This window comes from Vipera ursinii (assembly GCF_947247035.1).
Source record: "Vipera ursinii genome assembly, chromosome: 1".
Taxonomy (NCBI): Eukaryota; Metazoa; Chordata; class Lepidosauria; order Squamata; family Viperidae; genus Vipera; species Vipera ursinii.
The window spans coordinates 227,085,127-227,157,215 of record NC_139512.1 but is presented as its reverse complement, the minus strand read 5'-3'; the positions used below and the strand labels follow the sequence as shown (position 1 = coordinate 227,157,215).

General features: G+C 39.5%; 1 long non-coding RNA gene across 1 annotated transcript; it reads left to right on the top strand.

Moving 5' to 3' along the window:
* Positions 1 to 26,447: 26,447 nt before the first annotated feature.
* LOC310631637 lies at positions 26,448 to 60,492 on the top strand. The gene is made up of 5 exons (XR_014490671.1): positions 26,448 to 26,472; positions 31,915 to 32,153; positions 36,123 to 36,180; positions 41,411 to 41,468; positions 60,354 to 60,492. It is a non-coding gene; the product is annotated as an uncharacterized lncRNA (long non-coding RNA).
* Positions 60,493 to 72,089: the final 11,597 nt, after the last annotated feature.

The window sequence follows — 72,089 nt, the reverse complement described above, 5'->3', positions numbered from 1 at the left end:
AAGGCTGGAGATTTCTGGTAGTTGAAGTCCATCTTAAAGTTGCCAAGTTTGAAACATTGGTCTAGGGCGGGCATGTCAAACTCACGACGTCACGTGACATTGCGTGATGTATCACAACTTTTTCCCCATTGCCAGCAATGGGCTGGGTGTGGTTTCAGCATAACACATCCAGCCCGTGGGCCAGCAGTTTGACATGCCTGGCCTAGGGAGTACCTTGAGGTCACAATTCCATAGAGATGACAAGTGCTGGAAAGGTGCAGTGGTGCGGGGAAAATATGAGGGACCTCATCCACTGCTGCTCCAGTGTCTTTCCTGGAGGAAACATGGCTCCCAATTCTTCACATGCAATGAACTGAAGTCTGCTCTTGACATAAAGTCATTTTTAAAAGAAATGTTAGTATTCGTTGCTGCCACAAAATGCCAGCATGCCCCTCAGTTCTTTGCATGCCGTGACTTAAGGTCTGTCTCTTGACATAAAGCCATTTTTAAAAGAAATGTTAGCACTTGTTGCAGCCACAAAGGGCCGGTTTTTCCCCCCTTGAATGATTTATTTGATTACTCATGGAAGCAAGAATGATCTTAAATGCATCTAGTTTCTCTTCTATTAATATTCTGAACTGACAGATTGCCATTACAGTTCTGTCATGCACACAATCGGACTAGTGAAAGATGTCTTGTTTGGGGTGATAATTTCCAAGGATTAATTCACATCGAAAACGTGAAAGGTGTGCTTACATTTAAAGGGCTATTTCTCCTCTTCCATCATCGAAAAGGGATTCCCATTTTTAAGGGGTCCTGTTTTTCATTCTTAAACTTAATATAATATAATTCCTGCTCATTTGATTCTGTTGAAAGTGTAGTGTGTGTTGCTCAGCGGCTATTCACACTGTACTGGTGATAATAATTAGGATAGTTCTTGTCAGAAAATTACTGTAATATGGAATGCTCTAATCTAGATTAGTTTGATGAATTCCCTTGGAGAGATGTTGTGCTTCCCCCCCCCAGAATCTCAATCCCTTTGAGTGAAGTATGATTTTGGCAACACACCTTTAGCGAATGGTCTCCAACGTGCTCTTTGGTGGACAGTGAGAAAAAAATGGAACTCACAATTCACTCATTGAACAATGATTGCTCTGGAAAATCCTTTTTTATAGAGAATATTAAATAGTAAACAGGAGCCTCTCTATTTTATTTTATTTATACACTGGCTTTGCCCCAGTTTATCAGTGATTCAAACAGGTTTATGGGATGTTTGAGGCCTCTCCCTCTTTTAATTGAAAACAGCTGTTTGGAAAAACTATATCTTTTAAAACTCTGAGATTTGAACAGTTATCCTCTCCAGTGTTCTCTCAAATATGATTTCGCAGCCCTGTTTAGCTTTAGCAACATAGGCAACTTGTGGGAGCTTACCTAGCATTTCAGCATTGTTGGCAAACATCTGCAGTTTTCACATACATTGGCATATTATTACCTTTTCCCCAAATTATATTGATTTTTTTCAGAATATCTGAGCCAAACCATTATAATCATCTGAGATTCATAAAACTCCCCACCACCACCACCACCACCTTATACAGTAGCTGGGTGTGTGTATGCATGGGTTATACATACTCACTTTATTCTTGCCTGCTTCATTCTAAATGAATACACATATACATTCTTACAAAGGCACACATTAACTGTGATTTTCATTAATATTCTTATTCTCCCTCTACTTGGCCAGCTGACATCTGTGTTTGGTGATACCCTATGAGAGAATATCAATTTAGAAGCATAATTCCAATATTATTATTTTTCTTCTGAGGTCTGAATTCTGAATTCACTGAGCATTGCCTATTTTTCAACCGTATTCCTAATTTTGTCCCTTTCTCTCTCTTCCCTACTTTCTGGATTCATTAGGTGTCTTAAAACAGTAAAATACAAATGAGAGAAAGACAGAAAGATTTTAGGAAGCAGGGGAAGAGTGCATCAATTAAGTAGTCAAGTCACATCATCCAGGCTAATGTCTCACATAACAATTACTTTTTACCTTGCACAGAAATGCCCTTCCTACCTTTCTTCAGAAATTTCCTTATGTGCCCCATTAAACAGAAAATTATCTTGCTTTAACTGAAACTCCAAACCAGGAACTGCAGCTTCTGTTCAACCTAGAAATCATGACATGGAATTCTACTTCATATAGTGCTTAAATAGGCAAGAAGTGGGTTTTAAAAAAAAGATTAATACCATACTCCCTTTCTCAGTGTAGGTTGCTTATCCCTAATCTATCTCATGGTTCAGTTTACAGAATAAAGGAAGCTGAGGAAGCTTCTTGGATGAGAAGTGAAACATTTTCAAGGAAAGACAAAGTCCAGTTGTCTTTTGAAAAAGCATCTGTGGGACCACCATGACCTAGATGACTGACAATCTCCATAGACATTTTTTATAGGAAACCTATCATAAAATGTCAATGGAAACTTCCAAACAAAGCCTCCCCCTCCCCACCTTTGAGAGGTTGGAATTGAAATCTGTACTCAAAACTCTGGCATGGAGCAGCATATGTAGCAAACTGTAACAATGCCAAAAGGATCGTATGCATGAAGTGACACAAAAGCATCGCATTTTCATGACAATGTCATCATGCTCTTTTCATCCTTTGCTTGCCCTGCCAACATCCATGAATAAATGGCTGAGGCGACAATAATATTTCACTCTTTCATGACAATATCAAGGAATTGGCTCAACGCACCAGAGATTTCCTTAGGGAGATTAAAAAGTTGTATTTATGTTACTACTTTTTAAAAATAATATTTACATTTCTTTCTGACAATTGGAGCTCATATCAATCAGCTACTTCTATTGGCTATTTCCATTACAGGAAATACTAGTCTTTTTAACTGGTAGTTACCCTCCATCTTCTGGTTGCTCCAAGCTGAAAGCTTCCTTCCTCCCTTTGATTTTTTTAAACAGATAAAAATAAGAAATAGACAAATTAAAGTGATGGAAAAAAACTAGGGGAAAAAAGGAAATGAGAATTGGAATATAAGAGAGACATTAGAACAAATTAAACATGCTTACCATGTTAAACACACAGCTTGCTAGAGTATTAATTCCTCACTCTCTTTAGGCTTTGTTATCCAGGATTTTGGAGGGAAGTCAAGAACCACAGCGATTAGAAACAGAGACAAGGCAATCAGGATATGGCTTGGCATTAGGAGCAAGCATGATGCTGCTGGGATAGTCTCTACCAACTCAAGGATACAGCAGGGAGAATTGCCTTGTGCTGAATGTGTACATGTGCTAGTTCATTGTAGCTTTATGGCCAAGACCATTAGTACCAGTATGGTTTGCTGGCTACTTCAGCTGTTTATTCTTAAATTTTGATAAAGTCTACCATTCTACTTAGAATAGATACAAGAAAGAATAACAACATCAATCTATGTCAGTTATCTTAAAACATGATGATGTGGAGAAAGAAAATAAGAACAAAGCAAGTTTTTGAGCTCAGCTCTCTAGTACTATGGATCTGGCATAATTCCCTCATTAAACTGAATAGGACATGGCTGTGATATAAACATTTTATTACACAAGACTACTTATACTGATATTGTTAACAACTCTATAATCAATCTCCAGAATAAGCAATGGCTGAAACTGTGCAACTGCTTGTTGGTTAGCTGGATAAGAAAAAGGGAAAGAAAGAGAGAGAGAGAGAGAGAGAGAGAGAGAGAGAGAGAGAGAGAGAGAGAGAGAGAGAGAAATGACCCAGGTGGTCAAGATAAGGCAGGCCTCTAGAGACTCCTTTATTTCTCTCAATAAATGTTCCAGCAAAGAGCCCTCCAATGACTGGTAAGTCTCCACCCCCATGCTATCCCGAAGGCAGCCATGCTCAGTCCCCCAAACAACAGCCCCTAGAGTACAAATAAAGCCCACAGACTAGGAGCACGCTCACAGGGCAGGGCTCCAAAACCAGTCCACAAGGCAGAGTCCAGGCACGAGACAACGGCAGTCCTTAGTGCAAAGAAAAAGTCCAAGGCAGGGAGCAGTTCCAAGGACACAGGGAAGCAAAGGGCCAAAAGCAGTCCATAAGACAAGGGCAAGGTCCAAGACAAAAGGCGAAAAGCAATCTTCCAAACAAGGCCAGGCCAATGGCAACAGGGACAAGTCAAAGCCCGGGGAGTGCAAACCAAAGCAAAAAATTATTCCTGGCAAAGACTAACTCCCCATAGCTTCTCCTTAAGTCACTCCCCTCCAGATATTCCTTGTGAGGAGGGGTGAGGTGACCTTCTCCTAAGTAGCCTTGCAGCCCTTCTCTGAGCTTGCCTATGCACCAGTCTCTGTGCCCTTGGATCAGTGGAGGAGGCAACTGTTCCTCATCAAAGGAGATTTGCTGCCTATTAGCACCACTGCCTTCCATCAGCTGGTCCTCCCCTGTGTCTTTGAAGGCAAGCAGCTCTCCATCTGGTTGATCTCTTCCCCCAATGCCCCAGGGGCCTGGGACAGCATCATCCTCAGAGAGAGAGAGAGAGAGAGAGAGAGAGAGAGACAGAGACAGAGACAGAGACAGAGACAGAGAGACAGACAGAGACAGAGACAGAGACAGAGAGAAAATAGATAGATAGATAGATAGATAGATAGATAGATAGATAGATAGTATAATGTAGAGGGTCTGATGCAAGGAAGAGACACCAGCCGGAGTACGTGTTCAGCTCTTTATTGTGGGTGTGTGTGTGTACTAGAGAACAAGGGCTCCCTGGCCTCCTTATATATCTAGCCAGGCAGGCGGCCAGCCAATGGGGTTGGCCCTAGGTTTCCCGCCGAAACTAGGTTTCCCGCCAAAACCATCCAGGCCATGCCACCTGGTGGCTGTTGCTATGCAGATGCCTGCACCAGGATACATAACAGATAGATAGATAGATAGATACGATAGATGGATAGATAGATAGATAGATAGATAGATAGATAGATAGATAGATAGATAGATAGATAGTGCTTAGAATTTTTGTTGTTAAACTGGGATTTATGAATACTTGATTGAATTACTTTCAAACTGCCACTTTGTCGGAAACATGATATTGGACATTGGCAGGTGGTCACTATCTTGATGGGCGAGCAGGTCCAATCTGAGATTTGTTTGGTGGATTGCCCATGTCAGTATTTACCAGTCATGATGACAGTTATGTATTTCAAAATGTGATAAATCATAGTAATAAACATTTAAAGAGGAAGTCTTGCTGCTACGAGAAATTACATTCGCCAGTTACTTATTGCAAATAACTGAGTGGATTAAATGATAATTCATCCCTTTACTTCTTACAGGCTTTTTTATTGTTGTATGTAGCCACAGCCTGTAATGGGTTTTCTTGCCTTTAATGAGAATTTGATTTCTGTTTCCTGGCAGGAGCCACTGAGTTGTGCCAACTTTGGAATAATGTCTTTTGCCTGATTTGAGAAACAAGTAAAATTGATGCCTCTTTAAGGCAGGTGCTTCTCTTAGGGATTACTTTGGATTCTGCTCTTTCCCATTCTCACAATACTTTTGATGTCTACCTGTATCGCATATTAGATCATCAGAATATGAGGGGTCCTTGGTGCTCTCTAAGCTTGGTTGTTTTCTTGCAGCTGTTTCATTACCCATAGTAGGGAACATCGTCAGTGCTAGTAAGGAATGATCAGTAATTATCAGTAATGAAAGGTCTGCAAGAAAACCACCAAGCTCAGAGAACACCAAGGACTCCTCATCTGAACCTCCAGCTATAAATATTCTCCTTTATTAGTATCATCAGGATCGTCTTCTCAAGTTACAAGAGCTGCAAATTTGCCAGATTCCCTTAGGGCAGTCTCACTGGGTTGTCCTTGTCCCTTAGCAGTCTGGGAATGAAAATGCCAATCTAGTAATTTTAATAATTTTAATGGTACTTCTTTTGCCAGGAAGATTAAGGAAAAATGAATCTCTAGATCCCACCTTCCCTTCAAATGACTTCTTGCCAAAACTGGTGGCCCAGAAGCAGATTATTTCATCCACAGGTGAAGCATGAATTGGCTCAAGCAATTTCTTTCATTGGAAGAATTGAAGCAGATCCTTTCAAACTTCATAGAGGACTGGCCCATTGCCAGCTCTTGAAGCATACAGCTGTAATGTGTTTTTTTTTAATCCCATTTATATCCCGCCCTTCTCCGAAGACTCAGGGCGGCTTACAATCTAAAGCACAAATCAATGTGCTTAGCAATAGCCTTCATTCTATGTATATGCCTGCTTATTAGGGCTTTCGCCCCCCCCCCCAGCAGCATTATTACAAAGTCAGCTTATTGCCCCCAACAATCTGGGTCCTCATTTTGCCTACTTCGGAAGGATGGAAGGCTGAGTCAACCTTGAGCCTGGTGGGATGTGAACCTGCACTAATTGCAGGCAGCTGGTGTTACTTAAGGAGGCATTAGCCCACTGCTCCACCAAGGCTCTTTTGTGAGTTAAATATAATCTGTGTACCCAGTGGTGGGATTCAGCCAGTTCGCACCACTTTGGCAGAACCTGTAGCTAATTTTTTGTTGCCCAGGCCCAGAATGAACTTCTGGAAGCGGCATCCACACAGAGAACTGGTTGTTTACATATTTGAATCCCACCACTGTGGGTATCCATGTGTATGCGTACACCTCAATTTGAGCCCTGCTTCATGTTTGAGCCAGGCTAAATGGTCTTCCTGGTACGAATCATAACTTCCCATACTTCTCACTGGGTACTTTTGATTAATCCAAACATATAGAAAATAAGACAACAATCTGTATTCTCTGGTTTTAAAGGCCCAAGGTGATAATGTTCAGATACTGCTCTATGAATAAAATTAATTACTTAGCAACTAATCAAAGCCAATGTGGAATCAGAGACTAAGGGCTTGAGTAGGATTGGGGAGTGCTAGAGAAGGAGGCAGCTGTGAAACAAACCAAACTAACTTACTGTATGTGAATATTTGCTTCTTGTGAGTTACAAAACCTTTTCATAACTCAAGGTTCTTTACAGTGGCCATATGAGAATGCAAGGAAGTTGCCCAAAGAAGGATAATTGAGACCTTTTTGCTCTACAGAGATATCCTCTGCTATTTGTGTAAGAAACACAATGTTGTACAGGTGGGAATGCGGGGGCCATGGTTTCCACTTGCTCAATTTTTTCTCTCTCTGATGCAATCTTTTGTCACTTCAGTGAAATGACAATACCCTTCCAGCAATGTGGTACTCTATGTAATGTTCCCACCCAGTAGAGTAACACTCTATTGATTATTTATTCTTGGATGGACCTTGTCATAGCCCCACAGGCCATTATTTCATGAAGAAAGTGTGTATAAAGACAATGACACCTGGGTGATGTTTCACAAAGGAGCATATTCCCTGCAGAGCATAAGTTGTCATTGGAATTGTGAAACAGATAAAGGCTTTACAATTGGCGGTGGATGTTTTAATAGAAATACTTTTATTAACATTGCTTTTCAGCAAAAGCCACAGGTCAAACTCTCAACCTCACACTAAGGGAAAGCAAATTGATTGCTTTGGGGATGTTCAGGTACTGTATTACCAGAGTGATTCATCTTGTATCGGCCACTTTGCCTTTAGCCAATGGGACAGAAGATCCATCCAGAGAGAAAATTAAAAAGACCCAGAATAATAATGGAAATGTTCCCTCCACACACACACACTCTTTTTTCTCTTTTCTTTTGCATGCTTGGAGCATGTTGATGATCAGGACTGCATGACAAATGTGATGTACTTGTAAGCATACAGTGACCTTTTCCAAATATTTCAGAGAATGCTATTTTGATGTGAACTTCTGCTTTTATGGCCACCATTCTTCCATAGGCCGTCTAATATGAACTTGCCATATTAAAATGGAGAAGATAGAATGTAATCTTAAACTTCTTAAACAGTGGTATATTTATTTATTTGTTTTTCTACTCCAATTTTCTTCCAGGAGCTCAAGGTGACATTTTTTTTTGTCCTCACAACCACTCTGTGAATTACATTAGGTTGACAAACAGATTGGTTGAAAGTCACTCAGACAGCCTCATGGCTGAGTGAAGTTTTGAAATGGTCTTTCTAATCTAGTCCACCTTCTTCCTGCTACTGGATCCCACATTAGCTATTTGTCTTCAGAACATGACCAACTGGTTTTCTGTCTTGTTTTTGTTGTTCACCCAGCCTTGAAACTTTCTTTGTTCTTGAGAAAAATAATTACTTGGCCTGTATTAGGCTTCTATTTCCCCGGCATACAGATCCACTGACTTCTGCAAAGTAAAAAAATGTACCTGGTCATTTATGATGCAGCTGATAAATATCTGAATAATCCTATTCATGTGCTCTTTATTCCCCAGTTCATTGCTTTGGAAAGAAGGAAGGGCAAGCATCTCATTCCTCAATAAACAGCACTTTTTATGTTCATTTCTGATCAGACACACAGGTTATACTATACCGAACAACACTGTCACATGGCAGGGAGATTAATTCAAGTGAACATATTGCTGTGAAACCCCAGAAAATCCATTTGTTGCCTTCCAAGAACGGATCTAATCTGGTCACCAGCACAGAACAATGTAATAATGGCACATCAAAAATCATGTAAGAAGGTCACAGATCAGCGCTTAGAATTGTGTCTCATTACAATGCTGTCACTTGGAGGATGTCTTCACCACAGATTCAAACTAGTGCCATATCAATTCCTCTTTATTATGTATACCAGGAACACGTTCAGTGATGGGAAAGAGAAGAAATGTTTAAAAAACATTCTCAGTTAAACAAAAAACAAAAAAAAACATTGTGCTCTCACTAATCTATATACTTCCCACGATTCTTTGGCAGGAAGGGAAAAACTGATAATTATACTAGAATGAAATAGGAGTGAGACTGGGCCACATAGGGAAAGGATTTATAGGAAACTCACCAAATTTCTGCACTCTCTGCTGCTGTGAGAGGAGATATGTCAGGTGAGATTTCACCTCTCAAATTTCACAATATCTGGAGTTTGGATGAATATGGGTGTTGTATTTAGCAGTGGTGGAAATTCCTCAGAATCAACTTTTGTAGGAGATGCAAGCCATAGGTTCTTGGTGCAAACAAAGGCAATAACAGTAGAATATTGGAAGAAAACAAGTAGATTTTCTGGGAAAGTATAGACTTACATGACCTCCAAGGTCTTCTTCTTCTTCTTCTTCTTCTTCTTCTTCTTCTTCTTCTTCTTCTTCTTCTTCTTCTTCTTCTTCTTCTTCTTCTTCTTCTTCTTCTTCTTCTTCTTCTTCTTCTTCTTCTTCTTCTTCTTCCCCCCAGATGTTCAGACTGGATTTGGCATTTTTGCCTATCTATCGAGTCTTTACCAAGGACCTGGGATAGGCAGATGTGGATGTTTGATGGTATTATAGATATTGTCGCAGGATGGAGGCAGTTCGTAGCCTTTTGCAATTGACTAATGGCAAATTTGTCAATGCCAATGGTGTTCAAGTGGTGCTCCAGTTGTTTTGTGATTGCAGCCAAGGTGCCTATTACTATTGGTAGTACCCTTGCTTGCCTTTGCCACAGTCTTTCTATTTCTATTTTTAGGTCTTTGTATTTTGTTATCTTCTCCAGTTCTTTCTCATCTATTCTGCTGCCTCCAGGCACTGCCACATCCACTATCCAGACTTTTTTGTGTTTCTTATTGACAATTGTTAAGTCTGGGTTGTTATGTTGCAGGTGCTTGTCTGTTTAAATTCTGAAGTCCCAGAGCAGTTTAACTTTATCATTTTCTATGACTTTCCCTATTTTATGATCCCGCCAGTTCTTGCTTACAGGCAAATGATATTTCTTGCAGATCTTCCAATGCACCATTGTTGCTACTTTGTCATGCCACTGCTTGTTGTCAGTCTGTGCAATCTTCTTGCAGCAGCTTACCAGATGGTCCACTGTTTCTTCAGCTTCTTGCATAGGTGGCACTTACTGTCTGTTGCTGTCTTCTCAATTTTGACTTTGTATGCACTTGTCTTTAAGGCTTGGTCTTGTGCAGCCAGAATTAGTCCCTCGGTCTCTTTCTTCAACTTTCCTGCTCTTAGCCATTGCCAGGTCTTGTTATTATCTGCTTTCCCAGCTATTTTTATTTTTATTTATTATTATTATTATTATTATTATTATTATTATTATTATTATTATTATTATTATTATTATTATAACATGAACCTCAGTCAACTGAACATTCAAATTGACTGGCGCTGATGGTTGACACGGGTTGCTGCCAGCATCCTAGGTATCAACCAGGTACCTTCTTAAAATGTAAGATGTTCCGAGTAGCGCAGTTTTTTGTAGCATTGCTGGATTATTGCAGGAAGCTGCAGTTTCTTGATGTATTTTGCAAAGTTTTTGGACATAGTTCCCAGTGCCCTGATGACAATGGGTATCACTCTTACATGTTTCATCCATAATCACACAGATTCGATGGCCAGGTCACAATATTTCATAATTTTTTCCAGTTCTTTTTCTTGACTCTGGCATCTCCTTGTTCGATTCTCTACAACTGGGATATCTGGCGTGTTGTGTTCCAAATGGTGATCTGTCTGTATTCGAAAGTCCCACCCTCTCATTCTCAACAACTTTTTCCACCCTATGTTCCCACGACTTTTCGGACACAGGCAAGTCGTTTTTTTTACACAATGCCCAGTGGATTAATTTAGCAACTCAGTCATGTCTAGCTTTGTAATCAGTTTGCACAATTTTGCTGCACTCACATATTAGATGTGAAACAGTTTCAACTTTATCGTTGCAAAGTCAGCAATTTAGATTGTCAGTGGATTTTTGTATCTTTGCTTTCATGGAAATAGTTTGTAGTGCTTGTTCTTGAGCAGCCAGTATTAAGCCTTCTATTTTTTTCTTGATGGTTCCCATCTTAAGCCATGCCCATGTCAAGTTGTTATCATATTTTCCTTCAATGTTTTTCAAATGCTGTCCATGCAAAGCTTTGGTTTTCCATCTATTTAATCTGTCATCCAGCTGTTTTTCATTATATTCTGCCTTTGTTTCTGTTATTTTTATAATGCTCTCTGTTTTCACAGCCTGCAGCAATTTTTCTGTACTTTGATTCACATAGTCATTCAAACTTTATTTTTCCTCTTCTACAGTTTGGTGGGTTTGCAATAGCCCTCTGCCCCCTATTTTTCTTGGCAGGTACAACCTGTCGATGTCACTTTGTGGATGTAGAGTATGGTGCATATTCAAAAGTTTACGCATTTTTTGGTCTAGCTTTTCCAGTTCAGCCGAAGTCCAGTTGATAATTCCAGCTGGATAGCGTATCACTGGGACTGCCCATGTATTAATGGCTTTAATTATGTTTCCAGCATTCAGCTTTGATTTTAGTATTTTGCGGAATATCCTGATGTATTCCTTTTGCATTGACTCTTTGACTTTTCCATTCAAGGTGTTATCTGCTTCCAATATGCCTAGTATTTGTAACCATCATCCTTTGCTAGTGCTTTCATAATACTTCCATTTCCCAATTCTATTCCTTCTATTTTTCCCATTTTTCCTCATTGCATGGATAATACAGCACATTTTCCAAGTCCAAAGTTCATTCTGATGTCACTGCTAAACAGTTGAACTGCATTGAGTATTGATTCAAGTTCAGTGTGGCTTTTCACATACAGTTTTAAGTTATCCATGTATAGTAGATGGTTTATTTTGCCATGCTGGCTTGAGATGTGGTATCCCAGTTTTGTGTTTGGTAAAATTATTGTCAATGCGATGTTGAACAGAAGTAATGAAAGTGAGTCCCCTTGGAAGATTCCTCATCTGATGTTGATTTCACCAATATGAAATTGTTGTTGCTGTTGTTGCTGTTATTATATAATTATTATTATTATTATTGTTGTTGTTGTTGTTATTGTTGTTGTTGTTATTATTATTATTATTATTATTATTATTATTATTATTATTATTATTATTATTATTAACAAGAAAACAAAACCATATGTACCAATACTACCTTTATTTAAGTTTCTGATTGAACAGAATATTTGTAGCAATCAGCTCTGGAAATTTCCTGACAGGTAGAACACTTAATCAAGGGAACAATTTGACTCCAGAAGTTGAGAATGCTCCAACGCTGGAGGTTTTTAAGAAGAGATTGGACAACATTTGTCTGAAATGGTATAGGGTTTCCTGCCTGAGCAGTGGGTTGGACTAGAAGATCTCCAAGGTCCCTTTCAACTTTTATTCTGTTATTCTATTAAGCAATCAGGTCTATTAAGGCTCAAGCAAAACTTTCAGCCTTGAAGGGTTTACTCAAGGAATGGGGCAATCATACAGCAGTCTCTTGTATTCTTAAATTAATGCCCATTGAGAGCAATGTGTTTGGTACTGTTACTTACTACTACTTGCTGCTATTTGCCATTTCATGACAGAACAGCTGCAAGTTTAAAAAAAGATTTAAAATGTATTTTACTTTTTCTACAAACAATAAAAGAGAAGCCAAGTCTCCCACTGAGATGGAAAACAACTCCCAATGAAAAGCATGAGAATGGATTGAATTGGTTACCACAAAATGAAAGTGCTGCTAATAAATGACAAATGAAATCAAGGTAGATGCTCAGGGTCACCAGGATTGCAGTAGTATATAAACCAGAGCACAGCAGTAAATAAAGTGTGAATAAAAGCAAATGCACTATAAAAGAAAATAGTCTTGTACATTTCTAAGATAAAGCAGGGTGGCCAAATGGTCCATCATTTTATACGTACTCTCTCTTTCCACATATACTTGTCATTCCACAAAAAAAAAGTTCTGAACATAATATTTTCAAATCAGTCTTGTCATTGCTTGTAAAGCTGAAACATGTAGAATGGGGGAACTTTCGTACTGTATGCAGTTGAAATTCAAGGGAAACAATGGGTCTGTCCCAAGGCAGTAAAACAACTTAAATAGCAGGCCTCAGTCAATTGTAGCATGTGCCGTAATACGCAGAAAGCAACTGCCTTTTTCATTATCAACAATTTCATTTCCACCGATTCTGACTGTGAGAATAGTAGCTTGAAATGAATGTCTTGCTGAGAATATTAACTTGAAGTGGTGACTGAAGCAGAAGTGGGAAAGGAGCAAAAGAATGATGGGAGAGAATTTTTTCCCCTAACGTAAAAGGGTTTCTGTTTCAACAAGAAGGATGTTTTAAATCATCTTCCACCCCTTCTTTTAGGTTGCTTTTTTTTGCTTGCTCTCCATGTGACAATTTTTTCTTTTGCTGCTAACAAAATTTCAATTCTTTTACTTCACCAGCCCCAGAAAAGGGTTGCTCTTTAAAGGGTACTGATTACTCTGTATTGCAGGCAGTCCTCGACTTACAACAGTTCATTTAGTGACCGATCAAAGTTACAACAGCACTGAAAAAAGTGACTTATGACTGTTTTTCACACTTAACAACTGTGGTAGCATCCCCACGATCACGTAATCAAAATTCAGATGTTTGGCAACGGACTCGTACTTATGACGGTTGCACTGCCCTGGGGTCCTGTGGTCCCCTTTTGCACCCTTCTGACAAGCAAAGTCAAGGAGAAAGCCAGATTCATTTAACATGTTACTAACTCAACAACTGCAGTGATTCACTTAACAAGTGTGGTAAGAAAGGGGCAATATGCACTTAACATATGTCTCACTTAGCAACAAAAATTTTGCGCTCAGTTGTCACAAGTCGAGGATTACCTGTATTCATTCATTCTAGGCAAGCTAACTGAGCAAGTTGGGCTAACCTGAGTCTTTAGGGGTCTTGATAAGTTACAGATTTAGTGAGGGTGTTAGCATTGGAAAGCCTCTCTGTAAATTTGACACAAATCACAAGATGGTGGAAAGGGCTGGAGAGATAGTGCTTGGGTCCCTGATTTATAACTATCACATAATTTTCCTCCTTATAACTTTTCCCTAAGATTCTTTCTGTTTCCTTCCTTGCAGGTTTTTTTTTTAATTTATCCTATTCATCTGGCGGGAGTTTGCCAGCTGAGTGTCGACTTCTTTCTGTTGCCAGATTGTTAGAAGCAGCAAATAATTCCTTGCCTTTTATCATTTGTTGTTGCCAGTTTAACAGCTCCCTTCAATAATATAAAATGTTGGCCAGCGTTCAGCGTTTGGATAAGAGAGTACGCTCCAATCCTCTGAAGTAGGCTCGGTTGGACATTTCCAGGGAAGCGTGTTTGAAATGGAGTGCTAATGGTACAGAAGCGTGGGTTAGCAAAAAAAACCACACACACAAAAAGACTAGCATGTGTTGGTTTTTCAGATTAAAGAATTGCCGCAAAAACCTGAGGCCATAGGGGGCCACACAGCTGGAGCAAATCAGTGTACAAGCATCCCAAGCCCTGCCCTTCTTCAATCCCTTTTAAGTCTTTTAACTCTTGTTTGCCTCTGTTTTAGAAATTGGAGCCAAATATTTTCACAAAGGACACATTCGGTTATAATTATAGTTGCTCCTTGCTGATTTGCCTTTTCTAATTGCTGGCTAGACATTACATTAAGGAAGTGTTCTAATTTTCCTATTAGGTGGGAGCTCAAAGGAGCATCTGAATTGGCCCAGAAATTAAAGGCAACAACTATAATTCAGCAATAATTGCCACTTTCCAAGTCAGCACTTTACAGAGCTTATGAATATCCATTATTCATACGGGTTCTGTTTGCCGTGTGATAAATTCACATCCTTTCATTATTATCCAGACTGATTATAACGCAAGTGCAAGTTGCTTAAGATTTTGCTTATCTAAGATAAGAGTGAAAGAGTACACGGTTCTTTTTTTTTTTTTTGAAGGGGTGGGTAAGTTCAATTTCTCTCTGACCATTTTGTTCTGCTGCTACTTTTGCAACGGTTGCATATGATAGCAAGTGGTACCCTCACCCAGAGATTTCCTACAACCAGCCTCATCCCAGATTTGATACTTTAACTAAATCATGGATTCCCTTGTGACTTATTAAGCACTAATTCACTGGGTTGCTGGATAATGAGCAGTTCTGAATTCAACATATGCTTCATATGAACTAGGGTAATTTAATTCAATGTGCATCAGTATGGTCATTTTAGCCACGTTAGACTGGAATGCCCATGATTTCTTAACCAACATAGTTTCAGACCACCATGATTAGAATGTGGAGAGCACCAGATTGGGAAAATCTGCGCTTAACTGAAATTATTTACAGAGACAGCTGTTTGCCTTGCATAACCTAATAATATTATATCATTTAGCTTATCAACTAAAGTTGAGTATCTAATACTTTATTCAGTAGAGTGTATTATTCATTAGATTTGTACAGGTCCTATTCTGTTGCTATACATTTCATTTTAAGGTGCATTTTTAGTAAACAACTGAATTTGATTACACTGTGAAATCTGAATATTTAGAACGTTTTTCAAGTGTCATTTTGGCACTTGTTCCCTTTCTGCCTGCCTCCAGAGAAAACAATCTCACACCATATCCCAAAAGTTTTTGCTTGATGGCAGATAAATTCACACAGGCAAGTTGTGTGAACTTTTATTAAACAGCAACTAAGTGGCATGCATATTGCACAGCTATATCCTGTAGAATGCATTGAAAGAAATTCTTGTTGTGATTGTTGATGGGGGGGGGAAACAAAACAGCGAAAATAAGCAGCTGAAATTCGTTGGCAGGTAAAAACATTTTGGTGGGCACCCCCCCAAAAAAAAAGCAAACATTTTTTTTAAACATGACTGTTTAGCCTAGGAGACTGAAAGTGTTGGTATTCTTCCTATTTGGGTCACATATTCTGACTGTTCCATATTTCATTTTGTTATTACAAGAATGTTCTTAACATTTGAACAAAGCAATATGGCTCTGGAGACAACCACTTTTTAAGTGCGATTTCTGTATCATGAAAGAATGTTCTTTCAACCTACTTTTTAACATTTGCTATAAAAGAATCTGAAAAATGAAAAAAGAAAAAACCAAAATTACCATGCCTTTTATTTAGGATCCCTATTATATTTAAATCAATCATGTTATTCCACTACTAGATAACTCTAATATATCACCGATCACCCCAAAGCACTGTTGGCCAGCGGGCTTTCTACAGTATTCATTACAACACTCCACTTCGATGGGGCTTGAAGAGGAAGTGAGTGTCCTATTCTGGCAGAATTTCAGAAGCTGAAGGCTCATCTTCCTGGAGGACCCTTGTGCAAATGGCTTAATTTGCTTTGACAAGGCATTTCAATGGTAAAGTTGGATTTATTGAGTCAGAAGGGCCATCTTTTCTTCTAAGTTTATTTTGGGAATAAGTCGAAGAGATGCAGGGATAAATTTATTTTTTTTTAAACTTGGTTTTTAACTTTTGTATTTTTGGTTTTTAATTACCCTGTAAACCACCCTGAGTCCTCCGGGAAAGGGCGGTATAGAAATGTAATAAAATAAAATAAATAAATAAATCTTACACTTATACTTACACTGAAGTTGTTTTCTCTCTCATCAGTTCTTTGCCTGGAGGTGTAGGATTTAGGATCTGTTGGGAGTGGACTTAGATCTGTTGGGGAGGAGCATACAGGTAGTCCTTGTCTTACAGGCGTTCATTTAGTGACCTTTTGAAGTCACAACGGCACTGAAAAAATATGACTTAGGACCCTTTTTCAAACTTGCGACAGTTGCAGCATCCCCGTGGTCACATGATCAAAATTCAGACGCTTGGCAACTGGTTCATATTTATGACGGTTGCAGTGTCCAGAGGTCATGTGATTCCCTTTTGTGATCTTCTCACAAGCAAAGTCAAGGGGAAAGCCAGATTCACTTAACAGCCGTGTTACTAACATCTGCAGTGATTCACTTAACAACTGTGGCAAGAAAGGTTTTAAAATGGGCCAAAATCATTTAACAACTCTCTCATTTTGCAACAGAAATTTTGAGCTCAGTGGTGATTGTAATTTGAGGAGTACCTGTATTCTGTCTACTCAAAGGGCCAGATGATCACAAACAATTATACCTTTATTTAACAGCAGCATTGTTTGAACAGACAGTAAAGGTTACATATTATTTCTATTTAAAGATGACTGTTTATTTTGATTGGTTGCACCATCAGATGTTCCACCTATTAAGTACTTTCCAAGGACTTGAGATAGGCAGATGTTTTTTTTTTGATGGTGTTAAACTTATCCTTCCAAGATCTAAGTTCTTCCAGCCTTTTGCAGTTGAATGATGGTGATTTTGTCAGTGCCGATGCTGTTCAAGTGGTGCTCCAGGTGTTTGGGATTGCACCAAAAGCATCTGTTGATTTCTTTGTATTTTGTTATTTTCTCTTCTCTCTTGCTCTCTCCAGATACTGGCACATCCACTATCCAAACTTTTTTGTCTTTCTTATTGACAGTTGTTAAGCCGGGGTATCATATGATAGATACTTATCTTTTTGAATTCTAAAGTTCCAGAGCACTTTAGCTATTTCACTTTCTGTTGTTGTGGATGAAGGCCATGTTTATTGTCATTATTTTTCCTGGTCTTCCTATCTAGGGCTTTTCGATCTGCTTGAGTTCAATTTGCTATTCCTGCTGTGTATCTAATGACCAAAGTTACCCAGGTGTTTCTTTCCTTGATGGTATTTTCTCCACTGAGTTTGGACTTTAAGATCTTCTTCACTGATGGATTCAATTCTAACCTTCTTGATTTCAGTGTGCTTGATGTTGTCAGCCTGAAGGATGCCTCAGATGCTTTAAATACATAGTAATTGTCTTAAAAATTAGCAGCATTTCTTTCTCTGCCTCTGGATTTCTCCAGCCTTAAATTTTCCTTTCTCTCCATTTTCCCTGGCCAACACACACACACACACACACTTCTCTTCTCTTATGCTACCTCTCTGAGGCATTCAAAAAAAAAAAGAGAGAGGTGAAGACTCAAAAAATGAAGCTAAACATTGTGATATCCACACAGGTACTAAAAGGGTGGGGCCACCATCCTGATCTTTTTTTTTAAATTTCCCTTGAGGATGCCAATTTTTCCTCTTCAAATTACGTGTCTGGCTTGATTCCTTACAAGAAAGGGTTTTGTTTATTTGCTTTTAGTGCAATCCAGCCTTCCATCACAGTTTCATCCCACAAAAGCAGTGTTTTGCTTTTTTTCTGGATCTGCAGGATGAGCCATGGCAGCTTCACTTGATTGTTTAGATTAGAAGGATAAGGGTGTTCCTTCAAAATATGGCTCTGGAGGGGTGCTTCACACTTAGGCTTTGCAGAGCCCTAGACCAGAGGCTATCAGTTTGTCCCAAACTGTATTCTTAGCCCTGTTAAGTATGCATCTTTAGCTGCTTGGGCACAAAAAGGGACTACTTTTAATCTCTCCTTCCATAAACATTTGATTAGTATTTGCTTGCCTATGTGTGGAAGAATAGATGAAAAAGAAAAATATAGAAGAGTAGAAGAAAGTGCATTTATAATATTCAATATATTTAAGCACATTGATGAGGATAAGTAATTATATTATATTAATTATATTATATATAAGTAATTATAAGAGCCTTGGTGGAGCAGTGGGCTAATGCCTCCTTAAGTAACACCAGCTGCCTGCAATTAGTGCAGGTTCGCGTCCCACCAGGCTCAAGGTTGACTCAGCCTTCCATCCTTCCGAGGTAGGTAAAATGAGGACCCAGATTGTTGGGGGCAGTTAAGCTGACTTTGTAATAATGCTGCTTGGGGGGTGTATGAAAGCCCTAATAAGCAGGCATATACATAGAATGAAGGCTACTGCTAAACTTGTAAGCCGCCCTGAGTCTTTGGAGAAGGGCGGGATATAAATGGAATTAAACTAAAAAAATAAAAATAAATATATTCATATACATTTACATATCTGTATATTTTCCATTCTCTCTCTCTCTCTCTCTCTCTCTCTCTCTCACACACACACACAAACACACACACAAACACACACACACACACACACACACACACACACATACACACATGGAGGGGAGGGCAGAGAGGTAGAGAGAGAGAGGGAGAAGGAGAGAGGAGAGAGACTGTTGCCTTTATCTAACCCTTAAAGACTTTTAAACTTTGACAGAAGCCACAGTGAACAGATTTAACAGGTACACTCCATCTTGATGGCAAGATAAGGGGATGTTTTATGTGCAGTATCTAGATGCCATCTGGAATAGGGCCTGAGCAGCTAACTCCACCCTCTTTTAAAAGATCTTTTTCAAAATGAAAACTGAGCCCTCATTAAGTGGTGAAGATTTATGGTTCAAGGCTTTTTCCTCTCCCCCCCCTTTTTTTTCTCACACAAGCCATTTTGCTGTGGTTGGTGTATCATCCGATCTGCTACGATGGTTTTCAGTCAAATCTCATTATTCTCAAACTGTATCCACTTACTCTCCCCATATTGCTTGTCATTCATCTGCCTGAAAAACGCCCAGGCTAAGAAAAAATGATATTTCATTAATAAATAAGTCTAAGTGGGGGCAAGTCTCACTGGTACATGATGCATTTGTCTCAGTTTAATATGGTGCGTGTCGAGGCATGTTTCAAAACGTGATTCAGCCACGTCTCGTCGGTGTGATAAGGTTTATTCAATCGAGTCACTCAGATGACTTTAGAGGGAGAGAAAAAAAACATGGTATTTTATAAATCCATGGAGGGAAATATGCCATGCCATTCTGTAGGCATCACAAAGCATTTGGGGGGGAATGAGGGTGACATAAAGGCAGCAGATTCTTCCTTTGCTCTACATTGAGCTGAATAAAACTTTCAGGCAGTCAATAAAACTTGCATAGCTGGGCAAGTGGCCCTCCCACATGCTCCTGTAAACCGGTACAGGTTGAGATGGTGTTTCCATTCATAGGCATTCATTGGAGTCAAAGTGAAGGCTTAGAAAGGACTCCAAACTTTCTTCCTTAAATATTCAATATTGCTATATCATGATAAGGTACCTTTGTACCCAGCCCCAAGGTATACCTCTTTACCTGGTAGAACCCATGTATATTAAAAATGTACATATGTATGTATTCCTTGATAAGATTAAAAATACGAATCCCAGGCATGTTAAAATTAACAAACAAATGAACACTGGGATAGAATTAAAAACTAAAACAGTTTTTATTGCTGAAAAATATGTATGTATGTATATGTATATTAAAATTATATTAATGTATATTAAAATGCACAATTCTTTCCATCTTTGTCTTTCTCTTTTTCATCTGTTCATACATAGACCCTCATACACTACATTTATGTCTATATCTAAAGTGTGAGTGGATGAGTGAGATGTGTATAAGTAGATGTGAGAACAGATTTTCATCTTCCTTTCCCTCCAACCATCATTCCCCCAGCCAGTCAGCATCGAAACAGTCCAACATGTGGCAGATATCTTTGTACTTAAAGTTTATCTAAAATTTACCTGTTCCTTTTTTTCCCTTCTCAGTCACAACAGAGAAGCATAGATGTTCTCCCCAATTTTTATGCATATGACCTAAAAAGTCATTTTATGTCGTACCAGCCAAACTAATGCCATATTTATTTCATTCATTTGTATTTATTTATACCTTGTCTTTATTATTTTCACAAATAACTCAAGGGCTGTTATAAGATCATGTTCAATCAATTTTCTTGTTTCTACATAGAACGACAGAGTTGGGAGGGACTTTGAGGTCATCTAGTCCATCCCCCTGCTTGAGCAGGAGAGTCTATACCATTTCACACAAATGGCTATCCAGTCTTTTTTTTTTTGAAAGCTTCCAGTGATAGGGTACCCACAAATTCTGAAGGATGTTTTCCCTTAGTTCTAGTTTGCTTCTCTCCTTGATTAGTTTCCATCTATTGCTTCTTGTCCTGCTTTTTGGTGCTTTGGAAAATAAGTTGAGCTGCTGTTATCATATCTCCCCCAGCCCTTCCTTTCACTAGACTAGATGTACCCAATTCCTGCAACTGTTATTCATGTTTTAGCCTACAGCACTCTAATCATCTTTGCTGCTCTTCTCTGCACTCTTTCTTGTGCAGGGGTGTCAAACTGCCAGCCCATGGGCTGGTTGTATCATACGCAGGCCCACCCCAGCTCCAGCAATGCAAAAACAGTTGCGATGCATCACGACACGTCACGTGATGCGGTGAGTTTGACACCCATGTTCTAAAGTCTCAACATCTTTTTTATATTGTGGTAACTAAAACTAAATGCAGTATTCCAAGTGTTGCCATACTAAGGCTTTTTAAAGCAGTACTAATACTTCACACCATCTTGAATCTATCCCTCTATTAATGCAGCCTAGGACTGCATTGGCTTTTTTGGCTGCTTCCACACACTGTTACCTCATATTTCAGTGATTGTCTTGGACACTTGTACAATAACAATTAGAACATGATATATTGCATTTTCTCACTTTCCCCCCAATGCATTAGCCCTTTCCTTCTACCAAGCCACAGTGCAGAATCAGAAGTGAATCAAAACTAATTAGAAAAATATCCTGAAGTAACTTCAAGTAACTTCAAGTGATATTACAATGGGAGTTTATTACTGTCATCCTGGACAGGTAGGAGATCAAGTCTGCATCAGATGGTCAATCTTTCAAAGAGGCAACGCAATGCTAATAATGGTGGATTCCAAGTGTCCTGACACCTGCTATGAATCTAACTCTGCCAACAGTCAGAGAGCCAATAAATTCTTGTCCTCTCTGCTGATAACTTCATTTGTCAGTGGCTGGAAGAAATAACAAGGGGACAGCTTTTCTGGATCTAATCCTCACCAGCAGGGAAGAATTGACTGAGGAAGTATTGAGTATTAGCAACATGAGAAAAGAGGATATTATTATATGCGTTACTTGGCAATAAATTCACAGATTTTCTGGAGAAATATTTAAACTGAACAATGGGGACAGTGAGTTAATTGATACAGAATATTCCTGTTCCCGGCAATCTAAAGATTACAGGGTTATCAGTGCATGTAATATAGATGTGTGTGTGGCTAAGAATATCAACCTTGCTGACAAGCAAAATCAAGCTTTTAATAGTGAGTGCCACACCAAATGCACTAATCAAACAGGTGGTAAGAAAATAGGGGAACTCAGGCACCACACAGATTATGTAGAAAGTGAACACAGGATTAGACATAAAGGACTCAAATGTCTATACACCAATGCACAGAGTATGAGCAATAAACAGGGTGAACTAGAAATTCAGGTAAATGAGGGCAGATATGATATTGTTGCCATTATGGAAACTTGGTGGGATGAAGCCCACAAATGGAATACACAGCTAGAGGGACTTAAATTATTTAAAAGAAACAGACCAAACAAAAGAGGAGGTGGAGTTGGTCTATATATAAGAAATAACTACATCTCTACCAAAATAGAGCACAACAATGATGAAAACTGTCTCAAATGCATTTGGATCAATATAAAAAGGGGAAAAATGACATTGCCATAGGTGTATCCTGTAGGCCACTCAACCAAACAGAGGAAATAGATGAACTTTTTGCTACTCAGCTAACTAAGGTATGTAGGAAGTACATCACAATAGTAATGGGGGACTATAATTATCCTGACATCAACTGGGAGACAAACGCTGCACCAAGTGGAAGATCAAACAGATTCCTGACAAACCCAGGAGACAACTTTGTCTGCCAAAAAGTAGAGAAGGGAGCTAGGGGATCGGCCATATTGGACCTAATTCCCACTAACAGAGCTGAAATGATAGAAGGTGTTGAAGCCACAGAAACCTTGGGGGGGAGTGATCATGCATTATTGGAATTCAACATTATGCAAGCACAAGCAATATAACACAGTCAATCTAGAGTCTAGGACTTTAAGAGAGCTAATTTCAATAAACGTAGAGCTTGGGAAGGATTCCATGGATGAGAATCCTCAAGGGGAAAACAACTCAAGAAGCGTGGGAAATTTGGAAAAGTGAGATTATAAAAGCCCAGTCTAGCACAATACCAACAAAGAAGAAAAATAACAGCTCTCAAAAGAAATTCTTTGATAAATTGAAAGACAAAAAGGACAAGTATAAAAAGTGGAAAGAGGGGCACATAACTAAGGCAGAATATCAGCAAATAGCCTGAGCCTGAAAAGATGAAGTGAGGAAAGGTAAGGCTCAAAATGAACTAAGGCTTGTGACAAAAGTGAAAAATAACAAAAAAAAGCTTCTTTCAACATGTAAAAAACAAGAAAAAAGTAAAGGAAATGATTGGTCCATTAGTGGAAGAAAGTGGCAAGAAGGTGACAAGCAACAGGGAGAAAGCTGAAGTATTTAACTGGTTTTTTGCATTCATCTTTACACAAAGGGAAAAAACAGTCCAACCTATCGAAAACAGTACCTTAAAAAACAAATTAGAAACACAAGTTAAGATAGGCAAGAAAATGGTAAGTGAGCATCTGTCCAGCCTAGACGAATTCAAATCACCTAGACCAGATGGATTACACCCCAAGGTTCTCAAGGAACTGGCAGATATGATCTCATAAGCACGGACCTATATCTTTCAAAGATCCTATAGCACTGGGGAACTACCAGAGGACTGGAAAAGAGCTGATGTAGTTCCCATCTTCAAAAAAGGGGAAAAAATGGATCCAGGAAACTACAGACCTATCAGCCTGACCTCAATATCTGGGAAGATTCTGGAAAAGATAATCAAGCAATGAATCAGCAAACACCTACAACCAAACAAAGTCATTACCAAAAGCCAACATGGGTTTGTCAAAAACAGATATGTGCCAGACAAATCTTATTACATTCTTTGACCAAGTGACAAAATTAATGGATCAGAGGAATGCTGTGGATATAATTTACTTGGACTTCAGTAAGGCATTTGATAAAGTAGATCACAACCTACTACTTGATAAGATAGAAAAATGTGGGTTAGACAACATCACCACCAGATGGATTTGTAGATGGCTGACCAGCTGTACTCAGCATGTCCTCAATGCAACTACATCTACATGGAGGGAAGTGTGTAGTGGGTGCCCCAAGGCTCTGTTCTGGGCCCAGTGCTCTTCAACAACTTCTCAATGATTTGGATGAGGGGATAGATGGGAAACTCATCAAATTTGCAGATGACACCAAGCTGGCAGGAATAGCCAACACTCCAGAAGACAGGCTTAAGATACAGATGGATCTCGACACACTTGAACATTGGGCGCTATCTAACAAAATGAAATTCAATGGTAAAAAAAGTAAGGTTCTACATTTAGGCAAGAAAAACTAAATGCACAGGTATAGTATAGATGGTACCTTGCTCAATAGAAGTAACTGTGAGAGTGATCTCAGAGTACAATCACTTAAATATGAGTTAGCAGTGTGCTGCAGTTGCCAAAAAAGCCAACACAATACTAGGCTGCATTACCAGAGAGATAGAAGCAAGATCACATGAAGTGTTAATACCAGTTTACAATGCCTTGGTAAGGCCACACTTGGAATACGGCATCCAGTTTTGGTCACCATAATGTAAAAAAAATATTGAGACTCTAGAAAGATCATAGAGGAGAACAACAAAGATGATTAGGGGACTGGATACTAAAACATATAAGAAACGGTTGCTGGAATTGGGTATGTCTAGTTTAATGAAGAGAAGGATGAGGGGTGATATGATAACAGTGTTCCAATATCTCAGGGGTTGCCGCAAAGAAGAGGGAGTCAAGCTATTCTCCAAAGCACCTGAAGGCATAACAAGAAGCAATGGATGGAAACTAATCAACGAAAGAAGCAACCTAGAACTAAGAAGAAATTTCCTGACAGAACAATTAACCAGTGGAACAACCTGCCTCCAGAAGCTGTGAATGCTCCAACACTGGAGGTTTTTAAGAAGAGACTGGACAGCCATTTGTCTGAAATGGTATCGGGTTTCCTGTCTGAGTAGGGGGTTGGACTAGCAGGGGTTTGGACTCCAAGGTCCCTTTCATCATCATCATCATCATCATCATCATCATCATCATCATCATCATCATCTCTGGACCCTGAATGGAGTCCAGTTATATGAGATGGTCCCTTCCAACTCTATGATTCTGCGGGCCTATCTTGACTCAGGCCCTGCTTTCCCACTCTTTAAAGTTACTGTCACATGATAGCAGTCTTCCAATATCTAACGGGCTGCCACAAATAGGAGTCAACATTCTCCAAAGCACCTGAAGGCAGAACAAGAAGCAATGGATGGAAACTGAGTGGTGATGGCACAATGGTTAGAATACAGTATTGCAGGTTGTCTCTGCTCACTGCCAAGATTTCAATCCTGACTGGCTCAAGATTGACTCAGCCTTCCATCCAATCTGAAGACCCAGATTGTTGGGGGCAATATGTTGACACTGTAAACTGCTTAGAGAGGGCTGTAAAGCACTATGAAGTGGTATACAAGTCTAACTGCTATTGCTGTTGCTAATCAAGGAGAGAAGCAACCTAGAACTAAGAGAAATTTCCTGACAGTGAGAACAATTAATCAGTGGAACGGTTTGCTTACAGAAGTTGCGGGTGCTTCAACACTGAAGGTTTTAAAGAAGAGATTGGATAGCCATTTGTCCAGAATGGTATAGGATCTCCTGCTTGAGCAGAAGGGTTGGACTAGAAGACCCCCAAGGTCCCTTCCAACTCTGTTATTCTATCTTAGTGGTGTTTATACTTTTAAACAGGTATTTGGTAATCTTACTGTATAGAGTTTGCCATTGCAAATCCTGAAGTGCATGTAATAAACATAGAGCAGCTTTATCACTTTTCCCCACTCTGCCTGTAACTGACTAGCAAACTAGATTCATGCAAACACGCTACCCCCCCGCCCCTTTGATTAATAATCCCCAGCTTCAAAAAAGATGACATATGTTTTCCCATCCAGCTCAACTGTCATTTCCCCTGACTCTTGGAACCCCTTCTCATTGAAGCATTGTTTATTAATCACAATCCAGGCTTCCAGATACTGGTTATCCATGCAGTGAGGCATGGCAAAAAGCAAAGCTATCACACTAAGAATACTGGCCTCTATTCTTTGCTTGTAGCCTTGGGAAATCATTTTTGGCCACATCAAAATTTCAGAATAATGAGGAATTCCTTAGGAACCAAGAGGGGTCAGTGTGGTGTACACAAAGCTGTCTTTTGGCAAGTTGCAAGCTGTCCTAGATATTATGCCTATTGATGTCAGTAGAATTCATAAAGGATGTAAGCAATTTTGAAAGGAGGAGAACTCAGTGGCATAGAAGGGAGACACAAAATATGGGAATAGATGCAAGAGAGAACTTGAAGAAAAAGAGAAGAAAGAGACAGAGGAAAGAAGGAAGTCAATACATGGTTGTTTGATAAAAATAGGTCATTATATACTTGGCTCATTTCTCTGTGGTAACATTATCAACAAGAGTTTCAACAGAACACTTTGCATCACTATTCAAGTATTGTGCATTAGGAATTATTTAAAATGAATGTAGGGAGCAAAGGTTTTTAAAAAAATGTTGGGGATTTGCTACTACTTAGTGACCTTAGTTGACGGCAAACTTTTGAAGTAGAAAATCTTTCAACTTTTATAGATTTACAAGGCTAACTGAAGAGGCTTAACTGCTGAGCTAAATGCAAGGTGGGAGTTTTACCTGTTTTATGAATAAAAGTTCAATGGACTGGCAGTTTGCTCTTTAACCCTGACAGTGGAATGGGGTCCTTTGTGGTACCTGAAGGAAGTAAGCTGCTTTAGAAGGTTTAAAGAGCAGACCTGTAGCATGAAGCTCTTTCCTCCAACAACATTTGGTCACCTTCCAGTATCTGTTGTCCAAGATAAATTTATCATTCTGCCCAATGATTTACACATAATCACTGATGGGTTAGATTCTGATTTAGTCTAGAGTGGTTAAGATATTGGACTGGAAGTCAGGAGACTGTGAGTTCTAGTCCTGCTTTAGGCATGAAAATTGGCTGGGTAACTTTGGGCCAATTACTTTCCCTCAGGCCAACCTACCTCTCAGTCCTGTTGGTTGAGGCAAATAGTTTGAGGAAATAGTATTAAGTATGTTCACCACCTTGAGTTATATATCAAAATAATAAAAACAATACACACATGTATACATACATACATACCTGCTGTGATGGATACAGACAGCCCCTTGAAGTGAGATAAGCATGATGATGAGCAGGGCTTTTTTTTGTCATAAAACGCCCAGAATGGAGTTCTGGCACATTTTTTGGATGGAACCTTGAAGGGTAGGCAAGGCAAGTTGTATGACATGCATGAGTTCCGGCACATTTTTATTTATTTATTTTACAAAAAAAGCACTGGTGATGAGACATTGGAACTGGGGTCTAATTAGGGTCTGAGCCTGGCGCTGAAGCTGATGAAGAACACCAGACATGAGGTGTAGATTTTGTTTCCTTTTATTGAAGTGCTTCAGCAAAAGGGGCCCCAGCCAGCAAAATGAAAGAACCCAGAACAAAGGATTAAGAAAGCTTATACACTTTCACTGAAGCAGAAGGCGGGATAAGGTGGGGTATATAAGAAATATCTTCTAGACTTCCAGTTTTGTGTGGTAATGACTGGTTGGGGGCTTGTGGATTCTCCGCATCCCCACGGCTAATTTTGCCCTGCCTGGGGACCCTAAATGGGTTTAAGTCACCCCAGAGATGTGATGAAGAAAGAAGGGTGTTCAAGCAATATTGGAATGGCAGCAGACATTCCATCTGACTTGGAGAAAACCTTCTAACCTGACAGGAGAAAGGCTGGCCATATTGCATCGACCAATCCAAGCTACTAGCAACCAAAGTCCAAAAGCACTAACCAGCACAACTGTGAACAACATGCTTGAAACTGGGTGAGGAATTCAATCTTCTTTTTTTATTCTACATTTAATTTCCTGGCAAAGATCCCCAAGAAACAAAATACCTCTGAAAGGGAAGGAGGGGTATTTCTGCCCCACACTTATACTAACGGAAGCCGTGAATTAATCTTTTTATAGAGGATCAAAATATATGGAAGTGAAATAAATATAAAACCTAAAATTTAAAACTTAAATTTGGATAAATCTAAAATTGTTTGAATGGTTAAGACTCTCATTTTAAGGATAATTGTTTGTTTTGGAAATTGAAAAACAAATAATTGCTGACACCTAGTGGTGGATGAAGACTATGACAGCTATGACTTTAATATACGACTTGGCAAAACCTGCGAAAAGCTTATCTGTGTTTGTGACCTTCAAAGTTTTAACAACAAAGAACAGCTGTGACAAAATCTGGGCTGTAGACAAAGAGAGAAGTATAAATTTCAGAAAAAAATCTTTTCTGAACTATTTGGATAACAAATATCTATTTAATTGGGACTCTAAATCTATTTGCAGAGAAAAGAAAGAAAGAGAAAAACTCAAATTCTTGGCCATCATGTAGAAAGAACATATCAAGAAAACATAAATACTTCACAGGAGGAAATATGTAGTATACCGCAACTAATTCAAACAATGACTTTAAACCACAAAGAAATTCAAAATAACTTTGAAAATATAAATCAATCTATTTCTAAGTTAACTCTACAACAAAAAATTTCCCAGAAAACAACAGAGAAGGAGCAAATAAAACAGATAAATGGACATAGAATTGAAAATAGAAACTTAAAGATATAACTTAACAAAACAAGGAAACATGATTTAATCCTAGTGGAAAAAAATTCACAAGCATTGGAAAGAACAACTTATCCTTTAAGACTACAAAATAAATCTGAGGACAAGAAAACAGACTGGATGGACTGTAGAGATATCGGGAACTGTTGTGATTCAGGGTCAGCCTGTGGGTTTGGCAGTTGGGTCGGACGACTCAGAGGAGGAGGGAGGTGTTGAAGACCTTGCTGAGGGGGTTGAAGATCTTGCTGATGATAGCCCTCAGGCAGGCCCCTCCCACTTGGTCACCATGGAGACCCAGCTGTGTGAGCCTGACAGTGTGGATGAAGATGACCCACAGCTGGCCCTGTTCAAGGATGCCCGACGCAGGAGGCAGTCAAGTAGGAGTAAACAGAGGAAGGCTGTGGGGCTTCTCAGAAGGAGGCAGAGAGAGGCCACGCCCTGAACTCTAATAAAGGGAATGTGTGGGGAGGGCTGGTTTGCTGAAAGCAACCGCTCAGATAGTGTTTCAAAGCTCCTGTATCTTTCTTCGTGTCTTGTTTGTTTTTTGTAGTAATAAATTTGGCAGACGTAATTCCAGCCTCTTGCTGTTTGTAAAGGGGTTGCCTTTTCTGCAGGGCCGGTAGCAGGCTGGTACAGAACAGGAACATTGGAGAGAAAGGAGATGATAAGAGAAGCGGAGAGAAAGAAAAAGATTTTCAACAAACCATGGAAAGGCAGAAGCCCCGTATAAAGACACTTCACCTGATTTACTTTTTATACCTACAGTAATATTTACGAACATATGGGAAAATGTTTTGATTCAGCAAAATACATTGATTAAGAAACATACTGGGCAAAGGAAAAAGACTAAAGTGGAAACAAAGAAAATAGATGATGGGACTTACCAGAGAGAATACTTAAAAAAGAAACATTTGTTTGAATATGGTTCAAGAAATAGAAACGTTTTGGAATATATATTTCATTCTAAGAGGGATGAATTCCCTAAATGATATAGTATGCTTTTTTCCCTTTTTGTTCTCTTTCTTGATATGACTAATATAAAAAAGTTGAAATGACTTAGATAAAGGAAATGTTTCAGTTACTTAAATGTGATTGAATTTAAGAAAGTTATAATGGATAAAAATGTTTTGAATAAGAGTTAAAGGACTAGATGACTAGATGTATTAAATGGAATGTTTAAAGATTAAACATTTTTAATTATGGTTAAAAAGAGAAATTTAGGAAATAAATATATATTAGCTTAGGAAGGATATATATTTTAACTAGCATGTTATTTTTATGTTTCTTTACTCTTGCTCTTTCTTTTTTTCATGGTTTTGTCTATTCCTTAAGAAATGTAAAAGTGTGAGATGGTTCATATGGAAAAATAGAGTTAATTTTTTAAATGTAATTAATTTTTGAGAAAATCTTAAACAGTAAGAATACCTAGAATTTGGTGGGAGAAACAAATTAAAATAAGGACTGTAACAGGATTTATGATAAGGCAACCAGAATGATTGGATAGAAAAGAAATATTATATTGATGTGATTATTATTTTTAGGAATATTGGGAAAAATTAAATATTTAATTGTTATCTATCAAAACAATAAGAATTGCATTAACTCAATGTTTGCAAAAGAGGATATTTTGGGAAAAGAGGAAATCAACTAAAACCATTATGTGGATTATGGATTATAGAAATCAATGGTTAATGATTGTTTTACAAATGTAACCCAGACAACACACTGTTCACCAATTATTAAGTGATTTATGTTTTTTAAAAAATCATTAAAATATATTACAAAAAAAAGAAATATCATCTAATAAATATTTTAGTAATGATCTAACAATTATTCTATTGGTCTTTAGCCATCCCTATTCTTAAACTAATGAATACTTCAGAAGTTATCTAATACACATTCTATTTGCTCCAGGCCATCACTTACAGTATTCCTAACCTCTAGCTGAGCTATGCAAGATGCCTAACTCTTTGTTACTTTTATCAGCTTTATAACCACCCAGAATTGTTGCAAGCTTTACATGTGCGTATTCCCTGTGAATAAGCATTCTTTGTTCTTCCAGACAGACTCCACAATTACAGGCTTCCCGGGCTTCTTTCAAGTGTATACCATAACCTTGCTTTGTTTTAGCAGCCAGCCCATCATTTCTTTCTTGCATGCTCTAGAGTTTTTATTTGTTAAGTAAACAATAATACAAAAATATGGCTTTACAACACACACACACACACACACACACACACACACACACACACACACACGGAACAATGAAGATGTCAACCTCCTCAATTATTTGTGCTGTTCAAGCATTTGTTTTCAATGCAGAGCCTGGTACCAAGGCCCTTTATTGAAACTCTCCTCTTCTGCGCTTCTTCCTCTTGTGTAACTCCATGCTTAAGCTTCAATTTCATATTTATTTCCATCATTGACCAGTATAATACACGAGTGTCACAAAATGCTATAAAACAATAGAACCAGCATAGAAATCAAATAACATATAAAGTTAGTTTAAAATCTAGGAAAACTAGAGTTAATCTAAAGGAGTGACGAGAGTTGAGATAAGGTGTGCCACTTAAAAGTAATACATTTTTAAACATTTGAGCTATGTAGACCTTCTGCTACCTATTGTCTATAAATTACTTATGCATTTAGATAGGCTTTGAGAAATACATCGCCACCTGAACTGTAGCAGGAAGCAATATTTAAAGACCTTCAGGTAGGAGCACCTTTCCTGCATTTTATCTCACAAAAGCTTTATTTTTCTGGTGATGTCCCTCTTGAATTTGGGGCAGACTCCCTTGCCCTTCCTATTTAAACTGGCAGAAGACAGACCGAGGCTGGCTTGATTTGTGTATTTTAAATATGAATTAACTCTCTATAGCGTTTTTTAAAAAATCGCTTAGTTGTATTGTGAATGAATTAGCAACATCATCTATATGTACATGTTTTGGAAAAAATGAATTAAATTCTTCTTCCTCTAGAATAACTTGCACTAATAATATATATCGGAGGGAAGAACTCTTATAAGAAAGGGAAAGGCTCAAATATTTCATTTAAGAATAAAGGAACTGATAATGTGCTGAAACTCAAAATTTAAAACTAAAATTGGGTTAAAAGCAAGCGTATGGCCGAAGTGTGAAGTAAATAATTCTCTCTCTCTCTCTCTCTCTCTCTCTTTCTCTGTGTGTGTATGAATAAATAAAAGTATAGCAATGTGTATGTACTGTATGATAGATAATAGTCTTGCAATCAAGTCCATAAATGTTACAAGTCCTTAAGTTTTATTAGTTGTCAGTCCCATAAGATTGTACATCATTCATGGCCCACCAACTGCCTAAAAAAAAGCAAGGCAAAAAAGAAAGTACTTCATTTTACAGTTTCCCTGCTTCCTCACCTGGAAACTATTTTTTGTTTATTTGCCACAGGTGACCAGGAAAATCACTCAAGAGAGGCTGTCTCGGAGGATTATGAGAAGAGTGAAATATAGCTGTCAAGAGGGACTGTGGGCTTAAGAGAATGTTGTTGCTTCCCTGACACTGCTGTATTACTTAACATTTGACAGTGCTGCTTTGGATTCATATTAAATAGTAATACAAAACTTCTGAACAATGCTCTACAAGGAATACTCGCCTAAAGGTTTCCACTTTTCTACTTAGAAGGATAAGTAAGTTTATGTTTATATCATCGTGCCAAATAGAGCTTTTTTTTGGAACCGAGCAGCATATGGGCCCGGAGCACCTTAGGGAGCACCTGCGGCCGGCATCAACTTCCCTCTGCCCAGTGCGCTCCCACAGAGAGGGCCTCCTCAGGGTGCCACCGGTCAGAGAATGCCGACTGATGGCCCCCAGGGGGAGGGCCTTCTCTGTGGGTGCGCCGGATTTGTGGAACCGTTTACCGGTTGAGCTCCGGATGGCTCCCGACCTTCGCTCCTTCCGACGTGATCTAAAGACCTATTTGTTTGAACAAGCCGGCCTGGTCTGATGGGTTTGGGTTTTTATTATTGTTTTTAATGTATTGTAATTTATTGTATTGCATAGGGCATTATGTTTAATCTTTTCTTAATTTTTGTATCTTTGTATTTTAGTATTTATTGCCCTGTTCACCGCCCTGAGTCCTACGGGAGAAGGGCGGTATACAAATAAAATTAAATAAATAAATAAATAAATAAAGTTACAGAAATCTCTTGTTGTGATTCAGGGTCAGCCTGTGGGTTCGGCAGTTGGGTCGGATGACTCAGAGGAGGAGGAGGGGGGTGTTGAAGACCTTGCTGAGGGGGTTGAAGATCTTGCTGAGGGGGTTGAAGATCTTGCTGATGAGAGCCCTCAGCCAGGCCCCTCCCACTTGGTCACCACAGAGACCCAGCTGTGTGAGCCTGACAGCGTGGATCAAGATGACCCACAGCTGGCCCTGTTCAAGGACGCCCGACGCAGGAGGCAGTCAATGAGGAGTAAACAGAGGAAGGCAATGGGGCTTCTCGGAAGGAGGCAGAGAGAAGCCACGCCCTGAACTCTATATAAGGGGAATGTGTGGGGAGGGCTGGTTTGCTGAAGGCAACTGCTTGGATACTTCGTGTTCCTTAAAGCTCTTGTTTCTTGGTTCGTGTCTTGTTTGTTTTTGTAGCTATAAATTTGGCAGGCGTAATTCCAGCCTCTTGCCGTTTGTAAAGGGGTCGTCCCTGCTTTTGCTGCAGGGCCGGTAGCAGGCTGGTACAGAACATCTCTCCCTCTCAATCCCTCCCTCCCTCCCCCCTCCTCTGATTTACCTATTCTCTCTCTCTCTCATCAGTTTTCACATTTCTAAGAACTTTTAATTGGGTAATGGTAAGAAGCCAGAACTTCTTTAAAAAGGAGCAGGAATGGGAATAATTTTGAGCCTTATAGATAAGATAAACTGACCAGTTTATCAGCTCAGTTTATATGTACAGGCTTTGATGCCTGGCATCGATGAAGCAGTGGTGAGCTTTGGGACAGAATGGCCATAGTTTAGTTTTCCTTTCCTTGACATTTAGCTGGCCACTGTGGCTGGCATCTTCAGAGGTGGAGTGAGCTGCTTTGGAGCATACCTGTGGGCTGCCAAGAGGTATAGCACAAAGCACCTGACTCTGTCTCTGACAAATGCAGCCAGGCAGTGGTGGGATTCAAATATGTGAACAACCAGTTCTCTGTGTGGATGCCACTTCCGGAAGTCCATTCTGGGCCTGGGCAACAAAAAACGAACTACTGGTTCTGCCGAAGTGGCTAAATATCAGAACAAAGGAAAACTAAATCATGGCCTCTCTGCCCAAAAGCTCATCAATGCTTAACCAGCTTATACGGGTAGTCCTTGACTTAAAACCATTCCTTTAGTGACCTTTCGAAGTTACAATGGCATTGAAAAAGGACTTATGACATCTTTTCACACTTAATGACCATTGCGGCATCCCCATTGTCACATGGTAAAAATTCGGACACTTGGCAATTGGTTCATATTTATGATGGTCGCAGTGTCCCAGGGGGGTCATGTGATCTCCATTTGTGACCTTCTGACAAGCAAATGTCAACGTGGAAGCCAGATTCACTTAACAACTGAGTTACTAATTTAACAAGTGCAGCAAACCACATATCAACTGCGGTAAGAAAGGTCGTAAAATGGGAGAAAATTCACTCAACAATTGTCTCGCTTAGCAGCAGAAATTTTGGGGCTCAGCTGTGGCTGCAAGTCAAGGACCACCTGTACTTTTGGCTGAAGTGTGAGAAGGTCTTTAGACGGAGAGTCTTCAGAGGTTTTTTTTTTACATGGGAGTTGTCTCTCTCTTTTTTTTTTGGTTGGGGAGGGATTTTTCCAAAACGCTATTAAATTATACACACACACATAATTTAAGAGAAAAATATATAAGCAAAGAAATATAATGAAAAAGGGGGGAAAGGGATAACAGGAACAAAATCAGGGACGGCAAGCAACAACAAAGCTATAGAACAGGGGTCTTCAAACTTGGCCGTTTTATGGCTTGTGGATTCAACTCCCAGAATTCCTTAGCCAGGCATGCTGGTTGAGGAATTCTGGGAGTTGAAGTCCACAAGTCATAAAAGGGCCAGGTTCGAAGACCCCTGCTATAGAATGCTGGGAACCTGCTGCTTGTGCAGCCGGGTTGAGAAATTAGCTGCTGGTGAAGCTGGGCAGAGGCTGCTCCTGCCCAGGGTTGGCGCCCATGAAAGAAGGACACAGAGATCTCTCGGGGGAAGGGCCCCGCTGCTCCTGGGATGCACACTGAATACTGGACCACTTGGGATGCACTCTGAACCACGAGGAGCAGTGGACCTTGTTTATTTATAGCAGAAGCAACCAATCACATTTTATTGTTATTCAAATAGACCAATCATGGTTACACATGTGTTCTTCTAAACTATCCTAAAAGGACATAGGTGTTAGAGGTAGATTCAAATACAGTAATGACCAATCATTTGCAGGAGGCGTCAGAATTTGCCTTAAATGGAATAGCCAATGGTGTGAAGGAATACTGTGATTATGCCCTTATCTGGCTGTAGCCAAATGGCCTCTCTCCTAGGTTTCTTTGTTTTCTGGGTTTATGGCTTACTTCCTTACACATGGTTCACTGAAGACTTTCCATGGTAGAAAAGTACTAGCCAGAAAAGTACTAGCCAGCTACATGTATAGGAACAGAGATCATGGTTATTCCAACAATAGAAGAAAAAAAACCTCAAGAAACTTCCATCTTTCTTTTATACAGATAAAACCTACATATCCGTGACCCTTTGAACTAGAATAAACCGTAACAAATGGTATTTCTATCAAAGATATCTAATCATCAAAACTCAAAGGTTAAAAATCTCATTTTTTTGCAGTTTCAATTAAAAACAAAACAAAACCCAAGAGTTGTTTCCAAGTAGAAATGAAGCTAAATAAAGTTTTTTCTCTTTAATCAAAGCAGTTGATTTTGCCAATTTTGCCAACGCCATTAACTTCACCATCCATCCTTCCATTGTTTATATATGCGAGTCCTTCCATCTCTGCACATACAGAAGGGTTGCTGTTGTTGTCATACATAAAAACAAAATTCCACGTTTTTTCACCAATGTGTTTGTCCATCAAGCCTCAAAGAAAAACCTCTGGCTTCCATGGCACATTCAATTTAAGAATTCTCTGAGTTAAAATACATATCTGATTCCAATATATAGCTTTTTTACATGTCCATGTGGTCACAAAAGGTCCCTTCAGATTGTTTACATTTCCATAAAATATTTGACATGCAGGATTCGTATGTTGCAGTTTAACAAGGGAAAAATTATGGTTCTAACACGTCGGAGGCCGTCACTGTGGATGAAGGCCACAATGAAATAATCATGTTCTGTGCAAAAGAAATGTCCGAGTGAGTTTTAAACCTTTCTCTCTCTCTTTCCTTTGTACAGAAAATGAAAATCAATATATTTCCTGATGAAGTAATATTAAGTTGTTTCTCAGGGCAGACTCTTGAACTTTCACTCCAGGCAAATTGATCTACCACTTCTCTAGAGATAGATTTGAATTAAATGTAGGTACATTGTAGCCATATTGATTTAAATGTTAAGCTGAACACTAGAATGTCTACCTTGGGGAAGACCACATATTCTTAATTTTGTATGGTGTAAACTTGCAGAAGAAGAGATAGCAGAAGCAAAGTTGCTCATCTGATTGATGGAAAGAAGCCGGCCAAGGTAATCATAAATCCTTTCTTAACTTTAGATAGAAATAACACTAGTACTTAACAAATAGAGAGTACTATTGTGTAGTGGGTCCGACGCAAGGAAGAGACGCCAGCTGGTGTGTGAGTTCAGCTCTTTATTGGAGGGCGGTAGCGAACTGGGGAATGAGGGTTACCTGGCCTCCTTAAATACCTAGCCAGGTAAGCGGACAGCCAATGGGGTTGGCCCTAGGTTTCCTGCCGAAACTGGGTTTCCCGCCAAAACCGTTCAGGCCAGTGCCCCCTGGTGGCTGTTGCTATGCAGGTGCCCACATACATAACAAGTACCATAAGTGAATCTTATTACTTTCTAAATGATTCATATTTTAAACAACTTAGAGCTAGAAACAAGTCTACAGGGGATTTTTTTTAAAATACTTGAGGCTGTGTCAAACTGTGCTTGGTGAAAAAAGGTGGGAAATTATTCAATAAAAAATACAATACAATTAGAAAATGGAAATCGAGTACCGTATATACTTGAGTATAAGCCGACTCGAGTATAAGCCGAGACCCCCAATTTCACCCCCAAAAACTGGAAAAAGTTAATGATTCAAGTATAAGCCGATCCGCCGTTCTGCAAGCCTCCACTGCCGTCGGAGGCTGGATCCGCGCTCTGCAAGCCTCTGCCGCCAGCAGAGGCTCGATCCGCCATTTTGCAAGCCTGAATACACAGGAATACCCTGTGTGGCCGCGGCTCTCGGGGAAGCCCTGGCTGTCCGCTTCCTCGCTCCACGCTGCCATTCGGGGCCCGCGCGTTCCCCGGGCAAATCGCGGCGCCCAGCAGGCGAGGAAACACGCCCACTCCAGTCGCCCCCCCTTCCCTCAGGAGACGCGAAGCAAGTGAACGCCCGGAGCTTACCGAGGACTTGCGCGCGGCCGAGGCTTCGGTGCTTCCAGGATCGCGCGCACCTCTCCCAAGCCGCCGCCGTCCGGAGACCTGCCGAAGTTTGGGGAGGTTTGGGGAGGTGCGCGCGCACCTCCCCAAACCTCCCCAAACGTCGGCAGGTCTCCGGACCTCTGTGCCCTGCCTGCCTGCTTCTTTCCGCTGCGGAAAGAAGCAGGGAGGCAGGGCGCAGAGGTCCGGAGACCTGCCGACGTTTGGGGAGGTTTGGGGAGGTGCCCAAACCTCCCCAAACGTCGGCAGGTCTCCGGATCTCCGTGCCCTGCCTGCCTGCTTCTTTCCGCTGCGGAAAGAAGCAGGCAGGCAGGGCGCGGAGATCCGGAGACCTGCTGACGTTTGGGGAGGTTTGGGGAGGTGCCCAAACCTCCCCAAACGTCGGCAGGTCTCCCAACCTCCGCGCCCTGCCTGCCTGCTTCTTTCCGCAGCGGAAAGAAGCAGGCAGGCAGGGCACGGAGATCCGGAGACCTGCCGACGTTTGGGGAGGTTTGGGGAGGTGCCCAAACCTCCCCAAATGTGGGCAGGTCTCCCGACCTCCGCGCCCTGCCTGCTTGCTTCTTTCCGCAGCGGAAAGAAGCAGGCAGGCAGGGCACGGAGATCCGGAGACCTGCCGACGTTTGGGGAGGTTTGGGGAGGTGCGTGCGCACCTCCCCAAACCTCCCCAAACTTCGGCAGGTCTCCGGACGGCGGTGGCTTGGGAGAGGTGCGCGCGATCCCGGAAGCACCAAAGCCTCGGCCGCGGACAAGTCCTCGGTAAGTTTTTTTGTTGACTGGAGTATAAGCCGAAGTGGAATTTTTCAGCCCAAAAAGTGGGCTGAAAAATTCGGCTTATACTCAAGTATATACGGTATCCTGAAATTAAATCTGCTTATTTCTGTTTGCTAAGTAAGTACATAAATAAGTGGAAAGCTGCGTAGTTCTGGCTCTTTCAGTCAGATTCCTTGAATCCTTGCACATGATCTTGCAGGATCCTGGTTGTCTTCTGATGCCTTTTTCCCCCCACCCTGAAGCAAGGAGAAAGACTTCCAACTTATGCCTATGCTTAGAAATTGGCAGGAGCCCCAAGGGTGTCTCCTACAGGCAAGACCCAGTGAAAGTTGAAGAAAATAATATCCCATAAAGTGAGAATGAAGGAAAAGCATCTTTTCTGTTGAGGAGGAACTGGGTGCTACAACAGAGAAGAAAATGGACACCCCTTAACAACCATCCAGAAAAGGGATCTAAGGCAACTCGCCATGGCCAGGCCAGTGGACTGGGTTGGCCTGGCCAACTGGACACGGGACAAGTCACCCAGGCCAACTTGTCACTGTGCCAAGACAATTTGTCCTAAGCGGGGAGGGGAAGCACTTACCCTCCCCACGAGAAAAAACATCAGCCCTGGCTGAAACTTGCAGGGAGGGGAAATCACTGTCATGGGATAATTTGTGGATGAAGCGGGGAGGGGAAGAGGCACTTCCCTTCTCACCAGAAGTAACTTTAGCCTTGGTCCACCAGATGCTTGCGGGACAAGAAACCGCCACTGCAGGACAATTCAAGGACAAAGTGGGGAGTGGAAGAGCACTTCCCCCCAGAATAAACGTCAACCCTGGCTGATGGGATGCTCATGGTGGTGGCGGAATCGCCACCACAGAATAATTAGAGGATGAAGCACTGTCCTCATTCCCATGTCCCATTGGCCAGGGTGGGGCAGATGTTTCCCTGCTTTGTGCAAATTGTCCTGCAGCAGCAAGTTGTCCCTCACACTGACCTGGTCACGCCAACCCTCTGACCCAGCTGTGGCATGTTGTCCCATTCTCTCCAGAAAAGAGACTCAAGGAAGACTCAAGGATTCACTCTATACTGAAAGAAGTGGGGAGGAAATAGTCCCACAAGTAACCTTGGTTGCCAACTCCATTACGTTGCTGCTTCTAGGCATAGGGACTAACAGGATTAAAATGGAGTGGTGAACACATCAGTGCCAAATTTGTAACAGAAGGTGTAACAAAAATAGTAAGGACTTTTTAACAATCGTCTTGTTGGTTTATGTGCCAGATTTGATAAACCAGCTCAATCTGGTTGTAGACATGGCTTTGAAAGGCCCAGAATGCTTTCCAAATTAGGAGTAGCTTGAGTAGTTAATGTGTGGCAATATTTCATGTGTGGCCCAAAGACCTCCGGTGCAGAAGCCTTGGAGATGAGCTCTCTGACTGGGAATGGATTTATCAGTGGTAAAGATATAATATAAAGGAGTAAGGTAGAAAGAGCATGTGACCTCTAAGTAGGGAGAACATTTTGTTGATACATAACATTTTCTATCAATAGATAACATGCAAAGGAAGACAGGAAGATTTCTTAAAGTTGACTTGGGTTGAGGTGCTGCAGAAGAAATTGAGCTACTGCATATGGCTAGATAGTGTGACAAGAGAATATGCAACTAGAAAACCACCATCTCGCTAAGAATGGAAATTAGAAATATGAAGGTAGGAGCCATACTTTAGAAAAAGCTCTTTGAGTTATAGAAAGGGCAAATGGTAAAGCATTAAATTGTTATAAAATGAAGGCAAGAATAGTAGAAAGTAGGCATCTTTTAAATCAATACTTTCTATTATTCTTGCCTTCATTTTCCCACCACCATTCTTAGTGAAAGGGGGAGACTCCTTGAATATTATAAAGTGCAACCAAGACTACCCAATTTTCTCTCTTATTCATATGTGTAGATAAATGTTGATGTCTCTTGTATAAAATAGTTAAGTGATAGGTGTTTAAATAAAAAAATACGCATAGCTTAGCCCACAGGTCTGCAACCCACGGCTCCGGAGCCGCATGCGGCTCTTTCAGTCATCTCCTGCGGCTCCCAGTCCTCTGCCATGTGCAGTCCAAAAAAAAAAAAAGTGGGACTAAAAAATTTCAGCCAATAAATTCAAATAGAGCCTTGGTGGAGCAGTGGGCTAATGCCTCCTTCAGTAACAACAGCTGCCTGCAATTATTGCAGGTTTGCATCCCACCAGGCTCAAGGTTGACTCAGCCTTGCATCCTTCCGAGGTAGGTAAAATGAGGACCCAGATTGTTGGGGGCAATAAGCTGACTTTGTAATAATGCCACTTGGGGGGGGGGTGAAAGCCCTAATAAGCAGGCATATACATAGAATGAAGGCTATTGCTAAGCACATTTGATTTGTGCTTAGATTGTAAGCCGCCCTGAGTCTTCGGAGAAGGGCGGGATATAAATGGGATAAAAAAAATATGCAGGGTAGGTGCATATTTCGCCTTGGCTCCACTCTTCAGTCAAACCCTGTTCTGCACATGTGTGCATGTACGCGCATGCGCACACATTTTTTTGTGGCTCCCAGTTTTTCCTTTTGTGAGGGAACTGGTTCTGAGTGGCTCTTTCAATTTTTCAGGTTGCTGACCCCTGGCTTAGCCACACACTTGTTTAGGAGTGCTATTGATCATGCTGTATTAATTACTCCTTGGTTATAAAGAAAGATCAAGGAGGATTTGAACATTAGTTCAGATTTAGTTAAAATGTACGGGATTGCACGCCACATTTATATAAATTGTACACTTGTTTACCAGGTTTGTGGCAAATCTGAAATTCCTCAAATAAGGAAGTTGTGGTTACTTAATTTTGGTTTGTACAGTTAATGAATTAGTTTGAATCCTGTAGAGGGGCCAAAAAAGTTGAACCAGACTCTTTTTTTATAATGTATAATTTAGATTTATGAAAGCTGCCCAACTCAGCACTAAAAGGATCGAGAATAGCTTTTGAACCTGCTTTGGGATGGAGTTAGGCTTTATCAGTGGGGAACATGCAACAAAATCCTGGCAGTTTCCAAGGGACACTTTTTGTAGGGTGAAGAAAAATGTAAGACCACTTTCAATGCTTAAAAGGTAAAGGTAAAGTTTCCCCCGCACATGCGTGTTAGTCGTTTCCAACTCTAGGGGCCGATGCTCATCTCCGTTTCAAAGCCGAAGAGCCAGCGCTTGTCCGAGGACATCTCCGTGGTCATCTGGCTGGCATGACTAGATGCCAAAGGCGCACGGAACGCTGTTACCTTCCCACCGTAGTGGTCCCTATTTTTCTACTTGCATTTTTACGTGCTTTCTAACTGCTAGGTTGGCAGAAGCTGGGACGAGTAACAGGCGCTCACTCTGTTACGCGACACTCGGGATTCGACCCACCAAACTGCCGACCATCTGATCGACAAGCTCAGCGTCCTATCCCTGTCTTGTTCTCTTGTAACAGTGGCTTTACTCCTGAGATAAAAGGATTGAAATTTTGGATTTTTAAATTTTCTCTCTCTAAATTTTCTCTCTCTCTCTAAAAGCTGCAGTAAAAGTACTGTGAGAAGGAAACAACCAGGAACAAGCACCTGCAAAAAGGAGGTAGGAATGTTTTTCACAGATAAGGCTGTCACTAGGTATATATTGGTAGGTGGTGATAGCCTGGAAATATGTATGAGTATAATCCCAAGTTAGAGCAAGAAGCCCCCTGCTTCTGGGAAAAAGATGTACTTCTGTAAATCTCAGAAGACACCTCCTGTTCTGGAGATTGTTTTTGGCCACTAGATGTTATGAGCTTGTCAATGTAATGTAGGCTACAGTAGTCAGCATTCTCCAGAGAAGTAGTCAGCTGACAAATCATAAATTATGGTTGAAGTTGTGGCTGAAGGAGATAAACCTTTGCAAATCTATTCCTTTTTTCTAGGCCTCTCTTTAGAAAACACATTACAGAAAGGTAGGTCAGGAAAATTTCCCTTCAGTGCTTAATGACAGGTGATCCCTCTTTAATCTATGAAAATTCTTAATGCTGTGAGGCATTGGAATGGCTCAGCGTCTCTGTGTTTTCAGCAAAGACTAGATGTATTGCAGTAAGGACTTAATGAAGCAGTACATGGCTTGTCTATAGTTTGAAAAGTCTGCAAACTTCAAGGCCACCGATTGCGCCACTCTGTCAATTATCTTGCTGTAGAAATAACCTTTTGAACAGAGACACTTGGTCCCCGAAACAATGATGATGTTCAAAAGAATGTTGAATGGATCAAAGAGGCTTCAAGGGGATAACTGTAGGTTCAGAGAGATCTGTAGAAACTCTGCTAGAGATATTAGGTAGATTCCATTCAATGACAGTGACTTTAGCAGATGCAGCCTAACTTACCAAGGGGAAGACAGTGATTTTTGGGCAGAAGTCCATGCTCTCTTGGAATTTAGATAAACAGCCTACCTCATACAAGAGTCTTCAGGATGAGAATATAATCTTGTATATTGTAATTGATATAAAGCATGAATAAGTGTCAGAATACATAGCAGAAACTCAGTGCTTGTATTGGTCTCACTCATTAAATTCTGGACTGTTCCAAAAAGTGCAGGTCCTCCATCAGGACTGTCAATGGTTTGATGCCCAGAGGCCAATGACCTTAACTGGAAGGGCACGGAACTGACTGAAACTGATGAGAGATCCTTTCAGGACAATGGTAAAAGGAGATCAGGTGCAATCTCAGTGATCTCAGGATGAATGAAAAGCGAAATCTCAAGTTTGAATATCTCATTGAATACAAGGAAAGTCTAGAGAAACAGATCTCAAGGGAAGACCCCAGATGTCAGCTATGATGGTGCCAAGAGCCATTGTGAAATAAATCCAGTTTATTTTCTTAATTCTGTAAAAAAAATATTCCTTGGACTGAGTTATAACAACATTAAGTTGCTAGCATCTGTTTACCCTTTTCATTATATCTGTGACTTAATGTTTTCTACGTATATCATGCACCAAGTGCAAATGATGAAATTAATCCCATATAAAGAGAAATACAGCTAAACCCCAGAAAGTACTGAATTCTGAAATAGCTTAATCCAGACAATAGACAATAGAATAAATGCCCAGGAATAAACCTAAACATCTGAAACATCTAAATTCATCTTTCCTGTAAAAAATCATTTAGTTTGTACAATGAAAAGCTTATCAAATGTTATTTCCAAAGAAAGTCCTCCAATGTTCTGTAAAAATGTTTGGAATCATGTGGCAGAATAAACGTAACATTTACATCTTTAAGGGTAAAAATTCAAGGTGAAATAAGGATGAAATTCAAGGTGCTGGTAATGACCTATAAAGCTCTCAATGGCTTGGGTCCGGATTATCTAAGGGAACACCTGCTGCCGGCATCAACTTCCCATCGTCCTGTGCGCTCCCACAGGGAGGGCCTTCTTAGGGTACCGCCGGTCAAGGAATGCCGGCGGGTTATCCCCAGGGGAAGGGCGTTCTCTGTGGGCACCCTTTGGAACCATCTTCCCACGGAGCTTAGGACTGCCCCCGACCTTCGCTCATTTCGCAGGGATTTGAAAACTTGGCTTTTTGAGCTGTCTGGCCCAGACTGAGGGGTTTTAATTATTTATTAATGGGGTTTTAGTTTAAATTCAGGGACTTAATTTAATTTTAGTTTTAATCGATTTTAACTTTGTATGTATGTATTTTTAATTTTTCCCTGTAAACCGCCCTGAGTCCTACGGGAATAGGGCGGTATACAAGTTTAAATAATAAATAAATAAATAAATAAATAAATAAATAAATAAATAAATAAATAAATAAAATAATTTACGAGTTAAATTCTTTTAATCACATTTATTTTTCCCCCAAATACAACTGTTTATATCTTCTTTCATATTAACACAGGGATGAATTTAATTGTACTAATGTGAGAAAACCTGATGGAAATTCTTGTGCAAAGTTAAAGAGAAGCTAAAGTTCCAATCCTTAATTTTTTCTAATTTATTATTGTGAGTTAATAGCACTGAGCACCTAAATAATTCAGGAGGAAAACAAACATGTATTAATAACATAAATTAAAAATAAAATGCCTAATTTATTTATACAAATACCATCAGCAAAATTTTATGCTCTGCCCCTATTATGGTTCATAATTCTTTACACATGTAAAACACCGAAAACATAAAGGTTTTATCTGAAGCTGTGTTATGAAGAAGTTTTTTCCCACTGGTTTGATCCTTGCAAGAAAAAAAGAAATCTTCCTAAAATCTGGGTTAATGTACCAAATTAACTTGCTGCCTGGGGCAGGGTCTGTCATTTCAAACTTTTGTCTTTTAACAGTTTTTTTATAAAGTTGACAAACTTTGAAATCTTAAGGGAAAGGTAGTTTTCCTTTTGCTTTGTTTCTTTTTAAGAGGATGAGAAAAATGCAATATTTGTTTTCTTTGTATGTGTTTACCCTTTGAAAAAATGGAGTAAATTATGTAAAACTTAGCATATAATTGCTCTGTTTGTTTTAGTTACAAAATCTACAAGTATAATTGCTTTAGCTTCAGTCACACTGATTATAAAAATATTAATATTAGCAGAAAGAGGTAAGAGGTAAGATTGGCAATAGGTATCAGTGACACTGATATTATTATTATTATTATTATTATTATTATTATTATTATTATTATTATTATTATTATTATTATTATGTGTCATTAGAAACATATAACTGCTCTTACTGTACAGATTGGGACTTCCAGGGAAGAAATGGTGAACTAAAAATAGTACTGTTAAAAGCAGAACTGATTACCATAGTAGGCAGATGGGTCAGTTATCTAGCTCTTCATAATCCTTCTCTGGACAAGGATGGAACTTGAGATTGGCCACAAGTACTCCTGACAGTTGCTTCTCACAAGGCGACCACAAGCAGCAGTCTCCCACAGGAGAGTTTTGGGAGATGAAGAAAATAATCCTTGAAGTCTAAAAAAAAAACCATGATAGCATGGGACTTTGAAGATTGGACACCAAAGGGAACAAAAAAAGAACTAAAGATCACAACTGAAGGAGAAGAACAGTTAAATTTCACTAATACAAAATGGAGCAAAATGGATATATCGAAGGATATTTGGGCAATTTATGAAGAAGTTAATTTTCAGAGTATTATAGATATATAGAGGAACAAGTATTTTCAAACAAGATTGAAACTGATCTGAAAATAGGTTTCAAAATGACAAGCTATAAGAATGATATGGTAAAAAAAATGCTATAACAGATATACTGCTATACTAAAATCAGCTGATGACTTAATAATTAAAAGAGATATACAAATAACAAACCAAGAGAGTGACCTGGACAGCTTTCTTGCACTGGATTTGCAAAAAGAGTCTTGTTAAAGTTTTGAAGGGTTTTGTGAAAAAAAGACAAAAAAACTGAAAAGAAATCAATTCTAAAATAGTATTTAAAGAGATTAAAGATGAAGATTTTTTTAAAAATAAAAGGAAGGAATATAGAATTGGTTTGTTTGATCAATGCTAAAATAGGCATGTTGTTATCTGTGATAGGCCTTAATGGACTTTTGCTGACCAGGACTAAATTATGAGGTTTTAATTATTTGTTTATAGATATTATAAAAAACACTCAACATTATGCAAACACCACATATCACAGGTAAAAGTAGAATACATGTATTCTATATGACAAGCTATTGCCTCTCTTTCACACTGCTCACAATAACAGAACATAGTATTATTATAAAGTTTAACTCAGTCCTTATCAGAAAGTCAAGATACTGAGTTAAACTTTATAATAATTCTGGACTCCATAATAATATAATGTTACACTCAGCCATTATCATAATAAGAGAAAATAAAAAATTACTCATGAAACCCACATGACATTATTTGAAGAGTAAGTCATATATCTCCTCGAAGCTAGTATCATCTTAAGTTGTTCCTTCTCTAATACAAACCATTTTCTGAGAGATCAAATATATAAATATAAGAGCCTTGGTGGAGCAGTGGGCTAATGCCTCCTTAAGTAACACCAGCTGCCTGCAATTAGTGCAGGTTCGCATCGCACCAGGCTCAAGGTTGACTCAGCCTTCCATCCTTCCGAGGTAGGTAAAATGAGGACCCAGATTGTTGGGGGCAATTAAGCTGACTTTGTAATAATGCCGCTTGGGGTGTGTGTGTGAAAGCCCTAATAAGCAGGCATATACATAGAATGAAGGCTACTGCTAAGCTTGTAAGCCGCCCTGAGTCTTCGGAGAAGGGCGGGATATAAATGGAATTAAAATAAAAAAAAATTCAGTTATGAATTTTCAGAGGAGGGCTTATAGATATAGGAATCCTGTCTACCTTTGTAGCTGACCATTTTCTTGTACCAGAATAACCTCCATTTATGGCACAGAGCTTTGTTCTATCTGTCTGTCTATCGCTACATGCAAAAGTTTAAGCCAGAGGTTTCAGTGACAGGGAAAAATAGCTGACATAACTTCTACATTGTACAAAGTCAAATCCAATGTCTTTCTGCAAATTTGAATACATATCTACTATTCTGCTGCACAAATATGAACTAGCAAAATTAAATTGAACCAAAAAGACAAATGCAATGAAATCACCTATGGCATCATATCATTTAAAGACCTTGAGCACTGAAAACTCGCCACATACTAATGATCTGTACTGATGGACAATTAGGACATTGTTTTGCAATGCCATAAAACACAGCCTGGACATTAATGCTACTGTTGGAATACTGTATAGAAGAATTGCAGCACCGTGCGTGTGTGGGACCTAGTATGAAGCATGAGATACTTAAAGAGACTATTAGGTTGAAATTAAAGCTTCCAATTGCTTTGTACTTGAGGCTCATAGGACAGATGGATTGAAAAAACAACACAATGCATGGCTGACAATAAGGCAATCACCATCCATGAATGGGCCAGCAGAAAGCAAATTGGCATTGCAAGTTCATACAGGGAGGTATGCCTCAAATGCAGCAATGTGTGCCAAGGAGCAGCCTGGCTGTGGAATGATAGATTATGCAGCATATGAACAGGGCTATTAATCTAGGAGGATTTGGGATCCTGAAAATGGACCTATTGATGAACTTATGGGAGCAGGGAATCATTAAGCCCAGGCATTTATCCGAGGGAATAAAAGTTTGCAGACACCTTGATGAGATATCGAGTTGGTTATCTAAAGTTTTCAGGAGAACATGGAGTGATTGGCAATCCCTGACAAAAGAAAAGGTTGTTTATGATATTTGATGTGGAGATATATTTAATTAAATAGAAATTATTTTGCTGCAACTAGACAAGTGAATACTGTTTCTTGCGCTTTCTGGTAGAGCATAATTCTGGCTTAAAAAAAAACCCCATCTAAATTATCCATGCTGGTTTGCTGGATTTATTGCCAAATACTTGATTATTTCCCTTGGAAAATCCAAGAAAGCCATTGGTTCATTCATTATCATTCGATTTTCTTGACGCTGAGATACTTTTGGGTTTCTTTAGATTAGTAAAGTTGGACTGGTCCTGACTAGTGATTGCTTTATCTTAGCTACTTCTGCTGATATCTTGAACCTGGGTCCACGTCAGTGGTGTAGTCATGACTATATGTAGGACAAAGCCAAGAGTCTTGTAGATGAGAAGCAACCAAATTTATTTTTATTTATTTATTATATTTTTATACCGCCCTTCTCCCGAAGGACTCAGGGTGGTGTACAGGGCAATAAATACAAAACAGGATACAAAAGTTAAAAGCGATTAAATAAATGCCCAAGGTTAAAACAATAATTAAGACGTATTAAAACCCCAACCTTAACCCATCAGACCAGGTCAGATTGCTCAAATAGATATGTTTTTAGATCGCGCCGGAAGGAGCGAAGGTCGGGGGCCATCCGGAGCTCAACCGGTAAACGGTTCCACAAATCCGGCGCACCCACAGAGAACGCCCTCCCCCGGGGGGCCATCAGTCGGCATTCTCTGACCAGTGGCACCCTGAGGAGGCCCTCTCTGTGGGAGCACACTGAGCGGAGGGAAGTTGATGCCGGCCGCAGGTGCTCCCTAAGGTACTCCGGGCCCATATGCTGCTCGGTTCCAAAAAAAAAGCTCTATTTGGCACAATGATATAAACATAAACTTACTTATCCTTCTAAGTAGAAAAGTGGAAACCTTTAGGTGAGTATTCCTTGTAGAGCATTGTTCAGAAGTTTTGTATTACTATTTAATATGAATCCATCCAGGGCATCAGTGGTGGTCTGAGGAGAGCATAGCAAACAAACCCATCACCATCACCTGGGCACATGTAGATATGCTGATGGTTGTTGGGGCTGTTCTTGGTTTCTGGTCACTAAAAAAGCAGGAGGGAGAGAAGAGAAGTAGAACTTCATAACTCACTAACGCTGAGTAGCATCAGCCTGGAGAAAGCAGGAAAACATTGCTGAGAAGAAAGAAGAATCAACACTGAATAATCTGAGAGATTGTTTATTTTCGTAGCAGACTTCCCCAAATGAGCAGAATGTGCTAGATTTGAAGCAAATGCCAAATTAAAGAGGATTTGCCAGGGCAGCCCTTCCGAGTACTTTAATAGCAACAGCCAAAAGCTCCTTGGGCACAGACAAGTGAGAATGGACCCTAAATGGATGCTGCCACTGACTTTTCCACCATATCCCCTTTCCATTCCCATTATATTTTACAACCCATCTGCTTCCTCCACAATTAATTCTGGATATGTTCTTTTATTCTTGGTTTTCTAACCGACATGGCGTTGAATAATTGAAAAGTTGCACTGATTCTCCCACCAGAAGGGTTTTTAATCCTCCACATTATATTCACTATTATGAATATTGCAGCTCAATATTGCCTAACTTCTTCCTTTTAATTGCATCACTGCTTATATATCTTTTTTCATGCATTATTAATACAAGAAGTAGACTGGGAAAAAAAAACAACCAGCAAACAAAGTCAAAGCAGTATGAAACTGGCAAATTTAAAACTGCTTTTGGAAAAATAAAAATTGTCCTGAAGTGCTCACTGACCATTGGGACCAAACTCAGAATTTGGAAACACAATACAGCTGATGTTTTAAATTCATCAATCATCTGTGTGAATACAAAGTGACCCTGCCTATTAATCTCAAAGAGATCAAGCATTTATTGAAAACTTTACTACATATTGGTCCCAAGAATCATTCAAACACGGCACTGCTATAAAACCAATTCAACACATCATGCATTATTTATTCCCAACATATCTCTTTGTAGCATTGAGCGCAAACATTTATGCTTTGAATTCCAATCTCATCTTGACTTACAGCATAAGCTTCCACCTTTAATTAAAAAATGAATAAAATCTTGAATTGCTTCATACTCCCCCCCAAATAGCAATCTCTTCTGTTTTTGAAGGGAAAACAAGCAAACAAACAAAAAAAGAACTTTGGACCATTGTATGAGCAAATAAAAACTGGACAGACAGGTAATCCTCGATTTACGACCACGATTGAGCCCAACATTTCCGTTGTTAAGTGAAACCTTTGTTAAGTGTGTTTTGCCCCATTTTATGGTTTTTCTTGCCACAGTTGTTAAGTGAATCACTGAAGTGGTTAAATTAGTAACACAGTTGTCAAGTGAATCTGGCTTCCCCATTGACTTTGCTTGTTAGAAGTTCACAAAAGATGATCACGTGACCCCGGGACACTGCAGCTGTCATAAATATGAGTCGGTAGCCAAGCATCTGAATTTTGATCACGTGACCACGGGGATCCTGCAACAGTCGTAAGTGTGAAAAACAGACGTCACTTTTTTCAATTCCGTTGTAACTTCAAATGGTCACTAAATGAACTGTTGTAAGTCGAGGACTACCTTTATATTATATAGAAAATAATAATTAACTGTTGAGTTAATTGGAGTTGGGTAACTATAACAAATTTAAATAAATAAAATAATGTCCTATGTCAAAAGATCAGTAAAAATGAAAGTCTATAATAAATTATCAATTTTTTCCCTCAGGATGAATACAGGGGAATTTAAAAAAAAATCAGTTGATCACATAGTGTTCTTATTGCTAATGTTACCTAAAGTAAAACTTGGCTTCTGCAAGAGAGGTGAGATGATTTGCTTGATCTATTGTACCAGAAAGTCTTTGGACTGAAGATCAATAGTGAAGATTGCATAAACTTTGTGAAGAAAAAAAGCATTTTTATGGTAGCACCATGATCTCCCATTTGAAGCTCATTCAACCAAGAGTATATTAAGCATTGGCAAAATCAGCATGTAGGGGGGGGGAATGAAGACAGACCAATGTTTAACAAAATATCTCTATAGATATAGCTATTAAGATCAGCAAGTGAGGAATTTTGTAGGCCTAAGCCTTGCCTGAGTGTTTTAGGATGTCTGTTTTTCAAATGCATCAACATTTCTTGTTCTCTGCTTTATCCCTGATGGGTCTAATGCCAATCAACATTGGCCTTACAAATTGGAATTCTAACAATTTGGACCAATCTAGGTTATTCTTTCCCATCTTTTGGATTTGTACACTTTCACAAAATCATATGAGCCAAACTAAAATGTTCAGAGAACAATGAATACATCTAAATTGGATTAGCCATTTATGTATGTATCTATGGGGACAAAAGGTTTAATTTCACGTATAACCACAGTGCTTCTTTATTCTGCCTTATATAAGCTTTTATTCAGGTAGTTACCTGGGTAGGGGAATTTATTGAGAATCGGACAGCTATGCCCAGTGGTGGGATTCAAATAATTCAACAACCGGTTCTTAGAACAGAGCCCTTTAAGAGCTTTTCCGCTCATCATTAGTTGCACTCTATATAGCTAGACAGGAAAAAGTTCCAGAGCAACAACCCCAGCTAATACTGTACTTGATGGCCTCTCCCCCTTTCCCGTATTCACCAAAACTAGAGAGATGAAGCATCTATTCCTGAAATTACCTCTGAGAAGCACCAGCTAGTTTTCGCCTGAGTGACCTTGTAATGACCCACTTCAGCTGTTCACCTAAGAATTCGAACTCTTGAGGCAATCACTGCTTTAAACAGGATTCTTCTACTGTATTAGGGGATCAGTAACAGTGGAGGATCAAGGTGAGGTCTGAGGTAAAAGTTCGTTAACACCGTATAGTCACCCAAGCCGTAAAACCCCTCCCACCAAAGCCACTTGGGGATTTGAATTGTATCCAATCATCTGGAATCTCGGGGCAATCAGCCATTGCTCTTGGCACACAATTTACTGGCTTTGCTGGCATCCAGCTCGTTGCAATTGTCTTTGGAGAGCTATCATATCCCTCCCCATGGCAATCAGGAAAAGGAAACAGAACTGGCGAACAAATGCAAGTAACGCTGGGCTCCCCCCAAGCCCAACAGAATGGCAGATCCCAAAGTTGGAGGGATAGAAGGAAGGTAAGTAAAATAGGGAACCATTTGGGACCTGACAGACATGATCAAAGGCGCCGCATCTGCATTTGGACTTTTGGGGAGGATTTTTTTCCCCACCTGGAAGGAAGTTGAACGAAAACCATGTTCTGGAAAACACAGATTTATCATTACCGGTTTGCCGAACTCAACAAAAAAATTAGGTATCAGTTCTGCTGAATCGGTGCAAACTGGCTGAATTGCACCACTGGCTACGCTATGCCATAAGAACCAGGTCATTTCTGGCACTGCAATTGTATGAAAAAGGATGAGATCTAGTAACAACAGAAGTGTTGGTTTCTCTTTCTTTTTTTAAACAAGTTTTATTAATTTTCTAATTTTACATCCAAATATTTATGAAGCAATGTGGTGATTGGATAGTCAAAAGTCCAATAACAGAATCTTTTTGTACCTAGCTCAGGTTACATCAACAAAAGTTCCGTCTCCAATTCCCTTAGTTACAATATCATAATCTTTATCTTTATCTTTATCTTGATTAGACTTATATACCGCCCTTCTCCCGTAGGACTCAGGGCGGTTCACAAGGTTTTTAAAATAACAATACAACAATTACAAAAATTAAGAACAGTTAAAATGATTACATTTAGACCTTGAATAAATATAAAACCCCAATAAAATCCAATTAAAAACCCAATTAATACTCTCAGTCCAGGCCAGAAAGCTCAAAGAGCCAAGTCTTCAGGTCCCGGCGGACTGAGCGAAGGTCAGGGGCAGTCCTAACCTCTATGGGCAGCTGGTTCCAAAGGGCAGGCGCACCCACAGAGAAGGCCCTCCCCCTGGGTATTAATCAAATTAATACATTTCTAGTTGTGACACAATCATTGAAGCAATTATCAATATATTTTCACTTATACTTATCCAAGTCCTCTTTTTAAATTTTACCTAATTTCAATTACAGTGCTCCGAATTAGCCTTTAGTGTCTAGAAGATTTAATTTTCAGGTAACCAAAATTTCCCCTATTTCATTATATAGTAATTATCATATCTGAAATACATACATTGTTCGTGCATTCTTATTTTATTTCACAAATATATTCTGTTTATCATCTTGGTAGCTCATCAATTATTAAAAAAAGTATCTTTTGTTGTATCATTCCAAGTTCTGTAATATAATTCAAAATTATGTTCTAGTAGCTAATTTTCATTCCCTTAGAAATCTAGATCCTAAATATAAAATCAGTTTATATCTTTTAAAGATTCCCCTAGCCCATTAAAAGAAATTTTAAGCTCTATCATTACAAATCCCAACAGAAAGAAAAAACCCATTTTTTAAATTTGACTCTAGCTTTCTTTTTGTGCCAAGCAGGCTTCCATATCAGTGCCTTTAGGTTCTCAAGTGCGTCTCCCTTCATTCCTATATACGTTGTTTGAGTCCAGGGAAGCCATCCAGTTGTCAGTTTTTCAAAGGGACTGACCCCTTTATAATCATTGAATTGTTGCTGTAATAGTTCAGATCCCCATGTTTGGTGTAGTATAGTTGTCATTAGTTCCGTCTGGTCTTCTTCTTCTTCCGGTCCTATCTGTCCAGTGTTATAGTTATTGTTTGGTTGGCTAGATTCCCAGTGTGCTGTATTTGAAGGTCTTTAGCATCCTCCATCTTAGTGTTGCTTTCTTCAGCTTCTGTTGTTTTTTGGATTGTAGATTTTATAGTTGGAATCCAGGTTTGGGCATCAAAGGTCTCCGTAGATTGTAGTTGTTCTTTGAAGTCCCCTGTTTTGATGTTAATTTCCTCCTCTTCTGTTGCTTTTTGGATTGTCAATTCATCAATTGAAATCAAAGCTTCATTTGATAAGTTTAAGCTGTCATATTTATCTTTCAGTCTGGCTTTCATCAGCTCAGTCATTGCCAGTATTGTTCAATAATAAGTCTATAATCAAGTTGTGGATAATATTCCATTTCTTTGGTGTTTACAGATAGGTCTTTAGTGGAGGCTTTTATTTGATAAAGGTCAGTAAATGTCCACCTCCACTATTCCTAAAGGTTTTCAGTGCCAGGTGTTCCAAATTCTTATGTTTAAAGATAATGTCAAGGACAAGTCTGAGTTACGGCCAGATCTCACAATAAAGAAAAGGTTACTTGCTATACCAGGCTTTGCCACAAGATGTCCTCAATAGCATGTAAAATCTTTTTCCAGACTCATATAGAGCTTTTATCCAGTTTATCTGTTTCCCCCCCCTTCTTTCACAGCTTAAAAAGTAAATAGATTAATAGGCCCCCATAGAAATAAGAACTTTTAAATAGCCCAAATATTCCAAAAGTACAAGTAAGGTTGTTTAGTTATTTAGCTTAGTTATTTCCATTTCTTTTAAGGCATTGAAGTTTTAGTTCCCCAAGTAGGCAGTCACCGCTCTTCCAAGAAAGGGGGAGAAAATTTTCAGAAGAGTCTCACAGGAAAATAATTAGGGAAGTAAGAAAGGTAAGATCTCACCCAAGTCCTCCATGTTGCTTCATTGTGCTTGATGGTAATTTTGGCTTTCGGCAGGGAACAGCTTAATGATCAGCCATGTTGATGGTGGATCTTTTCTTCATTGGCCCAGAGGAGCTGCTCCAGATCAAATGGAGGGCTGCCACCCTTCCGCAATCAGTAGGAGGGCCTTCTCACGGTTATCACCCCTCCAGGGCAACTTTTGACCCTTTTCAAGGTCCCCCAACAAAGGAAAACTGGACAGCAGGGAAACCCCTGGTTTCTATTTCCAGGTACCTACAACTGAGTGGTCAATCTACTTATGTGCTATCTTTTAAGCATATTTTCTTTTATTTCCGCAGATTCCATTATTTTCCTGATCACCTCTTCTTCTGGAGGAGCTTTCAGTGCCTTCCAGTTTTGTGCAAACACAATACTAGCTGCAGTGGTTATATGAATAATCAAATATGTGTTCTCTTTGCTATATTTCTCTGGTAAAATACCCAACAGGAATATTTCTGGTCTTAATTCTATATGTTGTTGTATCATCTTTTCTATCCATGATTTGATTATGTTCCAATAGGTTTTAGCTTCTGCACACGTCCACCACATATGATAGAATGAGCCTGGTATTTGATGGCATTTCCAACATTTCATAGATCTGTCCTTAAACATTTTAGCTAGTCTTTCTGGAGACATATGCCATCTGTAAAACATCTTGTACATATTTTCTTTATACGCTGTCGCCATTGTCAGTTTATAGTTTCTTTCCCACAATTGCTGCCATCTATCTAATTCAATCGTATATCCAAAATTTCTTGACCATTTTATCATTGACTCCTTAACTTGCTCCTCCTCTAATTCCCTATATAATAAGTAGCTATATATTTTTAATCCATTTTTCTTCAGTTCCCATAAGTATTTCATCTAACTCTGTTCTCCCCAAATTAAAACCATCTATTTTAGCATCTTTTTCATATCTAGATTGTATTTGCATTCTCATGTACCAATCCATCTTTAGTCCTTGTTCCTCTAATGGTTGTTTGGTTTTCAGCTTCCCCGTGTCTGTTAGTAGGTCTTTATATCTTATAACGTTTCCCATGTTAAACATATTGGGGTGTATTAACGCTTCCATCGTTGAGAGCCAATCTGGAATCCTCAAGTAATGCTTCCTCTTTATTTTCTCCCAAACCATCAATAAAGAATTCCTGATATGATGTCTCTGGAAATAGCTGTGTATTCTATTTTTCCCATACCATATGAATGCATGCCATCCCAACTGTAAATCATGTCCCTCTAATGTCAATAATCTAGTATTCTTCAGTAAAATCCATTCTCTCATCCATGACATTACTGCAGCCTGGTAATATAATTCCCAATTAGGTAAGCTAAACCCACCTCTGAGTCTTGCATCCTGTAACATTTTTAAATTAATCCTTGCCTTTTTCCCCTGCCAAATATATTTCAAATTTATTTTATTTAGCCCTTCAAAATATTTCTTTTCCAATCTTATTGGTATTGTTGAAAACAAAAACAACAATCGTGGTAATATATTCATTTTGATTATTGCAATCCTGCCCATTAATGATAGTTGTACCTTTTTCCATTTATCCAAATCTACTTCGATTTGTCTTTTCAATTTGTAATAGTTATCTTTTTTAATTGTTGTACATCTTGCTGTCAGGTGAATCCCCAGATATTTTACCTTCTTTACAATCTGTATCTCTAACTTTCCCACCAATTCTTATTTTTTTGTTTTTCAGTAATATTTTTCACTAACATTTTTGTTTTATCTTCATTAATCTTCAAACCTGCTACCTCACCATATTTTTCCTATTTGCTCTATTAATACAGGTCCTGTCTCTAGTGGCTCCTCCAAGATAAATAATAAATAATCTGCAAAAGCTTGTAGCTTATATTCTTCTCTCTTAACTTTCATACCTTTTATATCCTTATTTTGTTTTATAGTTCTATTTAGTATCTCTAGCGTCAATACAAACAATAATGGGGATAAAGGGCATCCCTGCCTTGTTCCCTTCATAATGTTAATCCTTTCAGTCATATTTCCATTAATCATTATTTTGGCTATTTTCTTATTGTAAATTGCTTTAATTACATTTATAAATTTCTCCCCAAAATCCATAATCTGTAGTTGTCTTATCATGAATTGCCAATTCACATTGTCGAATGCTTTCTGTGCATCCCAAATCATCAATTCATTTAGGAACTTTTTAAGCCTTCCACTAATTTAGATGGAAGAAAAATGAGGACATAAGGATATTATCATACCTAATATAGACTTTGAAAATCTAAGGAGAGGAGCTGCTCAGACATCATCCCTGAATTGTATCGGAAGAGGAATGGGAGGGAAGAAAGGAGAGGAGAGGAGAGAGGGAGTAGAGGACGGGGAAGGAAGTAGGAAGGTTGGAAGGAAAGAGGAGGAGAAGTGGGGAGAAACGGGAGGGGAGTGGTGAGGGAAAGAGGAGAGGAGAGGAAGAAGAGGGAAGTAGGAAAGAAAGGAGAAAGGGAGAAAGAAAGTAGAGAAGAGGAAAGAAAGAGAAGGAGGGGGGATACAGTGAAAGGGGAAATGGACGAACAGCACACAAACGTACGTGCATGTATTTATGTATGGCGATATATTTGTTGACTTGTTTGTGGAAGAAATGGGAAAATAAAATTGAATATATATATATATATATATATATATATATATATATATATATATATATATATATATATATATATATATATATATATATATATATATATATATATAGTCATTTGGTTTTTCCCCCACGTAGAATTGGAGGTATCAGGGCAACGTTTCAACGAAATCTCATCCATCATCCTCAGGCTGGTGACTTAAGCTTCCTTCTTCCGGGAGAATTGTGTGATAGTGGCTGTTTTTTCTTTTTCTTTTTCTTTTTTTAAACTGCCAGAGGGGGTGTGTTCTGTGGGTGGAGGCTTGGCTGTGTTCACAGCCAAGCCTCCACCCACAGAACACACCCCCTCTGGCAGTTTAAAAAAGAAAAAAACAGCCACTATCACACACTTCTGGTTGGAAAATCAAGGATTACAGTAAAGCTGAAAGTTGAAGGAGAGTTGTGTCTCACCTTACACACCAAACAAGGAAAGATCCAATTTTGTCATTATTTAGAAGAAAGCAACATAGCACTCAAGGGAGAGTGAAAACCTTCACATGTATTTGGGGGGTGGGGGAGAGAAGTTCTTTCTCATAATGTTCACAAGAAAAATTAATATCTACGTGGCAAAATATGGTGTTCAACAACATTAAACTGCTTGACCTTCTAATGCTCCCTGGAGTCCAACTGGTAATTTTCCACTGTCAGTGTTAGTGTTGTGTGAATAACTGTGAAATAAGCTATTATTTGTACATCTTTTCTATGGTGCCAAAGGTGAGTGACACCATTATAAATATCAAATTGGAAATGTAAGCAAAACATACCTTTAAGCATCACTTTCAAAAGCAGAGAATGAGACTTCTTGAATACAAGAGGATGTGCCCGAAAGGATCTTGCATTCAAAAACCAAATTGTCAAGATACACTTCATAAAAATTAATTGAACAGAAGCAAATGTTTATAGTGCTATTATATAATAGCATCGCGCTAGGTTATGGGCTATTGTATTGTGCACATGTTTTAGTACAGCACAATAAAAGGGCAGGAAAAATGTATGTGTTACATATTTTTCAAGTCAGGATCTCTGCCCAGGAGTGACATGGAGCATTTCAACATCATTCTAAGTCAGGAAATATCATTAGCTGCTAGATCTCTGAAGATCTGCAAGAGGAATAAAGAAAAAGTATTACATTGCTATAAATTAAGCATTTTCCAATTAAGTGCCCTCAAGGTGTGGTGGGACTACAGTTCCCAGGATTCCCATCCTAGCTGAGAGTTTGGGAATTTGCCTTCCCAGTACATTTGGGAGCATAGAATTGGGGGACAATTGTAGAACCACACGTAGTCCTCAATGATGACCACAATTGAGCCCAAAGTTTATATTGCTAAGTGAGATATTTGTTAAGTGAGTTTTGCCCCATTTTATGACCTTTCTTTTGACTGATTGCAGTTGTTAAGTTAATAACATGGTTGTTAAGTGTATCCGGCTTCCCCATTAACTTTGCTCTTCAGTAGATCTCAAAAGCTGAGCATGTGTCCCTGGGACACTGAACCATCATAAATATGAATCAGTTGCCAAGCATCTGAATTTTGATCACATGATCATGGGGCTGCTGCAACAGTTGTAAGTGTGAAAAATGGTCATAAGACACTTTTTTCCAGTGCTTTTGTAATTTTTAATGGTCACTAAACAAACTGTTGTAAGTCAAGGACTACCTTTTTGCATGGACTACAGCAGACAGAGATATGGAGAAGTCAGTAGATGTCAAATGAGATAGTAATACAAAAATAACGAAATGGTTTTGTCTTAAGGGGAAAGACCAGCTCAGATCTTTACCTCTCTCCCCAGAGGTCAGGTGAAACAAGAGAATAATCATTAGACCACAGTATTGCTAATTATTGCCTATTTGGGACAGCTGCCGGGCTACTGGTAATTTGGAAACAGATGTGATCAGAAATAAAAGTGGTTTGCCTGTAAGAATTAAGGAACAATATCAATGGAAATCAAGAACCAGGAGGCCCTTTAATACAAGAGAGTCCATCTTCTTGTGGAGAGCTGTGGTGGTGCAGTGATTAGAATGTGGTATTGCAGGCAAACTCTGCCCATTGCCAACAGTCCAATCCACACTGGCTCAAAGTTGACTCAGCCTTCCATCCTTGCAAGGTCAGTAAAATGAGGAGCCAGATTGTTGGGGGGCAATGTGCTGACTCTGTAAACTGCTGTAAAGCACCATGAAGCAGTATACAAGTCTAAGTGTTATTGCTATTGCTTGTGCATTATGACTGGTTGTAGTTGGGCTACTGTTCTGTATCAGCCTGCTACCGGCCCTGCAGAAAAGGCAGCCTCTTGCCTTTTACAAGAAGGCAAGAGGCTGGAACTAAGCCTGCCAAATTTATGGATACAAAAGCAAACAGAACAAGACACGAACCATGAAACAGGAGCTATTCAAGCGGTTGCCTTCAGCAAACCAGCCCTCCCACGCATTCCCCTTTTATACAGTTCAGGGCGTGGCTTCTCTCTGCCTCCTTCCGAGGTGCCCCATTGCCTTCCTCTGTTTACTCCTGATTGACTGCCTCCTGCGTCGGACGTCCTTGGACAGGGCCAGCTGTGGGTCATCTTCATCCATGCTGTCAGGCTCACACAGCTGGGTCTGCGTCGTGACCAGGTGGGAGGGGCCTGGCTGAGGGCTCTCATCAGCAAGCTCTCCAACCCCCTCAGCAAGCTCTTCAACACCCCCCTCCTCCTCTGAGTTGTCCGACCCAACTGCCGAACCCACAGGCTGACCCTGAATCACAACAGCTACTGACTCTGCAGGTCTTTCTGGTACTGAGCTTTTAAACTACAAAAAGAACTAAGGGCTAAACAACCTAGTGCTCTGTCTGTCATAGGTACACAGGGTGCCTCTGTGTATAACTGAAGGGAAACACACACCCCATGGGCTTACGAACATATTGTAAATTTAGCTTCACCCCCTTTGGTTCTTCTTTCTATTTGGGGGCTTTCTAAAGGAACTGGGGAAGACAGAGAGCGGGAAGAGGTCTACAAGCCTTTAAAGAGAGATAGAAGATGTTTTTTTAAAATCGTTCTATCATGATGGTTCTTTGCTATTTTTGCATTTCCTTCCTGAAATTGTATATAGCAATAGAAATCAAATTGGTTCTTTTGTCAGATATACTCTTTTTGCCGATGTTCAAAGCTGAATGGATTTGTTAAAATGCAGTGGGATCATTTCTTTGCATTATGTTGAAACAATATTGCATAAAAATCATCTTACTCTCAGAAATCTCTGTGTCTCTTTCTCTCTCTCTCATAGTTGCTGGATATTGCTTTTTAGATACCAGTTTAAATTGGGGAAAGCTGATTATTCCCCAGTTAGGATGAGCAAGAAATTCTATCCTTTGGGGCTAAATATTTCCATAGTGAAAGAAAGGAAGTTTTTCTATAAAATATAGGATAAACATAGAAATACAACAAGATATTTAATGATTTTTTGACAACTTCATGATTGCACAGTAATCTTTAGGAAGGAAAGGGAAAGGATTGCCTTATTGGACGTATGAAACTGTTTAGCTATAGAAAGTCCTGCCTCTTAGATGAAGTATGTTTGAAAAGACAGATTTTGGAACTTATATTAATAAATAAGGAGTTTTTTGAATGACTTTTTTCAAGTAAACTTTTCCATCCCTTTTAGACTGTTCATAGTAAATTTAATGGGATTATTTGTTATTTACCTTTCAAACAATTTCACATTTGTGAAGTGCGCAATACCAGCTCCAAGGTTGCCTGCATTAAATGGCTACTTTCTTATATCTAAAAAAATAACAGAAGCTGGTAGATTTACCTTTTACAAATGGCTAGTCACTATTATCAATCCAGTTCTTCTGAAGGGCACAAGTCTAAAATAGCCCAGAGCTGGAATTGTGGATGAATCATGACTGAAGAGATCTCCAAACTGTGAAGACAAAAACTTTTACGAAGAACAAAGGACAGATGAATGGATAAGTTCTTTGGAATCTCTTTCAGAGACAGGAGAAAAATGGGAGATTGCCCATAAATGCTCTGAGTGGCAGTTCTTAATGAGGGGACGGTAAAACAGTGGATTCCCACCGTTTTGAGTGCCAGTTGCTGTGGAGACACATCTTTCCTCTTAGCAACAGCAGAGCCTTCCACAAGGACACGAAGCCAGCTCAACTCACTTTCTGATCACATCTGGGAATGTTCAATTTAACCACTCTACGGATGTGAGAGACCTTCAAAAGGATGAACTTAATTTGACACATGCTCAGGTTTACCTTCTTCTGATTTTAATTAGTAACTAATTCTTTGGATTTAAGCAATTTTAAACAGAAAGTTAAGGGTTTAAATTAATACACAAGTGGCAAGAAGCAAAATAATAATAATAATGGTTTAAATAGACTGGGAGATAAAAGAGATTTGCAATATTGGCTATTTTTCTTGTAAGATTTTAAAAACAAGTATAAAATTAAATAATATACTTATGGTAAATTGCCGAAAAGCAACTAAACTCATATTTGTAACTGAGGCATGATGAAGATTGCGAATGGACACTTAAGACAACAAAAGGGCCAGGCAGAAAGGAGTTAAAATGGCTTAAGCTGGTTTTAACTTTTGTTTGTCTCAAAGAATTCTTTGAAAAATGGACTGAAATATTGGCTAATATCTCAGAAATTATATAGATTTCAATGGATAAGCATGGAACAGTGTAGAGATTCTCAGTCATTCAGGTCAGAGTTGTCTCAAAGTTGCTTTTTTCCTCAAAAAGAAACCAGACTGTTTTTTTTCCCTTGAGGAAGAAGAAGAAAATGTTTCGTTTCTCATCCAAGAAACCTTACCAGTTGTGATGGGGGGGAGGGAGGAGGAGGGAATGAAGGACAGGTTCTGACCAGATGATTGGGGGGGGGAAATAGAAGGATTGTATTTCTTTCTGATGATCGGATGACTGAAAATAAATATAATCCTTCCATCCCTCACCATCCAGTCCCAACTGTCCTTATCTATCCTTCCATACCCCCCCCCCCACCACCATCACAACTGATGAAGCTTCTTGGATGAGAAGTGGAACATTTTGTTCTTCTTCCTCAAGGAAAACAAAACCAGTTCAGTTGCCCTTGAAAAAGCACCTTTGAGAGAAGGCATGGAAGACAACAGAACTGAGATTACTAAAATGGTAATACAAAAGACAAATCGATAAAAGGATCTGCACATGAAACAGCTGTGGCAAGAAATCCTGGCTCATACCTCTTTATGGGATTTTCAGAGTATTGTGGTGAAAGCTTTGAAGTCTCCTCTTGAACACCAAATATGGATGAAATATCAACTCTTGCAATGCCATTGCAGTGATTTAAACATGAAGATTATGAAGAGCAAAAAGAAGAAATATAAAGTTGGACTATTTGATCAGGGCTGAATTATTTGTCTGGTATTTCTGATAAGTCCCAATGGGCTTTTTATTGAATGAAAATTGAAAAAAAAAATGATTTGTTAATATGCATAGATAAAACAAGCAAAGGGAAGAAAAGGGTTTGGGTTTTTTTTTAAAGGGAAATTTAAAAGATATTATATTCAAAAATTATTAGCTTTATGCTCAGTGTGATGTAGATATCACATCTTTATTGTCTTTCTTTTTTTACCTCCCTCCCTCCCTCCCTCCCTCCCCCTTCCTTCCTTCCTTCCTTCCTTCCTTCCTTCCTTCCTTCCTTCCTTCCTTCCTTCCTTCCTTCTTTTCTTCCCTTTTTTCTTCTACCTTTTTATCTCTTTTCCATTCACCTTCTGAACTTTTTTTTCCTTCCAGTTTAGTCTGTAGGAGTTCTTTTTTACTGTGTTTACTAAGAACTTAAATAAACTTATTAAAACTTAAAATAACCCAGAGTTGGACAATCTTATGTCAAAGGTTTTGATAAATCAGTCAAAGCAAGTTTCAAGTTTCTAAAGCTATCAATCAATATGTAATATAAATCTCTTCTATCTTTTCCCCTTTTACAGCTTTTGCAAGCAAAAAGTTGCAAAAGGTAGTGGGAAAACATGAAAGGGTATTAACTGAGACTTTCTGTGACCTCATGGCTAATGACAGTGGATAGTTTGGGAGTGACTGAGAAAATTCAGTTTCAGAACCCAACTCTGTTTATCCTTGGCCACTTAGTTCTTTTCACCAGCCTCCTTTTACAGACATTCTGACTTGATCCTCTGGAGGAAAGGCAAACTATAAAGTAAATGAATACAATTTAAAAAAATACTTGAAAGATCATACAGTATGATCATACAGATCATACAAAAGTTTTTTTTCCTAATACTCAGGTAAAGGAAAGTGACATGGGATGCATTGTAGGGAAAATTTTAATGCTGGAAGCTACCCAGAGTCATTTGCTATGAGATGAGTGGCAAATAAATTCAGATAAATAAAAGATAGATAGATGATAGACAGACAGACAGACAGACAGACAGACAGACAGACAGATAAAAATAAACAAATAGATAAATAATCTTAATTCAAATTTGGGATATTACAGATACACTTTAGAGGCAACATGCCAAGTTTCTCCCAGTTTTAATAGTTGTTTTATAAAGGGGTTCCAACAGTCTTTGATAGTGACATAGTCATTTGCATAAAGGAAAATGTTGGGAACCTTTGGCCTTTTTTTCAATAAGAATTACATGAAAGCCTCTCATTTCTAAACTTCAACGTGCTGATGTTTTATGTAAATATAAAACATGGCAATAGCAGGACCACACCTAGCATTAGGCTGCATAAAGTGATCTCTCTGGCAAAAGGTTTAATATGCTGTAATAGGGTGATGACTTAGTAGTCAATTAATGGCTTATCATTAATCTTTATTTCCCACCAGAGGGAAAAGGGAGGGTTACTACTTGCATGATTTGGATGAATGGGAAACAACATATGTTGCTCCAGCTTGGATAATGACCTGAGACCATCCTGACAATAATAGCAAGTAGTTCTTACTACAGGAACTCTAGTTTCCTTTAAAATAATTGATCTCAGTGTCTAAATGACCTTTTAAAAAACAGCTACAACTTTATAGATTTTTTTTGGCATTTCAGAAGAAATGTTAAGGATGCAATGACTATTGAGATTTGCCTATAATGCATGCCCTGTCTCTTTACTTTACCTGAATATTAGGAAAAAAAAGCTTACAAGCAGAGCTGAATACATATTTATATGCTGTTTTACCCATTGGATTGTGGCATTTTCTGTTTCTTGGAAGAAATGATATACACATGCTAATGTACACTTTATTAAACAAATTTAACTGATGTTTTGCTAAATTTGGTTTAGTGTCTAAATAGGTTGAATTCTCCAAGTTAATATTGCAGTTATTCCCTAAATAGATATAGCAGTTTCAAAGAAAAAGCAAATGGCATTTTAAGATTTCAGTTCACTTGTAACAATGACCAATAGAAGCATGCCACAGAAGATCTTGCTTTTTAAAATATTTAAATAATAATCTCATTTTGAATCCATTTTGAAATCATTTTATTGGCTGCTTATGAAAGTAATCAATTTGTCTTGCTTGACTGTTTATGCACCATGTATAGTGTATATATTTACTTGACACTAAGGCCTTTTCTTATTTATTATATATTTTTTCTTATAATCTCAGTTGGGATATATTTATTTAAGATAATTGGGCTGGATTGACAGATATCTCGGTGGATTCCAATTGTCAAAATGTTAGCTGACTCAGTTAGAGATATACGTTATTCCTATCATAGATATTACTATCTATAAATAAAAATAATAAAAGGCATGGTTATAATTTTTCACATTAGACCCATGATCCCCCAAAGTGAGTCACAATGGCTTGTAAGTTGTAAATGCTTTCTTTTTCCATGGCAAAAGTTATGGCAGTATTGAAATACATATATAATCTTAATGTAAAATGATATATGAATTTCAACACTGTCATTACTGTGCTATGGAAAAACAAATCATTTACAACTTACATGTAGCATAAGTTCTAAACTTACGACTTAATGTCTCATTAAAATCCTGACATTTTGTGGGATTTCAATTCTTTTCTTTGCTATGAATATATGTATGATAGATGATCATCAATGGGGCCAACTCACACTTAGCAGCATTAACACAGGAATTACTTCTGCCTGAAGAATTGCCAGGGACAATGTGGTTAAATCTGTGTGCAAAGGGCTAGTTAGATGACTGCTCCTGTTACACAAAAATCAAGGGAAGAGAATCAGAAGTATAGTGATATCAACTGCAATAGCATTTAGGTTTATATACCATTCCATAGCACTTTACAACTCTCTCTAAGCAGTTTACAGAGTCAACATATTGCCCCCAACAATCTGGGTCCTCATTTTACTGACCTCAGAAGGATGGAAGACTGACTCAATCTTGAGCGGTCAGGATCAACCTCTGGCAGTGAGCAGAATTTGCCTGAATACTGCATTTTAACCATTGCACCACCATGGTTCTTCTTAGATGAGGTATAAGAAGAACGTTGTCAATCCTAGCTAACAGCTCTGCAACAAATAAACTTTTAGTCTATTTTCCTGCTTCTAACAATAGTTAGTCTAATATTCCCCAGGAAAATTCAATTTAGGCCATTGATTTTAACTCCCTGCTTAGCACAGGAATCCAAAATGAAACATTCCTGACTAATGACTGTTGTCTTGCCTAGGGAAATTCAATAAATGCACTAATAATTGCTTCCTCAGCCAAACATCTCTCAAGGCTAAGCATTTTTGTCACCATTCAATTGGAATCTGCCATTTTTGTAACTTAAATCCATGGTTCTGTGTCTTGAAGTCTAAGAAGATAGTCAATAGGCCTTGGCATTTTTCAATGTTCAGGTCTTTGAAGAATGGCACCTAAACCCCACTCACCTCTTGTCTTCTCTTTAACATGTCCAGCCAGTTCCTTTAATCTTTCTTCATATCCAGTTTAGTTTCAAAACCTCTGATCATCCTTCTTGTCCTTGTCTGAACTTGTCTCAGTACTGAATATGCTACTCAAGATGGAGTCCAACCAAAGCAGAATAGAGACGTTTTTGCCAATGGTTTGGAAATATACTTTAATTTTTTTTCTCCTTTTTGTAGCCACATCACATGGCAAATGAAAACAGAAGAGCAAGAACGACTCTTACAAAAGAGATATCTCCATCCAGGGGACATGGGAAGCATGGGATAGAAAAGCAGAGCCAGTCGGTCTTAGGTATGCTAGGTATAAGCTGAATGAAAGAATTGCTTTGACAAACTTTCAAGATTCTGTTATGTTGCCCCATTAATCACAAAGGACTTTCCAAAAATCCAGATAGTTCATTTTTTCCCCCCTTGAGTTTGTTAACCTTTCAGGGCTTGACAGTTGGCAATTGTTATTAGCTACCATGAAAAATTCCTTTTGCTTCTTGATTTTCATTTTGTCCTTGTCTGAAGCTTCATTTTTTGATCTTTGCCATCTTCTGCCATCTAAACATCTCTCATTTTCTGTTACAGTTCTGCATATTTCTGCCGGCTTCTCCTTTGCAATATGGAGGTCTTTGAGCAAAGAAATACCTTATCTCATGATTTCCTCCTCCATTAAGATCTCTTCAATAGCTGTGTTTTCTAGTTGGCCTTGACTTTAGACTGAATATTTAACAGCAGCCGAACTGTGTTATTAATGTTATTTATTGCTGTGAATTTTTTTTTAAAAAAATCATGTGCTGTTCTAATAGAAGAAAATGTTTGTAGCTCAGGGCTGAAACGTGGAGCCCTTGGCGATCTCTGAGCTTGACTGTTGCTTGCAGACATTTCATTACCCAACTAAGTAACCTCATCAGTGAATGTGAATGGGGTTTGCTCTTTGTTTATATTTAAAAGGTTGTCCTATCAGTGTTGGTAGAGATGCGGTTTCCTCCTTGGGTAACCCTTGATTAGGGTATTGTTTTTCTGCTTAAATTGTTTGTCTGGTGTCAATCCCTGCTTATCTGGATGTTGGTTGCTACAAACACATGTTCTTGCCTTTTTGTTTTCTCTCCAGCAACCAATACTGAGAGAAGGAATTCTGCTTATTTTTTAAAATAATAATAACAATAACAACAATAATACATAAAGGAATGAGGAGAAGGCTGAACGTTAGGCTATAGTGTTTCTGTATAATCTGATAACGTTTTCCTTTTCATATAGTTATGTAAAGCATAGAATAAAGCTTTTTGAAACCTTCTGAGATGCTGTATGAAACACTTGCCTTTCATTTATTAGGTTACACCATAGTGGTTTTGTTCTCTTTAAGCCAGACATGTCAAACACAAGGCCCGGGGGCCAGATCCGGCCCGCGAAGTGGTTTCATGCGGCCCGCGAAGCCATCCTGGAAACAGTGAGGGAACAGCCCCCACTGCCTTGGCCCTGATTACTTTTTTAGCCAAATTTTTTGTAGGGTTAGGGAGGGGGGAGGGTTGTGGTTGGTTGGAGATGGGGGGTAATCCGCCAACTGTTGTTCAGGCCAGGCCCAGGATAGATCGCGTTGAGGGGGAGCCGGGGTCGGTCATCTCCGGAGCTCTGGAGCGGGTCGTGGGATTGCCAATTCCCACGACGATAGGGAATGGCAGCAGGTGTAAGATCAGAGGGCCGTATCGACATCCGGGAGGGCTTCTCCGCTATTTACAAGCGGTGAGGTGCTCCGACCCTCTGTCTTCGACCCAAGGTTCTGGGAGCGGGGATGTGCAGCCACCTGAGCTCCGGCTGGTGTACCTGAATGCCAGGTCCGTTGCTAACAAGGCTCCTCTCATCCGGGATCTGGTCGAGGGTGAGCATGCGGACCTGGCCTGCATCACGGAAACCTGGTTGGGCCCAGAGGGTGGTATCCCCCTGGTTGATCTTTGCCCACCAGGCTTCCGGGTGCTACACCGGCCTCGGACTCAGGGTAGGGGTGGGGGAGTGGCTGTGGTTATGAGGGAGACCTTATGTCTGCAGGAGGCCGCCGTTCCTCAGATAGTCGGGTGTGAATCTCTCTTATTGAGGTTTGGTCCTAGGGCGCAGTTGGGCTTGCTGCTGGCGTACCTTTCGCCTAGTCACGCAGCAGCAGCCCTGCCTGAGCTTCTCGATATCCTCTCAGGGCTGGTGATTGAGTTTCCCAAACTTATGGTTTTGGGAGACTTCAATCTACCCCAGTGATGCCCTCGACGTGATGTCCCGGTGCCTGGAGGTGGTCCGGGTCTGGATGGGGAGGAACAGGCTTCGACTCAACCCTGACAAGACTGACTGGCTGTGCGTACCGGCATCTCGGGATATTCAGGATATCCCACCCCTCATTATGGGGGGTGAGTCATTACCTCCTGTAGATAGGGCTCGCAACTTGGGAATCCTCCTAGATTCACAACTTTCCTTAGAAGACCATATTGTAGCTGTGACTAGGGGGGCCTTCGCCCAGGTTCGCCTGGTGCGCCAGTTGCGGCCCTATCTAGACCGGGATGCCTTACGTACGGTCACTCATGCGCTCGTGACCTCTCGTCTTGATTACTGCAACGCTCTCTACATGGGGCTACCCTTGAAGACCACTCGGAGGCTCCAACTGGTACAGAATGCAGCCGCAAGAGTTGTACTGGGAGTTTCCCGATACTCCCATGTCACACCTTTGCTCCGCGAGCTGCATTGGTTGCCAGTTGTCTTCCGGGTGAGGTTCAAGGTGTTGGTAATGACCTACAAAGCCCTTCATGGCATGGGTCCAGAATACCTTGGGGAGCACCTGCAGCCGGCGTCAACTTCCCTCCGCCCAGTACGCTCCCACAGAGAGGGCCTCCTCAGGGTGCCACCGGTCAAAGAATGCCGACTGGTGGCCCCCAGGGGGAGAGCGTTCTCTGTGGGTGCACCGGATTTATGGAACCATCTTCCGGTTGAGCTCCGGATGGCGCCCGATCTCCGCTCCTTCCGGCGCGATCTTAAAACCCATCTCTTTAAACAAGCTGGCCTGGCCTGATGGGACGGGGTGGGATTTTTATAAACGACTTTAATTTTAAATTTATATTAATTTTATGGGCATTGTTTAATCATGTTTTAATAATTTTAATTTTTGTACCTAGTTTTTTATGTATTGCCTTGGGAGAAGGCAATGTATTGTATTTTTATGTATTGTCCCCTGGGAGAAGGGCGGTATATAAATTAAATTAATAAATAAAATAAATAAATAATATGCCTGCTTATTAGGGCTTTCGCCCCCCCCAAGTGGCATTATTACAAAGTCAGCTTATTGCCCCCAACAACCTGGGTCCTCATTTTACCTACCTCAGAAGGATGGAAGGCTGAGTCAACCTTGAGCCTGGTGGGACTCGAACCTGCACTAATTGCAGGCAGCTGCTGTTACTTAAGGAGGCATTAGCCCACTGCTCCACCAAGGCTGCTGTTTGCTGCCTTGAGTTATTTGTAAAAATAATAAAGGTGGGATAAACAAACAAACAAATAAACGTAAGTCTATCCTGGAGGAAAAGAAGGGAAAACTTCCAAGGGCCTAGGAAACTGCAAAGATGCTCTTTCAATGTACCAAGGCAATTCTGAGATGATAATTTTGGAGGGTGATGAAGAATTGGATCATTTATTTATAATACATTGATTAGATACAGTATATATATCCTGCCTTTCCTTCAGGAACTTAAGTCTGGCTACAGAGAGCTCTAGATTCCAAATTTATCTCACAATAACAACTGAATAAAGTACATTGGGCTGAGAAACCATGACTGGCCCATAGGCATCCCATCTGTCTCTCATCTTAGTACAGCTTAGAGGCTAGAAGGTGGTGTCCTCATTCAGGCCCAATGCTGGCAGTAATCACTCAGGAGAAGCTGAGAGCCACAAGTCCCAAAGCTGTTTCCAAAGCTAGAAATTGAAAGCCAAGAAAGCAATTAAGTCCAGTCTTAAATCAAGGTTACACAAGTGGTGTCCAGGAATGATTTGAAAGATCAGTCTAATGAAGTAAGGGAACACATGCTATGATAGGGGCTGGGCAACAAAGTGAGGATATTAACTGTTTATAGCAGCACGCCCTATAAACCAAATTTTTAGATCTTAACACCAGGCCCTATAAATCACATTCTTAAATATGAACACCGTTCATATAAACCAAATTCTTAAATGTTAAAACTTGGTATTGCCCTTATAAGTGGTTCTGTATTGGAGACTGAATTCTGGAAAACATCTGTATTCTTTAAGCCCTATGTCCCATAGGCTTTTTGCCTCAGCTACCATTCTGGAAATAGTGGTGCCCACCTATTATTTTCAATCTGAGTCTTCCATTTCCTGCTTTTTGGACAAGAACGTCTATAGAGGACATCCTTTTCAGTCTAGTCCAGCAGCTTACTTAATCCGTTGCTTACTCATGATTGGTGCAACCAAATTGTCTATAATCAGCTCCCAGCAGCCTAATCCCACATGACTAGTGCATTATTACAAGGTAATGCTTCCACCTTTCTTGTCTTTATAGTACGTCTGAAGGTTCCAACATGAAATAGAACATCACACATTGGTTGCCAGATGCGGTTTTAAAAATTCTTCCTCTTATCAAGTTCACTTTATTTTGACTTGAGTAGAGGGGACAGGTCAAAATAAAATGGATCTAAAGGACAAAAATTAAGCTTTCTTCCATCTATGCATAGTGTTTCTGATGTAGATCATGATGGCAGTAAAGTAAATGAGCAAAATTTGAATGGATCAATTATAATGTAATATGTAATTCAATAATGCACGTGCGCGCACACACACACAAAAACACAAACACACATACATACATACATACATACACACACACACACACACACACACACACACACACACACATCTATCTATCTATATATCCTGCCTTTTCTTTGGATATATATATATATATATATATATATATATATATATATATATATATATGTGTGTGTGTAAATTACTAACAAAGAATTAAAGGGAAACTGAAATGCATTTCTGACTCATTAGTCGTCATCAGCCAGCCATACCCTTCTGAGATTCGAACCATGGGCTGATTGCATATGAGGCAGTGTTATTTGCCTCTAAGCCACAAGGTCTCTCTCGCTCTGTTAGCTTTTTTTCTGCAAGGGAAGATATGTTTCAAATGTTAACTCTTTAGATTACCTTGCTAGGCCCCAAACATGGGGCAAATCTTTATTTCCTGTTTTCAGCCTATCTTGAAGGCTATCGAACAGGCAGTAGTCACACCGGACAATTCATATATTTGTGTAAATTACTAACAAAGAATTAAAGGGAAACTGAAATGCATTTCTGACTCATTAGTCGTCATCAGCCAGCCATACCCTTCTGAGATTCGAACCATGGGCTGATTGCATATGAGGCAGTGTTATTTGCCTCTAAGCCACAAGGTCTCTCTCGCTCTGTTAGCTTTTTTTCTGCAAGGGAAGATATGTTTCAAATGTTAACTCTTTAGATTACCTTGCTAGGCCCCAAACATGGGGCAAATCTTTATTTCCTGTTTTCAGCCTATCTTGAAGGCTATCGAACAGGCAGTAGTCACACCGGACAATTCATATATTTGTGTAAATTACTAACAAAGAATTAAAGGGAAACTGAAATGCATTTCTGACTCATTAGTCGTCATCAGCCAGCCATACCCTTCTGAGATTCGAACCATGGGCTGATTGCATATGAGGCAGTGTTATTTGCCTCTAAGCCACAAGGTCTCTCTCGCTCTGTTAGCTTTTTTTCCGCAAGGGAAGATATGTTTCAAATGTTAACTCTTTAGATTACCTTGCTAGGCCCCAAACATGGGGCAAATCTTTATTTCCTGTTTTCAGCCTATCTTGAAGGCTATCGAACAGGCAGTAGTCACACCGGACAATTCATATATTTGTGTAAATTACTAACAAAGAATTAAAGGGAAACTGAAATGCATTTCTGACTCATTAGTCGTCATCAGCCAGCCATACCCTTCTGAGATTCGAACCATGGGCTGATTGCATATGAGGCAGTGTTATTTGCCTCTAAGCCACAAGGTCTCTCTCGCTCTGTTAGCTTTTTTTCTGCAAGGGAAGATATGTTTCAAATGTTAACTCTTTAGATTACCTTGCTAGGCCCCAAACATGGGGCAAATCTTTATTTCCTGTTTTCAGCCTATCTTGAAGGCTATCGAACAGGCAGTAGTCACACCGGACAATTCATATATTTGTGTAAATTACTAACAAAGAATTAAAGGGAAACTGAAATGCATTTCTGACTCATTAGTCGTCATCAGCCAGCCATACCCTTCTGAGATTCGAACCATGGGCTGATTGCATATGAGGCAGTGTTATTTGCCTCTAAGCCACAAGGTCTCTCTCGCTCTGTTAGCTTTTTTTCTGCAAGGGAAGATATGTTTCAAATGTTAACTCTTTAGATTACCTTGCTAGGCCCCAAACATGGGGCAAATCTTTATTTCCTGTTTTCAGCCTATCTTGAAGGCTATCGAACAGGCAGTAGTCACACCGGACAATTCATATATTTGTGTAAATTACTAACAAAGAATTAAAGGGAAACTGAAATGCATTTCTGACTCATTAGTCGTCATCAGCCAGCCATACCCTTCTGAGATTCGAACCATGGGCTGATTGCATATGAGGCAGTGTTATTTGCCTCTAAGCCACAAGGTCTCTCTCGCTCTGTTAGCTTTTTTTCTGCAAGGGAAGATATGTTTCAAATGTTAACTCTTTAGATTACCTTGCTAGGCCCCAAACATGGGGCAAATCTTTATTTCCTGTTTTCAGCCTATCTTGAAGGCTATCGAACAGGCAGTAGTCA